We start from the raw sequence: 72,089 nt of genomic DNA, 5'->3' as shown, positions 1-72,089 counted from the left end.
AGGCCAACATATAAAGCAAAAAGGAAGGCATACAAAAAAGACTCAGAGACTACTCCTCGTCACTATTGTTTTCGCACTTATCAGAGGAAATCAAGAGCGTCAATTTTTCATCCGCTGCACGAGCCTCCTCGAGATCAGCTGACAGGTCGATGCCTCTGGGCTCGAGTTTCTCCATGGTCTCTCTCTTCGCCTCCGCTTTGGCATGCTCTATAGCTCGGATTAATTTCTGCTCAGCTGCCATGGATATGTCACGAACCATTGTATGCGTTGTGGTCGCATCCTACCGATAAGTGGCAGCATCTTGTTCGGCCTCGGACTTAGCCGCGACCAAAGCAGCAATCTCCTTGCGAGTGACCGTGAGAAGATATCGGGATGTCACCAGTTCCTCGGCCACTATTTCATTTTGTTCTCTCACCTCGGAGATCTCCGCATTCAACCGATCAATCTACGAGCCACTCTGCTCGACCTACGGGAGAAGGGCAAGTCAATAAATATACAAATACAAAATGTATATGGATACGGGGTAAAAAGCTGGGTATGAGCAAGGCAAAATACCTGAGCACCAAGATTGGCCTTCTCCCGGAGCGCCGTCTCCAAAGCAGCCCGAAGCTCTCCCAGCTCTTTATCTCCCCGGACAGAGCGAGCCTCCGAATCCTATAGCTCCGAAGCAATTTTCTTACCCTCCCTTTCGTGACAAGAAAGCTCCCCGTGGAGCCGAAGGATGGCATGGTCGTACATCTCCTTACACAGCGGCACAACGGAAAAGTTAGAAAGGCGACGAATAATGCCTGAGGATGAAAGAAATATGCGAGGAATGACTATCACCTGCTGCATGGACTTCTCCGCCGCTTTGACGGTGCCAGGAATAACGAGATTAGCTCTGTCGATAACGCTATCGAAAATGTTGGCAATAAAGTCTCCCCCTTTGGAAGTAGTCCCAGCCGTGGCGTTGATCATCCCTTGGGCATCCACAGTTCCCCTGATGAAACCGTAAAGTTTAAAATAAAGTCGTTCAGTTCATCGATTTCTCCAAGTGGCAACCCATGTTCCTGGAAGGCCCCGAGCTCCGATCCATCAGGATCAATGCCAACGGTCCCCCTAGCAGAAGCTGCATCAAATCCGGCTGCACGATTTGAAGCTACATCAATGTCCTCTTCAAGGACCTCCATCCCATGAGCCCGACCGGAGCCAGCCATTCCGAACTCAGCAGCCTCCGACCGGGGCGCCTACAAGTCTCTCGCATTGGACCTTGTTCTCCTCCTTAACAGACTTCCATCATCGTCCTTTCCTTTGGTATCACGATTCAACCCTGAGGCTAGAGCAGCAGTCCCAACAGTGGCTTGGCACTCGAGTGACCTGGTTTTCTTTGTCGCAAGACGGGCAACGGCTGCCCTGCTTTTCCTCTTCTTGTTCGTGTCGGGCTCCAAGGCCCCTGCTTCACCATTATGGGGTGGCCTCATCTGTATATTCTCGCCAAGACCTGCGCCAGCACAATAACCACGATACGCTTTCGCTAAGGGCTCAGAAGGAAACACATAATACGAAGCGTAGGTGGTAAAAGAACCTCACCATGATTCTTGTCCACCCAACGCTTCTTAGGCAGGCCACTCCAAGACCGAACGCAGTATTGAAATTTCTCGCTCAATCGCCTGATCCATCTTGGTACAAGTTCATGGGGCAACCCCGGTTGTCATAAAAGTTCGCGCCACAAGTTGCATCATTGGTTTATAGTCACCATAAGAAGCTCGAGGGGTCAAGTGTTAGAATTATTTCCCATCACTTAGGTCTGGGAAACGCGAAGACTATTTGTATGCGGCAAAATTAGGGGACTTAATTTCTCGCTATCAAGTCATTTCGGAAGAATGCCTCGAGACCCCAAGGACGGGGAGCCATGACCGAGTCCCCCCCCTTTGGGGCTCATTGAGGCCCGACTCAAAGGAGACGATGATCGAAGCCAGAATAGAATGGGAAGCTCCCAAGGCACACGGCTAAGTCTGATAGGGCCGACCCATCCAGAGCCTACGCAGAAGCGTCGCATCTAGCCGTCACATCTCCATATTTTATAATTAGTGCCCATGTATAATAGTCGGGTTCCCCTCCTATATAAAGGGAACCCATACTACCTTGTAATAGGCTAATGTTACTCTAACTATTTCTCCACAAGTGCAATAATATCTCTCTCTCTTCTTTCAAACTTGGTTGCTCTCACTGGCCCGAGGCCACTTTAATATCTATTGCTTTCTTACTTGTTCTTCATTATATCACTTGGTATTGGTCATAAAGAGCCTTGTTTAATCATATCTTAACTGTTATCCCATTCTCGACTGCCCCCGATAGCTCGAGCTCGACCCAGACGTCGACCCCGAGGTCCCCCATCGACCAGTCCTACGCCCGGACAACATGCCTCTCGGTTTGATTACTGCCTCGTTTTAGCTTGCTTTTCATCATTAAACTTCATATTCATAGCATCGTCTGCTCTAACGACTAGCATAAAAATAGATCACGTATTTTTAAAATCCCATTTACAAATTTAATTATCGTTACCATTTTCACAGTAAACAGTATATTGTTATTGGACCAGTGTCGAAGTCGACCTCTCATCTCTACTTCTTCGAGATTAGGCGGGATACTTACTGGGTACACATTATTTTTGTACTCATACTACACTTGTTGTGTATTTTGTTGCACAGGTGCATGTGTGTCTAGTAGCCTAGTTTGGCGTAGCGGCATGGTTGATATGGAGACTTAAGTGAGCTGCATTTATCGAGACGACCCGCAGTCAGTAAAGTCTCTTTCAGAGTATTGTACTGTATTTCCATTTCTATCCAATTTGTATTCCGGATAGTTACTATATTTTATTTCATTCCCTAGTAAATGCTCATGCACTTGTGACACCAGGTTCTGGGTTGATTATAGGGTATTTTGTATTAACTTCTAAATATTTTTTTTTATTTTGTAATGATTATCTTTTACTAGTAAAATTGAAAGAAAATCATAGTTTTCAAAATCACTAAAATGAGAATTCAATTAAGTATTTATGGTTGGCTTGCCTGACAGCGACGTCCGGTGCCATCATGACCCTTAGTGGATTTTGGGTCTTGACACCATGGTATCGGAGCACTAGGTTCCCTTAGGTCTCACGAGTCATGAGCGAGTTGGGCTATTGTCGTCACCTTGTGGAAGGTTATTCTGTCGTTTCAGCTCAGTATCAATATTACCTAAGGCTTTAAGATTTGGCGTTGATTGTTATGACGATTTGTGCGTTGCTATCGCACAGTATTTGCGTAATGGTAGGATGCTTGCCTATGCAACGAGGTAATGAATGACTTGAAGGGCGGTTATACTCTGTGCTTGATTTGGAGATTCAGTATTTTACTTCCGGTGGAGGAAAGGCAACTGGCCTACGAGTGTTCATGTTGGGTTGATGGAGTAACGAGGCTTGGTGTTTTCAAGTATGGTGGAATTTTCATCTGCGGCGTGGTGTCGTCGTCCTTGATTGAATATGTTAAGTTCATCGGTGTTATGATTTTATACAATTCGCCTTTGGGGTAGGATATTGTGAGATAGTATTGGAGAAGCGGCTGTCAGAGATCGCGGGGTGCGGTGGTTCAGGATTGAATGTGTATTTCTAATACTGACGGCTCGAGAAAGATGGTCTTCGGAAAATTTTAAAAGTTATTAGCGGTCTATTGGTTCAAGTGCTACCGAGATAGATTTTGATCTAAAGCATCAGCTGAGCAGCAAAGGATGAGGAAGGACATGTGGGAAGTGTTACACGGTGGTTAAATTTCTAAGAAAGCTCGGTGTAAGAAGCGAAAGTCAAACAGTTGCTTAAAGAAGAAGGTTTGGCCCAAGTGGGAGAGTGGAAGAGCAACACGTGGATTCAGTAGTAGAATAACTATACCCTCGAGGAAAGTTTGGAGTAATTTTGGAATTTTAGTGGACGGTGATTGGGTCTACGAGCTTAATTTGGAATATTGGCTAGTATGCGGCAGGGGATTGGATGTGACAGAAGGGAGTTGCTTGATATAGAGAAGGATGCAACGTAGCTTTGAATTGGAAGATATTGTTGTACATTTAGTTGATGTCCACGAGGAGTGAATGGACTTGTGCAGCTGGTGAATGAGTACGGGCTCAGGTGGGTTATTTCCTGTGAGCAAGTCAGCGGTCGTATGGTTGGCGAAGCTTCTGCCAAGGATTTTACTGGCTATCCGATAAAAGGTCGAATATGTGAATGTTGCTAGAGATTCAGAATGTTCATAAAATATTAACGGAAAGATTTCGAGAAATTTGGCGAGTTGGTGGTGCAACATCAGTCCAGTGGGGAAGAAAGAATCTTGGTAGGTTCCAGAGTTGTGTAATAGTGGCTTCAAGCTAAGTGGGAGAGTCCCACCGCCTACGGTTGGATTGCATGGTTGTCTATTTGTAGGGTTTCAGGTTACCAACATATTGGTGAGTTATTTCAACTAAGGGAAAGAGCATAAGTAGTAATTTGAGTGAAGGAATTGTTAAAGGTGTGCTATAGTTGGCCTTATTGGATCATGTTCGGGCTTTGGGAAGATTCAGGATTTATGCTTCATATAGAGGTGATTTACAAGGTAAGTGATTCAGTCGGGTGCTTCGTGGAGATGGGTGCCAGTAGAGCCTTGGAGTTGATTATATTCGGGACCAAGCCAGAGTGGGTAACTCTCAATAATAGTCCTAGTGAATTCAAAGGTTAAAATGCGGTGCCTAAAGATTTCAAGCCGGCGGTATAGTTAAGAACCAAGCTTTGGTAGCAGATTGTGATAAGAGGCTCAGAATGATTCTATGATATTTTCGGCTTGCAGGGTAGCATTTGGAGGAATGAGAGAAAATGACTTCGTATTCGTAGAGGGATTATCAGAATGGGTGTACCAGTTAAGGATGCGAATGTGCACACAAGGGAGGTATGAAATGGTTCGTAGGATTTGAAACATCATGGTCTCGTGTTACAAGGTCACTCGGGATAAGTGCGGATGAAGTGTGTTATGTGTTGAATGGATTTATTATTATTTCTAAGGCAATTGAGGATAATTTAGAAGAAGTTAGATTGGTTAGCCATGATTGGATTGGCATGGTAGTTGCAATGACTAGTTCCTTCAGCGTGTTGGGTTATGCATGTGATTTGTGGCGGTATGTGCGAGGCTTGACAGTCGCCGCAATTGATTTTAATTGGAAATATTCAAGTATTATGGACTATTACGTGTAGGAGGATCCCGGAAGGTTTATGATGGTTTAGACCACTACTGGAGGATTTGTATGTTCTACGGTTATGAGAATTTACTCACGTGTGGCTATGGTTCTCCTGAAATAAGTTAAGTGAAATTTTTTTATACGATGAAGTATTAATCTATTAGTGGTCCAGGAGTTATGATGAAATTCTTGTGCTATCACATATTGACGTGTTTGGTGCAGTGAGTGGTGTGGAATTTGAAAGTGAGGATCAAGGTTGCGGTTCGGTGTTGACAAGGATGTCGCGAGCTCGGATGAGCAAGAAAGGAGTTTGGAAGTTTAAAGTAAGTTGGTGTTGTCTCCAGCGTCACCTGAGATCAGTGCCTTGTGTGGGAGGCTTCGTGTATAGATTTGCGGATTCTTGATTGGTTTTATTGCATTGTACGGCTGGTGGTATGAATGTACAGATTTGTTACCTGGTGCAGAGGGTCGCGGGAGTGTATCCCCCGGGAAGATCGTATAAAGTGTGTCATGTAGTCCCTTGATTGATTGAAGATTGAAACCAAGTATGAAGATTGTGGTAATATCGCTAACTTGAGAATTTAGGCCTGGAAGGCACTCGGTTTATTGAGTTATGGACTATGGAGGATTGCTTCGGTTATGATGGTTGTTCTTGGGAGTTATAGGAGTTATTATGGACCTTTGAAAGGTTATTAGCCTAGTTCAGTGCGATTAGAATCAACTTGAGGTCTGTAGATGGATTTAAATGTGAATATGGGCTCTATATCAGGCCAGATGTGTTCATTTCAGCAATGCGCTCCTTATAGAAGAGTAGTCGGGGTGTTATTTCGTCGTCAGCTATTTTATGTAATGATATATTGCGTCGTGTGAGTTGTGAGACGGCTTGCTGAATTAATTATGCGTTGAGGTTTCGCGTAGCGATGGTGTTATGTGAGCCGGATGACTCTTGAGGTTCAAGATCATATATCACACCTCATTTGTGCTTGAGTTTTGTAACTTATGACGCTATATGTTTCTCTAGAGTTGGTATTATGCACTTAGCGTGTTAGTGACGATATTCGGTATTTTGTAGTAATGAGGAATTTAGCTCGGTGTGTATCTCCTTACGTGAATTTTATGTATGGATCAGGCGGCACGCCGTCACGGTATGTTATTTGGATCTGGTTGCATGCCGCAACAGTGTGATGTTGAATACATCGTTCTATATTCTATTTTTATGTCTTGTTTCCCATTTTCTGCGGAAAGTTCATATTGGCCTCGTGAGTTGAGTAGTCCCTTCCAGAGTTCGTTTTCCTTATGTATCATGTTCGAGTTGGTAGCCTATTTGCACACTATGGCATCATATGAGACTTTTGGGCATGCCTGGGGTGGCTTATTGCCTGAGCAGCTCGTAAGGGGAGAGACAAGATCATTGGATTTAGGATTAGTGCAATCGGATTATATGAAGTATATTAAGTAGCAAAGACCATTATTTGGTTCCGAAGGAGACGATGGTTCTTGTCAAGGGTATAGACCCAATGATTTTTGACTCGGCAGTTGGTTATGAATTTCTATGTGCATCTTCCATCGGGGCGGTAGCGTAAGGGTTATAGCAAGACTTGTGTATGTCATGAGGTGCATTGGGAGCATCAGAATTGTGGAAATGTCGGCTATTAAGATTAGAGATTGTTGTTATAGTCTTGTAAATAATGCAGTGCATGGTGTGAATTCAGCAAAGGTATGCAGTCATGTTTTGGTACAATGTGTAGTGATTGGGTACGGAAATTGTATGTTGGAAACAGGCCTGGCAGAGAATTTCGGATGTTGAAACTGGGCTCTAAGGCTTATTTGCCTAAATAAAAGAGAATATCTTCAGATTTGATCGAGCTAATATGCTCAACTGAGTTGTGGTAGCACGGGTAGGTACTCGAGGCGTTAAATAGTGATTTTGGACAACTCCAGCGCAGTTATTAGCACGTTCGCGGACGAACGTATGTTTAAGTGGGAGAGAATGTAACAACCCTAACAGGTCGTTTTGAGCTCCAGTGCGTCGTTCAATAGTTTGAGGCTATGAGCAGCTTCATTTCAGGTATTATGACTTGTACACGTGGTCGGAATTGAATTTCGGGAAGTTCAGAGTCGATTTAGAAAGAGAATTCTCATTCGGAAGCCTTAAGTTAGAAGAATTGACTAAGATTGGATTTTTCAGTAAACAACCTCAGAATTGGGATTTGAAGGTTCCAACAAGTTTGTATAATGATTTCAGACTTGGGCGTATGTCCGGATGGGATTTTGAAAGACCCGAGAATGTTTCGGCACCTATTGTGGAAGTTAGCATTTTTGGAAGAATTTCATAAGTTGGGTTGTAGTGCATTTCAGTGTTATCGATGTCCGTTTGGGATTCCGAGTCTAGGAATAGCTCCGCATGGTGATTCTGGTATTGGGAGCATGATTAGAAGTGAATTCGGAGGTCTATAGGTCGTTTGGCTAAAGATAAAAATTTGAAGGTTTTGATAAGTTTGACCGGAGGCAGACTTTATATCTGGGTCGGATTTCGATTCCAGAAGTTGGAGTAGGTTCGTAATGTCAAATATGACTTGTGTTCAAAATTTGGGGTCAATCGAACGGGATTTGATAGATTTCGGCATCGAATGTAGAAGTTTGGAATTCTAAAGTTCATTAAGCTTGGATTGGAGGTCGATTCATGATTTTAGTGTTGTTTGATATGATTTGAGGCCTCAAGAAGGTCTGCATTATGTTATGGGACTGGTTGGTATGATTGGTTGGGGGCCTCGGGTGGATTCCGTATGGTTAACGGATAATTTGAAGAAGGACTGAAGCAGCTGGTATCTGGTGTAACCGCACCTGCAAGGTTTTGGCCGCAGGAGCGGCCTAGGTGCTGCAGAAGCAGAAGTGGCTGGGCTAGGCTGGGCATCTTGCCGCAGAAGCGGGACTGCACCTACGGAAGGAAGGATGCAGATGCGAAAGTTGGGGGCCTGGAGGAGGACCGCAGAAGCGGTTAGTGGGTCGCACCTGCGCAACCGCAGAAGCGGTCAAGTGACCGCATGTGTGAAAATGCTAGAGGTAGTGAGGTTCTTTTAAATCAGGTATTGAGTTCATTTCTACCCTATTTCTTCCATTGGAGCCGATTTTGGAGCAACTTTGAGGTGTCATTTTCACCACCAAGCATGAGGTAAGTGGTTTATGTTAGTTTTGAGTTAAATACATTATTGTATATGGATTTGAGCATGAAAACTTGTGGAAAACTTGGGGCTTGAGGGAAAACCTAGAAAATTAGTATTCTTGGATTTTGACCACGATTTTGGTCATGAAATTGAGAGTAAATTATATATTTGAGTTCGTGAGGTTATGTGTAAACTTTATCTTCGAAAAATTTCGGAATCCGGGCACGTGGGCCCGAGAGCGTTTTTGTCAACTTTTCGATCGGGGTTAGGAATTGTTATAAATTGGATTATAATGAGTAATTGAACATATATTAATGGGTTTACATAATTATTGGCTAGTTTTGGAGCGTTGTGCATCAATTTGAGTCTTCGAAAGGACGTGGAATGTCGTTGATGGATCTTCAGAGCGAGGTGAGTCTCCTTTCTAACCTTATAAATGGGAATTGTCCCCATAGGTAAGTTAACTGATTATGTGCTCCTATTCGTGCGTAGCTACTATTAAGTTTAAGTCCGGGTAGTCTAGGACCCAAAAGCATGCTATACTTGGAATATTTGTAATCTTATTGACAGTTTGAATTGCTTAAATCACATCGAATTAGTAACAAATTTCTAAAAAGATTAAACTTCGTTTTCTTGAATTGTTAAAAGAGAATTGGCTATTCTTTGGATAATTGTTCCTAGATGAATTCTTGATTGACTGATTGTTGTGTTTATTTATATTTGACCGCTTCACATGTATGATTCGCGAGCGGGGTAATAGATGCATCTATGGTTTGCGCCATTCGACCCTCTGGCAGTGCATAATTTAAATATTGTTGGATCGGGCCATACGACCTCGGCATGATTTGCGCATGCTTATATTGCTTGCCTTGAGATTCATAGGTGTTGATATTTGTTTCCCCTTGGCCTGAGATAAATGTATAAATGATGAAAATGAATTTTGGAAATTTCCTATTAATAAAAGAACTGATTTCTTGCTTCATGTTATTGAATTACAACCATTCTTATGAAAATCCTCGATTTTCTACATTATTGGTATATTATTATTGGACCACTAGTAAGTGTCGAAGTCGACCTCTCGTCTCTACTTCTTCGAGATTAGGCGGGATACTTACTGGGTACACATTATTTTTGTACTCATACTACACTTACTGTGCATTTTGTTGCACAGGTGCATGTGTGTCTAGTGACCTAGTTTAGCGCAGCGACATGGTTGATACGGAGACTTGGGTGAGTTGTATTTATCGAGACAACCTGCAGTCAGCAAAGTCTCCTTCAGAGTATTGTAATGTATTTCTATTTCTATCCAATTTGTATTCTGGACAGTTACTGTATTTTATTTCATTCCCTAATAAATGCCCATGCACTTGTGACACTAGGTTCTGGGATGATTATGGGGTATTTTGAACTAACTTCTAAACATTTTTATTTATTTTATAATGATTATCTTTTACTAGTAAAATTGAAGGAAAATCATAGTTTTCAAAATCACTAAAACGAGAATTCAATTAAGCATTTATGGTTGGCTTGCCTGATAGCGGCGTCCGGTGCCATCACGACCCTTAGTGGATTTTGGGCCGTGATAGGTTTGGAATGGAATTCCGGAAGTTGGAATAGGTTCGTAGTGTCATTTGGGACGTGTGTGCAAAATTTTAGATCATTCTGAGGTGATTTGATAGGTTTCGACGTCGTTTGTGGAATTTGAAAGTTTATAAGTTCTTAGAATTGAATCCGAGGTTGATTCGGTGTTTTGATATTGTTTTGAGTGATTCGAAGGCTTGACTAAGTTTGAATGATGTTATGGTATGTGTTGGCATGTTTGGTTGAGGTCCCGAGGGCCTCGGGTGTGTTTCGGATGCTTAACGGGGCATATTTGAACTTGAAAAGTTGGCCTTTTTATGGTATTTCTGTTGCAGAAGGTCCTTCTTCGTGATTGCGGAGAGAAGGACGCGGTCGCGTAAGGGAAAGGTCTGAGGCTGCTTGTTTCTTCTTCGCATACGCGAACATGGGTCCTCGTTCACATAGGGTATGGCAGATGGAGCATCGTGTTCGCGTTGGTGAGCATGCGTTCGCGTAGTGCTGGGTTTGAGCTGAGGCAGTGGGGTTATCTCTTCGCATTTGCGAGGTCAGTTTCGCGAACGCGTAGTTCAGACAGTGGTGCTTAAACCGATCGCGAAGGTTATTATGCGACCGCGTAGGGTCATTCAAGGGCATCTTTTTCTTCTTCTTCGCGATCGTGATGGCTGTGTATCTGGGCAGATTTAAAAGATCCAAACGAGGGTTTCGAGTTCATAATATATAATGGAAGCGGGAGCTCGGTAGAAGGCGATTTTTGAAGGGGTTTACAGAGAAATGATTGGGGTAAGTGTTCTTCACTTAATTTTAGCTAAATTCTGTGATTGTGTCGTGATTTTTAACATCTAAATTGGGAATTTGGGGAAAAAGTAGAGGTGAATTGGAGAGTTAATTTTAGGGATTTGGATGGCCATTTGATGTCGAATTTTTATGAATTTGATATGGGTAGACTCGTGAGTGAATGAGCTTTCTAGTCTTGTAATTTTTATTGGATTCCGAAACATGGGCCCGGGGGCCGGGTTTGAGCAAATTTGAGATTGTTTATCTAATTTGGTAATTTTCGTATGGGTTTCACTCCTTTAGCGTATATTGATGATAATATACTGATTTTGGTTAGTTTCAGAGAATTTGGAGGCCGAATCGAGAGGCGAAGGCGTCGCGGGCTAGAGTTTGGCTTGACTTAAGGTAAGTAATGCTTCCAAACTTGGTCTAAGGGTTCGAAACTCCAAACTATGTGTTCTATGATTACTATTGAGGTGACGCAAATGCCAAGTGACGGCATGTGGGCGTGCACCGTGAGAATTGCAGCCTGGATCATTCCATGGCACCGCTTAGTAGCTCTTTCTTGTTGATATATGTGTTTTTATCATGTGATTAAGTAAATGTGTTGTAAAAACATGCTAGATATCCTATTATGGCTTCACGCCGATATTGTTGAGACCCGAGTGGTCGTTTCTTGCTGCCATCTCGTTACATTCGCTGATATTTTGTACTCAGTCTTGTTCATGCATATCATATTATGTCTCAGTCTCAGTTATTAATACTTGGCACATCATATCATTATTTGGGGCTAGTTTCATGACATCGTGAGCCCGTGTGTGTGAGACTAGAGAGTGATGACTGAGCGAGGCCGAGAGCCTAATTGTGAGTGACAGTTATGGGATCGGGCTGCACGCCGCAGCGAATTATTGATATATGCCTTCGTTGGCTTGTGATAGCGCTTGAGCTGTAGAAGCCCCTCCAGAGTCTGTAACACATCCCCAGTGAGCGCAATTGATTATATTCAGGGATGGATCTTCCCTTGATATGGAGATAGATCTTCTCTATGAGGCTAGTTGGCCTGTTCCTCGGTACTGGAGACCGATGGTATGTGATGTGTATATATTCCAGGATGGATCTTCCCTGGGCCTTGTGAGCCATATATAGTACCGAGTGGCTGTGAGGTTGTTATCATTGATATTATCTAGAGATGGATCTTCTCCACAAACTGGATTGGCCTTCCTCAGTACTGAGTGACTGCTGTCAGAGATGTATATATTTTGGGATGCATCTTCCCTGGATCGTAGGAGCCATATACAGTACTGAGTGGACGAGCATTTGAGATTGTGGGCACATGAGGCACTCAGCATGGTGCATTTCACACAGCATATGCATTGACATGTAAATGTAGCAAAGTTACATTTTTTACCTTGTTCATACTTGCTCTGTTTTACTGTTCGAGCTGTTTATTTAACTGAAAGCATGCCTACATTTTTGTACATTATTTCTGTTACCTTTGATGAGGTTGAGTTCGTCACTACCTATCAGTCCAAAGGTTGGACTTGTTACTTACTGAGTTGGTGTACTCACGTTACCCCATGCACCTCATGTGCAGATTTAGGCACTTTTGGATCCAGTGGCGGTTGTTGATCGAGGCTTCTGACTTAGGATATTATTGAGATAGCTGCATAGCGTTCGCAGGCATTGGCTCTCCACCTTACTTTCCAGTTGTATTTTAGTTGTTCCCTTAGACATTATATTAGACTATGTATTTTCCTTAGACGCTCATACACTCAGTGACACCCCGGTTTTGGCTGGATTGTATCTATTTTTGGAATTTCTTATGTTTCAAATAGTTCTTTAACTGTTAAAAGTTTCCGTAAATATTTTCAAACTTATCATTATCGGGTTGATTGTTAAGTTGAGGCTTGCCTAGTTTCACGATAGGCGCCATCACGACCGGGTCGATTTTGGGATCGTGACATTTACTTTCTTAATATTCATACCCCTATCGTTATGCTTGTGGGTTCAAGATACCTCTCACCCGTTAAATCCCTCCTCAAAACTTAAAAATGACATGTGGCGCGCCCGGGTTGCACTAAAATAACCCGGCCCATTTTTTATTAAACCCCACCTAATCCAACTTATTTACCCACCCGGCTACTCCCATCCGAATCCCCGATACTTAAATTATTCTCACCCCCTTATTATCTTTGTTTTATTTCGGTGATGATTCAAAATAATAGTAGCAACATCTGATACAAAGTGTGCTGCTTTACTCCTTAATGAACTCTTCTTCTGCTGCTGATGATAAAGAAGATTCTCTTGATTTTCCTCTTCTTTGTTTTCACTATCCATTAGTGCTCTTATTAAAGCTTTGGTATTCTCCTTTTCATGACAAGAAATTCCACAATGCTTTTTTGGGTTTGTGATGCTCTAATGTGGAATGTTTTTCAGTACCTTCAAAGGCAGAAAGACTTGAGCAATTTAAATTTAGATATATTTTTCGTTGTTGGATTTAATTTTTTTTAATTCAAGAAATATAAGAAAATAAGTTTTATAAATATCTACTTATGAAATTATCAGTTTGTAAGCGATGTTCTTGTGTAGTTTAATTCTCATATTTCCCATCCATCATTCTTTGGGATAAATTTAAATTCCTTTTTTTTTTGTGTGTGTGTGAATAAGTTGAAGTATTAGTATTTTGAAATACAACATATTATTTCTAATTTCTTTTCTCCAAAAAAAGTGCATTATTTGCTGCAATAAGGGGGATACAAATTACGGATGGAGGTGGGTAAAGAAGTTGGGTCTGGTGGGGTTTATGAAATAGAATAAAAAATGGTGCAGGTTATTTTAGTGCAACTAGGGCGTGCCAATTGTCGTTTTAAAGTTTTTTGGAGAAGGATTTAACCGGCCGAGAGGTATTTTGAAGGCCAAATATATAGGCAGACCCTTAAAGTTATCATTATTTTTCAGTTAGACACCTCAAGCAGATTTATTACTATTGAACACTTGAACGCCCTCCAAAATGTGTTATTGAGCACACTCTGCTGACATGTAAATTCCGTGTATGTCACGTCTTATCAGCGCGTAAGAAGCCAACATTGTATATTTTCCACCGGAATATTACCGGAATTCGGTGACAGCTTCTTTTGAGCTTATTTTCAACCTATTTTCTTCTACTTGCCGAGCCATCTTCACCACCACCTCCTCCCATTCCCAGATCTGGCCAACGGCCACCATAACCATCAGCTTCTCTTTCTCAGTATCAGTTGCTGCACCACCACACCACCTCGCCTCCTCCAACCAAAAGACCCAACTTAACACAACCAGAAAAGCTCCTTTCTTCTACCAATAATCAGCAAATCAAGATTACACCTTAATCAGGATTTTGGATTGGCCAAGGAAGAATGACACTTCCTCACATAGTCATTTTTCCCTTGCCTCTTGAGGTCTTGTGACTGTACCAAGAAATTTATGTCACTTTCCTCTAACATTGAAGATATCCAATAGCGCTTGCTGAGTTGCAAGGATGTTTAAATCCATTTCAAGAAATATCTAAACTTTAATTTTTTGATACTTCCAGAAAACAATACACGAACGGTCAGCCGGCCACCTCTGTTTGTTTCTTTCTTATTTTCTGATCAGATTTTTTTATTAACAAAATTTGTCTCTCTTTTTATTTGTTGCTGACATGTAACTTTTTTATTGGTTTTGTCTGCCACTTCAACAGAGTGTGAGTTCACGCACCACTGCTTGTTTGAAATTGTCGAATTTGTGTATAATAGGCACGTTTTTTGGGAGTTCAAGAAGTGCTTAACTGAAGATTGGTGCCTGCCTATTTTGAACCATCTTTTTCCTTTTCTTCTTTGTTTCAATTTCCCCCCTTTCTTCTACTGCTATTGCTATTGTATTTCCTGTCAGTGACCTAATCGGAGCGAAAAATACATGAAAGATCTTTCTCTTGTTTTTATCTTTTCTTTAGCTCGTAGATAAAAGTGATACTATAATTTTCCTATTTACGATTGAAATCAATCCAAATTATTTGAGTGTTGAGCCTTGAGAGTACATTATTTTTTGCCAAAGTTTGACAAATATTAATCCTAATTTGGGAAGTGTTTCCGCTCATTCCTCTTCTTCCCACGGCCCTCGCTGAGCAAACTGGAGTTTGTAAGTCCCAGGTATAGACAAAATTTTCCTCTCCCTCTCTTCTGATGCCTGTTGTCTCTCTTTCCGATTTTATAAAGTTACAATATTTTTCTCTCTTCGACTTTACAAAGCTATTGCAGTGCTAATACTGATTGAGTTCAGACAAATTTTGTTCCCTCTCAAGCTCATTGTCCTCAGGAGAATATAAGAATGGAGAGAACTCCATCGGCTTGTGCGATGCAGTGGAGCATTGACCTTGAAAAGGGCCTCCGTTCTAATAAACCTGGTGAGTAATACTTTTGTTAATTAAATTAAGAGTTCCTTCTGTTTAGTTGAATAAAAGTAGCTTTTAAGTACCAAGTGCTGCAAATTACTTTTTAAGTTTTAGTAGCTGAGGCGGATCTAGGATTTTACTTCTATGAGCGATTTTATAAAAAAATGGTGACGTCTTAGATATAAGTGTTAGAAGCTGAAAATAAGGAGTTGATGTGTGTTCTTAAAACTGTTAACACTAAAAGGTGCTTATTATTACGAAAACTTTAATCCTAAAGTTATATTTATGCGATAAGTTATGCTGTCTTGATTTCCATGAAAATATTGTATCACAGGCATATAATTATAGACTTTTGAAAATAATTAATATCCTGGGTAATCCTAGTTGAAGTACATGTTTATGCTATTGCATTATAGAAAATCTCTCTGCTTTACAATTTACTCTTCTTAAATACAGTTGAATTGCACAATTCACTGATTTTGGAGGATGACAAAACTTTAAACCACTATCACACAGGCAAAAGTATAATACAAAGCCTACTTTGTCCAAATGTATGCCTAAATTAAAAAGTATAATACAAAATGAGTCTAAAATTCGAAGAAAAGAGCACATTAAAATACAATGGATGATTTATCTCCACCATTCGATCAATTTATAACGTAATGCAATGGATATGCAAATCCATTTGAGTTTTGCAGTTTTCATTAGGGAGCCTTGCAAATTTCATATCCAATATCGGCACAATTAAAAATCTGTTTCAAACTGGATGTTTGGTCAAATGGCAAGATGATATTTGTAGATAATGGTAATACATATTATAAGGGATGGAAATATAAGTTACGTGTTGGCCTTTGAAGAGAAAGAAAACCACAACTTCTCCGGAACAGAAAAACAAAAATAAATAGGAGTGTGAATTGAAGGGTATTTTGGAGATTATAAGAAAATTCAAGGGATAACATAGTAAAATAATTGGTCAAACTCAAAGAGCTTGTAAACTGAAAAGCATAAGCGAGGGGTGAACAACTTATGGCTTCTTTTGGCTTAAAAGCACCTTTGGTGTTTACCAAACACCAAAATAAGCCAAAAAGTGCTTAACAGCTTTTAAGCCCACCCAAACACCCTCTTTGTCGTTTTCTATAAGAACGTCTTTTGCTCTTACAATTTTCAATAATGATTCCACTTTGATTGTCAATGTCTCTTAAATGTTGTGAAGAATCATTGTTTGGTTTAATCCATTTTGCAATAACTTTATCGTTTCTGAGTGATACTTGTGTATTCTCTCTCATGATGGTTAGGTAAATCTGCAGAAGCCATACTAGATATTGGGCCAAAACTTGAGTGGTGGAGTAGAGAGTCAAATCTTAGTGCTGCTGAGTACAAAGTATTCGGCTTAATTCCTGGGGAGGATAAGCTATTTGCAAATACTATCCTCCTTAGGCTTGCAGATGCATTTAAGTCAGGGGATAAACATATGAAGCTTTGCATTGTGAAGATTTTCTTGTCCGAGCTCAAGCAGAGGAGGCGATTGAGGAGCAAGGGGAGAAAAGATAAGGGGATCCTTTCGAAGGATAAATTAGATAGCTATAGAGAACTTCTAAGTAGAATAAAGATAGTATTCGACACTGGAGACGTTCAAGAGAGAGCATTGGCTTTAGCTCTATTTGGTTGTTGGGCTCATATTGCAAAAGATAGTGCTGATGTAAGATACCTCATCCTTTCAAGCTTGGTGTCTATGCATGTTCTGGAGGTAAGACGTGCTCATATTACTCAGCACTACATATTATTTTGACATTATTTACCTGATATTCATATTATTTATATGTGCATAATATTGGCATGAGATGAGTTTAGATGGAGTAATGTGGTCAGCGATTCATATCGCCGACCCCAACTTGTTTGAGAATAAGGCATAGTTGTTGTTATTGTTGTATTAGCCCAATATTGCTGACTGTTTTTTCCCAGTAAACGACTTTACAGTCCATATGGGGCTTGTATGTCACAACAGATTATCCACTGCTTGTTAAGATTCAGTTTAGGGAAGACTTTATTAAGGTGTAGGAGTACAAGATGTTTCCCCCTGTCCATAACACGTTTGTTTGGAAAATCTGCTTGCTCATCCATGGCTCCTAGTTCCCAATACACAATTATAGGGATGATTTGGAGCAAGTGTGCTGAAGAGCATTGTAGGATATGAATGATCAAGATTTCCTGCCATTTTACCCCAAATATGTTTCAGAATAGTCTCCAGATTTTGGCAGCTAGCTCGCCAGTCATAAATAAGTTCTCCATGGTACTGTGGAACATGTACCACGCTCACGCATTATGCCAAAAAATCGGAAATCTGAATGGTACCACGTATAACTTTACAAAACCCTCCACATGAAAAAGTAGACTTTGGAATGAAGCAGTCCTCTCAAATTTTCTTCTGGGAAAAATATAAAATTAAAGTCTCCCTCTATGTGCCGTGGACCTTCTGAATTTTCTGCTGAGGCTCTAGTCTGCTCCCTTAGAGCTAACTCCTTCTAGCTGTGCATTTGTGATAAATGCAACTATGCAAGTAACACAAACTGGAGAGTTTTATATTCAGAGTGTTTTAGCTGAATACTCACATGCTGTTTGTTTGATCTAATACTCAAAATAGGAGTCCAAAAATATTCACAGTTTCCCCTTTATGTTATCAAAACAATGGCAAAACCAAGTTCTTTCCTAAATCCTTCAATCTTGTCTTTACTGACCAAAGGCTCTTAAGACAGACACAAGATAGGTGATTAGTAGATTTAAAAAAATTTAAGTCTTGAAAAAGCATTAGGGATTTAATCCCATTACCGCATTATGGATGGATCATTGGGCCCCTGGAAAAGGTCTGAACATATTACCTCCTATGAAAAATTATGCTCCGAGGCGATAATCTCCCTCTAGCAATTAAACTAACTGTGGAAGTTTCAGCATGATCAAAATTCTAAGGGGCAAAAGGAGTTAATCAAGCATTAGGTAATCTCATCCTCTATGGACCCTCCCGTGGTTCCTTTCTTCGCTATTGTCCCCACTGCCCTCCTCATCTGTCTGATATTCCTAATCAATGTGAAAGGGGTATCACTCTGATCATTGTCTCCTTTGTCCGTAGAGAACTTCGCTTTTTCATTTTGTCGCCAATACTTGACCATCTTATTTTGCGTTGCTATTCTTTTTGTTTGTAGTCCAGAGGTTGAGGTAACACTAACTACATATTGTTTCTGTTTGCGTCTAACTTTTGGCATGAATCATAACTGATACAAACATTTTGCATCTATCTACAGGCAAAGGCTTCTTTGTTTGCAGCTGGATGCTTTTCTGAATTGGCGAACGACTTTGCTTATGTATTTCTGGAAATGCTTGGAGGTCTGCTGATGTCATCTGAAACATCAAGGGTTATAAGGTTAGCAGGAGGACGTGCTTTTGCTAAAATGTGGTGCTCACTTGTACTAGCGGATAGAGCTCATAAGGTTCAGTATTTCTCTTCAATATGTGTTTCTGCCACCAAGCACATGCAGGCGTTCTGATTACACTTTTTGGCGCATTACCCAGGCCCCTTATCCTTCTTTCCCTTTTCGTTTTGCTCCAAAAGTGCTTGCTTTTCGAACAAAACATTTTTCAGAAACCATACTGTTAACAGTCATAGAGACGGCAACCTTATGCATGGTGAATGCAATGTTTTTCCTTTGTATGCATGAAATGCTAGTTATAATCTATTAATGACTATTGCAATAGTTTCTTGTTGCGACTTACAACTTCAATAAGATAGGTTTTTTAACGATACCAGGTACACCTGTATTTTCTAACCACTTGCTTACATGCAGAAGTGAGTTCAAATTTCTATTGCAGCGCTAAAGTGGACCTTTCTGATATTGCAGACTGGTATGAAGCTTATCCTAGAATCTTCAGAAGAAGACTTCTCGTTGGTGATGCTAGTTTCACTTTCCAAAATTGCTTCTAAATGGACATCTTTAATTCCTATACAGGTATATAATTTTACTCATTTATTTTGATTTTCATTGTTCTCTATTGCCAACAAATGTGCAAAGAGAGAGGCAAGAACTACAAAAATGTTAAGGAAAATAAGAAAAGAAATAGAAGCTAAGTGTTGTTTCAAAGTCCTAAATCATTAATGGTAAAGAACTGCAATGATGATAAAGGAAGTAGAAAAATAAGATGGAGCCAAATTAATTTTCTTGAAATGAAACTTAAGACCCAAAAAGCACAAAAGAGCAACTACCATATTTTAAGGTTTTATGTAATCTTACAAGATGGATATGTTGGTAAACAGTGTGTATAGCTGGTGTTAGGAATTTATGATATTAATTTGAGGTTAATTATACAATGTCATAAGTCGATAAAAATCAGTACATAACCGGAAACGAGAGAAGGTTGCCTAAGATGGTTTCATCATCTCCTATGTGGACCTCCAAATATATCATTTTAGGCATGAAGCTGGTTTTAGAGAAGCTTCTGCCAGAGTAAGCATAAGTGCTAAGTATAGGGAATCTCTAGCTTTAGAGAACCCCTAATTTAAAAGACCAATTCTTTACCAATATTAGAATGAAATAGGCCTGAATAAAGCACAATTTATAGAGAAGAATCATATTTACTTAGGCTAACTAGCTTGGGATTTAGGTACAGTTGATTGATTGGTTTAATATGTAAAGCCATGCGATATTACTATATTAATCATGACTGAGGTGGTCTCTGCAAGCTAGTTGAATCATAGACTATATAATATCGAAATCAGGGACATCTATTGTACTTTCTACCTGATTTTTTGCATATTTATTACTGGATTTTGGTAACAGATGAAATTACTTTTCTTTACCAGGTGGAACTACTTTTCTCATTTATGGCAAAGGACAGAGGTTTGAGCCTGCAAGCTTTGGCATTAAAATGCCTCCATTTCATTTTAGCCAAAGGAATTTATCACTTCCATGCCAGTTCAAATGTGACTCTAAAGTTGTTTGGTGTCATAAATCAGTCTGATTTTCCACCAGCTTTACAGTTTGAAGCTCTAAGAGCTTTATACAAGGTATTTCTTTCCTTCTGTCAAATTTATGGTATTGGCATCACACGCCTACTGTTTACGTTCTCTTACTTTGCAGATGCCGCTGACCAACCTGGAGACAATTCCATGCACAGAGATCCTCACTAGTTTCTCCAAGTTCTTACAAATTGTTGAGTTCAGACTACATTCTTCAATTATCTCAGAGAGGCTTTTCTCTGTTCATGTATTAGCTAGTATTTTTTACAAGCTTTTAGGAATACCGAAAGATGCAGCTGGTGGAATTGGTTCAATTGTTGCATCTCGCATGATTACTTTCACCATCGATCGTATCTCCCAACTAATAAAGTTAGTGGTTGATAATCCTCATCCAAACAAAGAGGCGGAGCAGGAGGTAAAGAGTTTACTCTTTATTTTAGTTAATCTGGTCGAAAGGCATCGAGATCTCTCTGGTATTGTACTGGATAAGATCTGTATAGTTATCGAACATCTGGTACGCATGCTCAATGAAGTTACCAGCATGGAGAATTCAGGCTCAGAAGATCATCATATGACAGAGCTCGACAAAGAGGACCATACATCAACTGCATCGAGAGTTTTGGTTTGTTTATCCCAGATTCTGATAACTTGCTTTGAAATGCTGGAAGTTTCCACTGCTGGTGCCACCCAAGTCTTTAACAGAATGGAGCATTTGGTTGAGCATGTGCACCGGTGCAGCTTACTTCCTGTTTACATCCGCGTAATATATCACTTTTTATTGCACTACCATGCTGGATATCACTGTATGTGGCTGAAGATAGGGGAAGATACGGTTTCTAATAGAAATTTTCGTCTATCTCGTTGTAGTTCTCTCTCAGCTTATGGTTCCCTATCCCAGAATGAAAGTCTCATTATTGACTGTGTGAAGGAAATTTTGGATAAAAAAGACTATTGGTCGTCTTATAAGCTTGGAAAATATTCGGCATGTCATGGCGCATGGTTGGTAGCTGCTTACATATTTGGGGATCTAATTCCTATGGTTCGATCTGATATCTGTTGTTTGTGGTTGAAATCCTTATCCCATCTTTCAGAATTAGAAAGGCAAGTCCAGTTGTTCAGGCTTACTCTTTCTGGAAATACTGCCGGGGAAACTACGACAGTTAATCAAATTGAAAATGTTGTTGGGGCCTCCAACAAACTTTGTTCTTTAGAGGAAGCTTTTGGTACCTCTGTTTCTGGTCGTGCTTTTAGTTTCCAGAGATGGTTTATTACTATAAGATCAAAGGTTGTTGGAACGGTAGCAGATGTACTTAAATTATTGAGCACAAATTCATTTTCAGAAGAAGCATCCAGAAGTACTGAACGACTAGGGGAAAGGATTTTGGTTCAACAGTCGGAATCTTCACAAGGACTCAGCTCTTTGTTGCAATTGCTTGCCCACGCTTCTTCTCAGCTCATGAGGCTAGCAAGAGAATTTGATCTCTTAGGAGCGTCATTCATTGGCATGGACAGAAAAAGTATGAAGATAGTTTCTGATTTTGGATTAGGTTGTTCACTATTAGCCTTTAGTACTGGATTAACATTTCTTTTTGTCAGTTCCCATGGTAAACAAGATTGTAGTATTTATGGTCTTGAAACCTCAGAGGAGCAATTTCATACTCTGCTGGTTCATGATTTATTAAGGAGACTGGGCTATATAGACTTGGAGACTAGCAAAAATTTACGGCAGCTTTTGGATTTCCGTCGAAGTTCTAGGAGCTGTTCCATGCAAGAATTCCAAAATGAAATTTCTTCCACTAGTGTTGAAGCAAGAGATGTTACTAAACTTTGTAGATATTCTGTTCAGAGATTTCTTAGTTTGCAAGCGAGTACCGTACATGTCAATACTGGGGTATCCCAAATTCCCCGTGATGCTTTGCAGTTGCTGTTCAACATTATTTTCTCGTGGATACAGATCCCTTTCCGGACTCCCAAACACTTTTTTCGATTGAGGTAACTGAAGTTTCCTACGTGGACTTTGCAATCAATAAGAGGATCTGGAGCTATTATTGGAAATATTTTGATATTCTACTGCTGTTAGTTTGTTTTATATTTCATATGGTAGCCAACTCATGCTCAGATGCCATCGTCCCCTTTTTATCTAAAATTGTCTCCAGTGGGAATATGTAACAACAGATCATCTAAAATAATAGTGGATTCTTCTTTAAAATATAATGATTCTAGAGTTTTGCATTCTTTAATTTTGATAGTATTCTAATTATGAACCGTGAAATGGCAGGCCTCCCATTTCTGCTGAGCTTTTCATAACAAATGAAGCTGGTAAAAGGATAGATAATATATCTGTCTTGTCAGGCTTTCAGCTCCCTCTAACTCTGTGCATTCAACTAAGAAATATATCGCCAGATCAGCTGTCTCGCGTGTCGAAGTTGTACTGCATCCTTCACTCACGAACATCCTTTCAAATATTTAGTGAAAGCGAGGATAAGAAAGTACCAGAGTCCAGTTGTCAGGCTTGGAAAAGCAATCACATGGTAGACCTTAATGACAAGCTATTGCACTTTACAACAGGGTCTCCCAAGAGGGGTGGATTACATGCTATGGGAAGTGCTGAAGGGACTTCAGTTGTGGATAAATTTGTGTGTTTTGATCCTAATGAGAAAGGGCAAGGATTTTCAACCTGCTTGCTAGATGTTTCTGTGTTTCCTGTGGGTTCTTACCAAATCAAATGGCACAGCTGTTGTATAGACAATAATGGTGCTTACTGGAGCCTAATGCCCCTGAACAAAGATCAGTTCTTCACTGTACATGAATCTTCTAATATTGGTCCTTTAGTTGGAGTACCATAGACTGCAGGTATTTAGTTAAAGCCGGAATAAGTTATTTCTATATATTAGAAGAGCTAGGTTTCGACGTGTGTGCTTCGTGGAATTTAATTCAAACCTGAGGGCAATTTACATTTCAATTACTTAGTTGATATTGCTTCCTGCGGTGGCTTTTGTTTTTGCAGCCAACACATCTTCATTTCTTACTTAGCCGTATCTTATTCCTTCGTTTGTTTCCCTTCTCTTTAGTTTCTCAAAGATATACTCCAATTCATTTTGTTCTTGATGCTCTTTAAATCTGATATGAAACTTGGGGTTAGATAGTAAGGCATGAGGGAGAAGAGTGCAAGTCAGGAAGGAGAGACTATTTATAGCTCTTCACCGGAAGCAAAGGTGAACTTTCTCTCTTTCCTTTCTTTCCGTCTCAAGTGTTTGCTTTCCTCTATATTTAGTCAGGACTATGCAGCAGGCTTATTTGGTTTTCTGATTGTGGAATGCATGTATCTCTGTTGATTATGGTTGGAATCTTTTGGTTGACTGTGTTAGCTAATTTCATCTAAAACAACAGGTCAGGATACTTTAAATATCCAAATTCAAAATTTCAAACTTTGATGTAGTTCCATAATCTTCAGAGAATAGAGGATGGATTCTGTACTTAGATTTGGTGGCGATTTCCAAATGTAGAAGGGCTTGCCTGAAACTGTTGAGAAAGTGTATCAGTGAGAAGTTTAGCAAAAGATCCAGGAGAGTAACGTTTGCTAGGGTCATAAAATATAGGCTTAAGATAGTTGTTGGTGGAGCCATTGCTGCCTATGGAGACGAAAAACAGCGACCTTGACTGGTCACTTGAGAACTCAATTTGCTGTAAAAATCAATTCGCTCAGATAGATGCACGCACTTCCCCCTGCAAACACAAATTAAAAGCTGGCCCTGGTTAATATAATGGCTATAATTCAAATTAGCATTTTGTGTGTCTACTATAGCAAGTAAGACCCAAAAGTACTTCGTAAAAGTCTCTAATTCTATATTGACTGTCACTCTGCCCGTCACAATTAGAAGACAATTTACAGGTAATCGGTAATGAAAAGTAAATAATTAATCTAAAGAATAAGGATTGCCTGTTAAAAATACGTTAACTTCTTTGTCAAAAGTTCAATTTGTATGAGTATAAGTTATATGCCTTGACAACGTATAATTCTTGATAGCATACAATTATAAATACAGATGTCTTTATTACCATCAGAATAGTATATTAACTATTGGTATTTAATGTATGAACGATTAGGTGCAAAGCCTACATGCTTACAACAGCTACTAGAGGATAAAATATAGTACCTAATTAGTTTACCCTATTATGAAGTAAATATGCCAAAAATATACTTATGAATAATGTCATTTACCCGACAGGATCAACAAGAGAGTCAGTACTTACTACAAAGCGAAGTTTGTATATAACATTTTATTAGGATCGATAACGATTATATTTTCGCTGGAGAAGTTGAAGACTTATGTGCATATAAACTTTCTTTCACTTAAAATGTTACATCTATTAAAATTTTAATTATTTATAAGCTGGATTAGTAGAATAGTCTTACTGAATGTTCACTTTTGTAACCATGGAATTTTGTCCTAAGTTATATGCCAGGAACATTACCAACATAATTGCAAAAACTGAATTTTCTGATGCATATTCTTGTATAATATTCTTAAAACTTTGATGCTCTTTTGTCTTTTGATGGGAATGACTGGCATATGAATATGTTGCACAGACACATCAAAGTTTGGAGTCAAAATAATAGTCACTGCACTTTCCAATTAAAAAATTTGTACGGGGATATTATCTGAAAGAGTTCATGCTGAGTCCAAGTCATAAGATTCATTAGGATATAAGTGTTTTGCTGAGTCCAAGTCATAAGGTTCATTAGGATATAAGTGTTTCCGTATCTCCGCATATTTTCCTTTTTTTAGAGACGGGGAATCAGAATTCGAAGTAAGAGAAACAACTTTTATTTATTGTGCCTGGATACACCTTTTATGTACAGTCTTACACAATGATAAACCATAACTGGTATTGCAGGTGTCACACACCTTGTGCTGAATATACAATGTTTCTCATTGGATATACCATTGATATACAGTCTTACAAAAATCACATGCCTATAATATATCTGAGAAGATTTACTACGAACAAGGTTCAATCTTCCACTTTTGAATAATCAAAAAGCAAGGTTGCAACAAGGTAAGTCAATCTAGAAAAGATACTTCGATTGAATGTTATTTATTGGTTTGGTCACCACTCGCCAGTGAAAGGCCTTTTGCTACTATTTTGGGTTGCTACTGGATCCACTTTTTGCTGATGTTTCTGGATGCAATTGAAGCCACTTATGCTGCTGCTTCTTGGATGTTACTACAAACACCTTTAAAGTTGTTCTGGATGCGGGTGGAACTACTTTTGTTGCTCTTTTTCTAGATGCTGTACAGTCATTTTTTGTTGTTGTACTATTAGGTTAGTCCAGCTGGTTACACATCAAACTCTTCAGTACTTTTAACTTCTAAGATCCAGGTCCATTCATTTTTGTTTCCTTCTGTATATGCTCTGTGTTCTCTGGCTTTAGTTTCGAGCAGTCTTACTGAAGATATTTAGTATCATAATCAAACCATAATATCCCTTGAAAACAACTATTCAACTAGGGGTTGAAAGGGGTATGCTAGCAGCTCTTTTGTGGGTCTGCCATTTTCCCGTCGCTATATCTCTGTACAATAACAGCGTAATCAATCAGCTTGTAAAGAGCTATTGGATTTGCATTGAAAAGCTCTTCTTGACTGTGTTTTTATGGTAGCATCAAGGTATTCTCTCTATATGAAGTGCGAGTACTTGACAAAAGGTTCTTTTTCATCCACAAAAATGCTAACTTAAAGCAGCAGTTTAGAAAAGTGAAAAATACTAACCTAATAAAGGCACAAATATCAGTCGATCTCTAAACACTTCAATTCGAAAGCATTTTATTCCTCCACTTCCTTCACTTTATTGTTAGCTTTATACACCCTTTCTCTGTGTCTTTTTGTATTTTCTTATTATAATTTTTTCTCTTGTAAGGTTAAGAGTACCATAGTTAATATTTGTTACTCTTCTCCTCTTGGTAAAAGGAGCTATCATGGTTTACTATATGATTATTGGTCAAATTTCATCCTTTCTGCTCAAGATTGTGAGTATTTGTTAGCTCTAACAAGGAGGTAAGGGTAGTGCAAAAGCTTAAGCTTTTTGCTCTTTGTTATTTCCTTCAAGAAAGCTCTTTTACTCTTACATTGTTCTACCCATTTTGAGATTGAGAGCTTTTGGCTTGATAAAACCAATTAATGGTTTACAAAATCAGTATTTAAAGGCCAGAATTGTGATTTTGATAGATTGGTAAGGCTGAACAAATATAAATAGCAGGTTCCTTTCACACCGTCTCTGGTACTTGTGTCTGTTTGAATTTGCCTGCACATAGATGAACTATATCTTCTGTTGTCCAAACATTGTTAGATTTGGTGAAACTATTGATCTTATAGAATTAATTGAGTTAAATACTCAGAAAAGGTTCTGATAGTGTATTTCGCATGCTCCGTTATGCTTTACTCTCTTAAATTACTTTGTCTTTTTGCTTTTTCCAAATTGAATCTGTTGAGATTCATGAAGGCTGCTACCATTTAAATGTGTCCTCTTTTCTTCCACCTTGACACCTTCACTTTGACAGATGTTTATTGTCTTGCTTCTTTGTTTCGGGTGATTTTTGGTTTTAAAAAAAATTAAGAAGGCACTGAGCTTCCGCCGAAAAGTATTTTCAGCTGCCTGCAAGAATCTGAAAAGGAATGTACATTTTGGACTTTAAGAATCTACTAATATGATGCTACCATAGAGATAAAGAATGTATATTTGATCCAAAATGTATATAAATATTATCCAGCAATTAGTGTGCCTGTAGTGTTGCTTATCTAATTAGATACTAACTTACATGCATCAATTTTTATTATCAGCCCTTTCACACAAAACTAAGTAATATTGGGCCCGTACTGGCACGGAGAATAACCACCTAGTGGTAGAAATATTTATTGGTACATTTTTCTCAAAGAGGTAATAATCTATAAGCTTCGGCATACTCCCAGAGCACTTTCACTTCTCTTACTTGATAGTTAAGTACTTGCACATTGTGTTTTATCTCTTATTGAGTTTGCTTTGATGTTCAATCTCGATTTTAATTTGGTGCCCCTGCATAAATCCAACATTTAGGATATGTGGCTGACTGGTAAGAGGTGATCCTTACGTGTAAAAGTGTTGCATGGAGTTTTTAGCATTCCCTTTTGACTAGTTGGTAGTAGAGCATAGATCCAAGCATGAGCTCCTATAACGTGTTTATACCATGAAATGGTAGATTTTCTTTCAACTATTAGATGTTGGTTAAACCTTATATAATTTCCTTCTTTTTTTTTGTATTCGGCAGCTGTATCTCAATCTACCACACTACAGATATCTCCAGGAATAGTGGCGGAAAACTCTCCTGGCTCTTAGCCAGAAACTAAAGTCATTTGTGAGAGAGTTCAAACACATGGCTTGTCAAGGCTAAAAAATCTGAGGAAGTATGCCCATTCAGTAAAGGTGAAGTATCATATATCAATCCAAGTGGGCGTCCGCCGTAATGCTGAGGTCTGCTTCCATAGGTTGGCCACTTGTCCTTTGTTTCTCTGCTATTTAAATTCTAAGAACTGAGGAAACTCTGTCTGATTCTTCTCGTAGTCTATTTCATGCATTCCATTGAAAGTGGTTTAGCATGATAACTTTTTTTGCTTTGAAAAATCATAATAGATGAATAGCTGGCAGCTTGATATATTTGCTTCATGGGCTGCTTTTGTTATTGGTGAATTATTGTCTTTTATATAGATCTGACAATTTCATCAAATGCATTAAGATTTTGTCAAACATATATTTAACGTTGGTGTATGATATATAATCCTTCTTCTATCAATCCTACCCAGCTCTCAAGTCTCAGCACAAGTATGTGGTAAATCATTGCTCTGACTCACATGGTATGTTAATTGTCTCCACCTTCCTTATAATTCTTAGTATTCGTTAAAGTTGTATCTGTTTGCCTTGTAAAAAAATTGTAATGATTTGATGCATATCTAAAAATTTGGGTGCTTTATCACGTGCCAAATCTTTATTGTTGAGGAACATTTTTTCGAGATATAAACTTTCTGTTGTGTAGTATAATATCTAAAGCAAAGGTGATGACTGATGAGGGTGAATAGTTTCTAGTAAGACCCACTAAAAAAAACACTACTGGTATCATGGTATGACCTGTCTAATGAGTTGCTTTTTTCTTCAACATTCATGCCTTTTGAGCTCCAAACTGAAATATCATCTGAATGTAAAAAGCAACTAAAAAGGTGGATACCTCTTGAAAATAATATAGGTATAGGTGGTCCAGTTCATCTTTAATGTCTTAAGATAATGTGATGTATATATATATTAAAAAAAATTGATCAGGTAATATGATGTGTATAAAATTATTAAGGGCCCTTTTCAAATTTGCAGAAATAGGTCCCTTGAAATTGGGATGTTCGACCAGGCCAATGGATGAAACTAACCAAAGGTTCATGGGTGAGATCTATGTCACCTTTCGATCACAAGTTCTTGGATATTAGAATGGCCAGCTCGGCTAAGCAAACTCTTCAGGTCTCGCTGGATGAAGGTTTGTTTTCCCTGGATCAATCTGAAATTACTTCTTTTTGTAGTTTTATTGCTTTTGGCATTAACTCAATTAAGTAAACTTAATATTCTTTATTTGCAGAATTTGTTTCTATCATGTTATTTTTCTGGTACTGGGGATATTGTTAATTACTCTGGCATCCTTCCTTAGCAAGTCTCTAGGATTTTACTATGGCAGTGCAATGGCAGTAGGGTCACTCATTTTCCTTGTGATACTTCTTTTCCAGGTAACTTACATACCTTTGCATTCTCAAAGAAGTATTCATACTTTTGCAAAATTGTTCCTTTTCTGTGCAAAGAGGAGCCCCTAAGCTAGGATTGATGGATTCTTTCTGTTTTAAATATCAAAGAAGCATGGAAGGTCTTGCTGGGATTGTTATTTCAGTTTCAAATCTTGACATGTAGTTCAAATTTTGCAAAGTAAACTGTTTAGTTGATTTCAAAAGCTAAACTGCTTTTTTAATGGTGTCGCCTAAGATAATAAATTTTCTTCAAAATTAGAAATGTTTTGCAACAAAAGTATTACCTTATCCCCAAAAAAAATAAAAAGAAGAAGAAGAAGAAATCTTTTGCACAACAAATGGCCGAGTAGCACCGTTAAAGCTTTGTGTTCTTACAACAAATTATGTGTGAACAGCAGATGGATGTATAAGTTGCAAAAATTCACCCAACTCTTATAAGAAGAAAAAGTCACCCAAGTGAAGGGGAGCCTTGGCGTAACTGGTAAAGTTGTTACCATGTGACCAGGAGGTCAGGGGTTCGAGCCGTGGAAACAGTCTCTTGCAGAAATGCAGGGTAAGGTTGCGTACAATAGACCCTTGTGGTCCGGCCCTTCCTCGGACCCTGCGCATAGCGGGAGCTTAGTGCACCGGGCTGCCCTTTAGAGATGTACAAGAGGTCTCTCAGGGGTCGTTTGGTACGCGGGATAAAGTGGGATAAAACATGGTACTAAATTTATATTATGTTTGGTTGGAGGTATAAATGTATCCGGGATAAATTTATACCGTCAACCAACTTAATCCTAGGTATCCCATCTTATCCCATCAAACTTGGTATTATTTTATCCCACCTCCCAGCTGTCAGGACTATAATGTCGGGATAATCTAGTTCGCATACCAAACGATCCCTTAAAGCCTTTCTAAGGTAGGGGTAAGGCTGCGTACATTCTAGCCTTCCTGGACCCCACTTGTGGGAATATGTTTGTTGTTAAAGTTTGCTAAGAGAGTTTTATTTGTTCAAGTAGTTTAGCTTAGTAAAAAGATAAGTTGATCTTGGAGCCGATCTAGAAATTTAGGGTGCCCTATTTACAATTTGGACATTACCATTAGAAACATTACTCCAACTAACAAATGAATCATATGATGTATATCATCCATATCAACGTTAACTAATCAGAATAAACTTTATATCAATGTTAACTAATCAGAATAAACTTTCTTTTTTAATAACCGAAAAATTTCGGGGGCCCAAAAAAAGTACATGCTCAATGTTTTATGTTTGAGCTATATGCATAGCAGCTGTATACCATGCATGCAAGTATATATCATGTTTTAATGTTGAAGTTTTCTGATTGACATTGAGGTGCTTCTAATGACAAGGGATGAAGCTTCTTCCAACTGGTAGGAAGAATTCACTAGCAATATTCTTGTATTCATCCATTGTGGGAATCTTTTCTACTATAAGTACAATCCTAGTGTTTATTCTTTATGTCATTCTTTTTAAATTTCGTAATAACCGTTCCTAGTTTCTTTCATTTAGGTTGGAGTGGGATCTTTCTTTCTGCGCTATGTGTCACAATTGTTGCGTTCAATACTTAACGAGATTGGTATTGGTGAAGACATGTATAACCCTATATGTATGTTCTTACTGTTGGTTCTATTAGTTGTCTTATATTTTGGAACTAAGGCTCTATCCATTCGTTTCGTTCAATATATCGGTGTTAGGAAAACCTTTTTCTAAGGGTCCTCATGCCAATGAAAATCTACCTCAGATAGCTTGATATTCAGTGCCTCTATTTTAGTTAATGTCCAAAATTAATGTCAAAAAAGTGTATGTTGCAAACTCCTGTTGTTTTTTTCATGATAAGATAATTGAATTTTCGAAGTGCAATCTACCTTTTGGTTTCGGCATTGAGCATTCTGCTTTCCAGAGAATTTTGGGTGATGCACTGAACACTTTTTGCAGTTGCAAATTCTGCTGTTTTTCCTCGTAATAGCTGGAGCTTGGTTGGGAAGGGGAGCCTTGGAGCAATGGTAAAGTTGTCTCCATGTGACCAGATCACGGGTTCGAACCGTGGAAGCATCCACTAATGCTTGGTAGGCTGTCTACATCACATCCCTTAGAGTGCGGCTTTTCCCTAGATGCTTTGTGCACCGGGCTGCCCTTTTTTTTAGCTGGAACTTGGTTGGGGTTTTGGGTTGTTCACAAATTTGTACTTGCAGAAGATGGATCCATTGACATCGGAGTATCTCAATATGTCGGTTGGTCCATTCGAGTTTTTGCTTCGGGATTGATCATTCAGGTTTCCATCATGGCTAGGAATACTTTTTTTTTCCACCTATACATTTGATCCCCCAAAATTCTCACACTTTTGGTTGTCTGTAGCGTTACCGGCTATGTTACTCGGACTCTCCAAAAGAGCTCCGCACCTGTGTCGGATCCTCCAAAAATGCACTAAAATTGGAGGATCCGACACGCACCCAACAACACTTTTAGAGTTCGAGTAACATAGCTTAGCGGAGTTAATTGGGCAGTTACATAGCTTTATTTTTTCTTCAGAGTTCTCTGGATCTTTTATTGGTTTTGGAGGCACTGATATGTGGAGTTCTGATTTTGCTAGTCTTGAGGAGATTATTCCGTCCCAAATATGTTTTGCGCTTTTGCAAGTGAGTCTGCCTTTATTTTTATTGTTTTAGCTCATTTCTCCCAATAATTTCTAGTTGATGCTTATGCAGCCTGGTCTTTTTATTCTATTGTTATGTATATAGGCGAAGGACTTTTGCTTTTGCAGTAACTTCATATTTTCACACTGCCGTTTTCATGCAAAGCAGGAATTTATTACAAATAGACACGCTTTATCTCTGGAGATGTCAGGATTCTTACACATCACTGATAAAGGGTCATATGGTTCCAGGACTTCCGAGAGAAATCGAAATGACACAATCGTTCGAGGTTAGACTGAATTAGTTATTAGTAGATGAAGTGAAAGTGCAAGGTGGAGCTTCTCTTACATTTTTTCCCCCTGCATGTTCTCCTATCAAGCCGTCAAGCTTGTTATCAGAGACAGATACATTCGATTTTACATTCCACAACACTTCTGAACGAAAGAAACTTTCAAAAGATGAGTGGAATAAGTTAGCTAGAGACACCACAAAGAAGGCTATGGAAGAGCTTGTTTCTTCCCCAGATTTAAGCAAATGGGTCGTTGCTCACGCAGATAGGATTACTTTGTATGAGTCCAAATTTAGATGACCACGACCATTGATGAGTACGACAAACGACGAGATCCTCGTAGCTCGACATTTTGCAGGAGACGACAGACGAGCGAACAAGAGGCCGCATGACTTTTGCAGTAGTGTAGGTTCATTAGGGAGCATTAGGAATATTCTTTCGAATATTCTCTATGATTTGTCTTTTAGGGCTTAGAAAGGGTTTGTCCCTTATATATATAGCGTAAAATCAACCTTGTAGGGGGCTGGGGACATTCTTCCAACTAAGAACACTCGTTGTAACACTTGTTTACATAAACAATTGATATCATTATTGTTCGATCATTCATCTTGATAAGGTCAAGAAGTATTACCCTTTGTAGTCACCTTGTATATCTTTTGTTCTAGATATTATTATACTTAACTAAGATTTACCCCTTCACTTTCTTTGATTGATTTATTCAAAAAGGTTTCAATATCTTTTGAGTCAAACAATTTGGCACCGTCTGTGGGGATTTCTATAGCTGAGATCTTAGTTTCGTCTAGATCCTTGAAAGAAATAATTACCTCTTCTCAGTCTCGCAAAGGCCAACAATGGCAGGAAAGGGAGAAGCAAGATTAAAGGCAATAGTAGGTGTCACGAACAACCTTCTGAATTCCCTCAACGAGGCCGGTAGGGAAGACAATGAAAATGCAACGCCAAGTGCTACAGCTGAGGGAGAGATCTCACCCCCCCTCCTCATGAAGGCGTGACTGTCTCGCGCGAGAGGGAAACCTCAACATCCGCAGCAGGAGAAGCACCAACAGGTGTGAAAAGGCTATTAGAAGAGTGGTTGACAAACACCTTGAGCAACATACTCGACAAACCCGCTCAAAGAGATATTGGAGACACAATACCCGCAAAAACCGCAACTGTCGTCGATGAGCCAGAAACTCCACGCACAGGTAACACTCATACTGTCATGATGCAGGTAATGATGCACTTGCGACCATCTTAAAGAAAATGGAACCGATGGAAAATGAGAACAAAACGCTCCGCGACCAGATGAAAGAGCATCAGGAAAGGGTGGATAAAATACCGGGCACTTCAAAGTTGCCACCAAAATGCGACATGGGCCGATTCGTCGAACAACCATACAGTGAAGGGGCGGCTCCCCACTCTATTCCGAAAACCTTCAAAATGCCGCCATATTTGAAAATATATGATGGCACCACGGACCCGGAAGATCACTTAATCCACTACGTTACTGCAGTAAAAGGCAACGATATATCGAAAGAACATGTGCCATCGGTGTTGCTGAAAAAGTTCGGCGAAACTCTGACAGAGGGAGCATTGACGTGGTATTCCCAACTTCCAGTACGATCGATATCAACGTTCGAAGAAATGGCAGATAAGTTTGTCACCGCTCACGCGGGAGCGAAAAAGGCAGAGGCTAGGGTAAATGACATCTTCGCCGTCAGGCAGACGACATGCGAGGGACTTCGGGATTTCCTAGCTCGATTCAACAGGGTAAGAATGAGCCTACCAAACGTATTAGAAGGGATGACGGTAGCAGCCTTCCAAAATGGGTTAAACAGAAACGGGTCAAAAGCAACCAAAAAGTTGCTAAGCAGACTCATGAAGTACCCTCCCACCACGTGGGAAGAAATTCATATGCCTATTACGCCGAAGTAAGGGCAGACGAAGATGACCTAAATGGCCCGATCCAACGACTAACATCGGTCCAAACTGAAACAAGGAGAGATCGTCGCAACGATGGTCGAAGGGACCAACTACCCCATTTGAATCGAGAAAGGCACCAACCCTATATCCGAACATCCAACTCACCTCCTCCACGACATGCAGACACCACGCCTCGACACATCGCGCCACCCCGAAACGAAAGAGGTATGCCTCCACTATTATCTGCTCATAACTTTTGTGTTTCTCCTTCAGAAATAGTGTATGCACTAGAAAAGCTCGGCACAAAGGTGCAGTGGCCGCAAAAGATGAAGTCAGATCCGAGCACCCGGAGATCGAACGTTCTGTGTGAATTCCACCAGGAAAGGGGACACAAGACCGAAGACTGCATAGGTCTGCGACAAGAAGTGGTAAGAATGCTAAACCAGGGACACCTAAAAGAACTGCTGAGCGATCGAGGACGGGTTAACTTCGCTCGTGGACGCAATCAACCTCAAGGACCTCCAAAACCATCGTCACCAGCTCATACCATACAAATGATCATTGGCGGCAGCGATGATACGGTAATCAACCATGTGAAATTCACCACCACACACAAACTCAAACGTACAATCGCCCACTGTAAAGCCCCAGAAAATTTTGCTAAGTAATTTAAGATTTCGTGGTGCCAAGGTAGGCTAATTATTTTATTTTGTGTGCAAATGAGGGTTCATGATATAATGGATATCAATTGGATATGTTAATAAGCGTATAAGTCATATTATAACTGATTTGGGGTCTAAGGAGAGGCCTAAGTCTAAGCCAAGTTGGAAAATTTCATAATAGACTAAAGTTGTAAATGAGTACGCACAAGACCTCACTTTGGACAAGCATATCTACATTTATATAAGGTGTTGTGTGATGCACAACCTATCAAATTAAAGCCCTTTGAGTCTAGTTTCCAACACATCAAACCGTTCGTCATTTGGAGATCTGTACAGAAAGTTATGGCCATTTTACCGAACCTGTGTTAGATGCACGTCCGCGGCGCGGTCGCAGGAAAATTGAGAGTTTCTGCCTCCCGAGCGCGGCCACCACGTCCCGGGCGCGGTTTGACCGTGGTCGCGCGCCTAGCAGCCCTATAAATACCCCAAAACCGGGTATGGAGAGTCTCTAAGTCTTTTTTTGAGCTAGGGCTTGCTCTATCAAGGGGAATCCGTCCCATACTTCCCTCATATGAATCAAGGTAATATTTTTGGAGTATTTTGAGTTGATTACTACTCCTAAACACTTATATTAACAAAGATTGATCTTGAAAATTCATAGATTCCCATTCAAATCCCTAAATTGATCAAGAACACTACAAGTGGGGATTCTCAAGATTCTTACTACAAGAGGTATATCTATCATCTCTATCTACTCTATGGTGATTGTTTATGTATGATATATACGTTAGAACTCATAGGATGGTGATTGGAAGCCATAAGTGTCTAACCTAGGTTGTGTTGGTGTTGTAGAGATTGTGAAATGGGTTAATTAAAGAGGTTGATGGTTGGATGTGAATGGATGGTCATACATATGTTGTTGGAAGTTATAAATTAGTTAGGAACGATAGTGGAATAAATTGTTGGTTAATAGTGATAGTTGGATGAACTAATACTATGGTTATGAGATGTAAAGATTTATACCTACAAGGTGTTTGATAATATGCCTAAATGACATAAGTTATGGAATTTATTACTAATATTGGCTCTATTGAATGTTGTATTGTGGATTGAATTGTCTAAGTGTATTGGTTCATTGTAGCATCATTAAGGGCAAATTTCAGGTATGTATGGCTAAAACCCCCCTCCTCTTAGAAATTGAGCCTCCATGGTGCCCGTGCAAATGTTGTAAGTCCGAAATTTGATCGATGTGGTACTTGTTATGTCAAATGAATTGATGTTGTGAAAATGTATGTGGAAGGTGTTTCTCCATGTGTTTAATGTGTTATTCTTTGTAAATTGAGGATATGTGGAAAACATGAGCTATGTGCTAAATGCCTAAATGTCAAGTCAAGGTTACATTGTGGTTAATATGCCGAACTAGATGAATTCCTCTTTATGCTTATAACTTAAATTGCTTTTGTATGTGCCTATGATCTTAAATGGCAAGGTCAATGTTGAAAATGGGAATAATGTGAATGTGAGTTACGAAAAGTGGTAATTGTGGCCCCAAGTGCCGAGGAACTAATACATGTGAAACCAAAGATTGAAGTGAGATGATTAACGGAAAAAGGGTAACGTCTTGGCAAAACGGCTTAGCCGATCGGGCCGTGATCGGACGCCATGTTATACACACATGGTGGTAATGTATTGATAATTGAAACTGGAAAGTGAGAATGAAATAAGGGTAACGTCTTGGTAAGACGGCTTAGCCGATCGGGCCGTGATCGGACTCCTCTCAAGGAAGCGGTGGTAATGTGGATGATGATGCAACGATATGGAATGCCCCAACCTACAAATTTCAGAAATCATGTTAAAACTATGTGAACCTCTTAAATTGTTGACGTGGTGCTTATTTGAAGCTTTGTATTTCTTATGATTTCTTTGTACTCTTGTATGGTTGTTCTTTCTAACTGGATGGTGTTTAGTTATATATACTAGACTATTCCATGGTATTAACGTCCCTTTTGTTGGGGGCACTACATTTTTAAATGAATGTAGGTGGCTCCATAGCGGATAGTGTCGATCGCGCGTAGCAGAGCTTCCTCCTCTCAAAGTCTTGGTGAGCCCCTTTTTCCTTCAAGGGGTTATGTTGTACATCTTTTGTTGTAGATATCCACTTTTGAGGTATAGCCGGGGCCTTGTTGCCGGCGTTGTCATTGATCGCTGCCAACTCCACACTACTAAAAAGTAGGAAGAGAGGGCTGCAATAGCTTTTACCCGATATGAGGGTCGGGATCGATTTCCACAAGGAGCTAGGAATGGAGTCGAGTATCTATCTAGACTAGAGTTGTGTAATTGTTCCAAATGTCACTTCTAAATATATTCTGAATTTTCTTTAACAAATTAATATTATCAATTACAAATTAGAACTAAATTATGCTAATAAGAAAATTGCTAGAGTTGAATCTAATGGGTAGAAAGGCACTAGGGTAGTGACGTTCACCTAGGTGGCTAATTGACGGGTAAATGCTTTTAAGGTTCGATTGACATGATTGGGGAAATATGCTATAATCGTTGCACAATTTTACCCACTCTCACACCTCTCGGTAGAGAGAGTGGTTTTGCCCAATTGACTCTCTCGAGACCAAATGAGTAGGCAAATTAGCTCAAGCAACTAGGATTCAAATTGGGTAATTACTCTCTCGAGGTTTAACCCTTTAATTGGGACTATCAATTCTCTTGAGTCCATCCCAATTCCTTGTTGGGTCTAACCACCGTGGCCCGCACAAAGTAGCACCGCGGCCGTGGTGGGCCAGCGCAGACCGCACAAAATGCAATGCGGCCGCGCTGGGCAAGAGGTCAATTTCCTGAAAAATCCTCACCGCGGTCCGCACAAAGTGTTACTGCGGACCGCATCACAGCACCGCGGACCGCACAAGGATGACCACGGTCCGCGGAGGGTGCTAAATCAAGGCACTGAGTTAGGGTTCTCAAATCTTGCAATTAGTTCAAGTTTTGTTTTTGCCTAATTAACGTCCCTGCTCAATTACCCATTTCATTACGCTCACAAAGCACTTACGCTCACAAAGCACACAAAGATTAACAGTTAAACCAAACTAACCTAGAAATTTAAGAATTACGGGAAGAAGAAGAAGCTACAGGCTAATGGACATGAAAATAAAATGAAATTATAAAATCAAACAAAGAAAAATGAGTGAAATGTTACCATATGTGGAGATGGAATGCAAGGAATCAATATAAGCAATGATTTACGTGAAAAGAGAGGGTAAACAGTAGATTTTAGGCCTATGAGAGTCAATTTTTCGAAAAGGGTAACCGGTGACCCCTGTGGTCTATTTATAGAAAAACATGTGGGACCCAGTCTTACCTACCAGTGCGGCCGCACAAAACGGACCTCAGACCGTGCTGGGTTTATTCAGAAGAAGTCTGAGAAGGCAACCTCCGCGGTCCGCACAAAACAGACCGCGGCCGCGAAGGTCCACCGCGGTCCGCACAAAATGCCATGCGTCCGCGGTGGCAAACTTCAGAGAGCATCCCATTTATCCTTCACCAGTGCGGACCACACAAAGTGCAATGCGGCCGCACTGGCAACTTCAGAGACTGTTCAATTTTTCCAAAATATTTTGCACTGTATCAACATAATCCCTACAACATCTCACAACTAATTAGCTCAAAAAACAATCCTACACTACAAAGAAAATCAAAGAAAACAAGAAGAAAAGGACATGGGTTGCCTCCCAAGAAGCGCCTGATTTAACGTCGCGGCACGATGCATGTTACCATCACATCACTTTAGATGAAGAAGTGCCACCACGTGGCTGTCATCAAATTTTCCAAGATAATGCTTGATCCGGTGCCCATTAACTAAAAAACTTCACCATTTTTGTTCCTTAGATCAAGAGCACCAAATAGGGTCACGAACACAACTTCAAATGGCCTACTCCACTTTGACTTGAGCTTACCCGAAAACAGACGTAATCGGGAATTGAACAAGAGAACCATATCTCCAACCTTGAACTTTTTACCCCGAGCATATTTTGTCGTGAAAGTACTTCATTTTGTTATACAAGGATGAACTTGAGTAGGCATGGAATCTAAACTCATCGAGCTCATTGAGTTGTTCAACACGAAGATTTGCAGCAACATCCCATTCCAAATTCAACTTCCTCAAAGCCCACATGGCCTTGTGCTCTAACTCAACCAGAAGATGACAAGCTTTTCCAAACACCAACTGATACGGAGACATATCAATCGGAGTTTTGTAAGCCGTTCGATAAGTCCATAGAGCGTCATCCAACTTTTTCGACCAATTGGTCTTATTGGCATTGACAGTCTTTGAAAAGATGCTCTTAATTTCCCTATTGGAGACTTCCACTTGACCACTAGCTTGAGGATAATAGGGGGTAGAAACCTTATGATTGACACCATACTTGGAAAGCAATGTGTCGAAAGCTTTATTGCAAAAGTGAGACCCCCTATCACTAATAATTGCACGAGGAGTGCCAAACCTTGTAAAGATGCTCTTTTTAAGAAATGCAACAACACTTCGGGCTTTATTGTTAGGCAAAGCCACGACTTCAACCCATTTTGAGACATAGACAACCGCCACGAGAATGTAAGTATTCTCACAAGAACTAACAAATGGACCCAAGAAATCGATGCCCCAAACATCAAAGATATCCACTTCAAGAATGGTATTAAGAGGCATCTCATCCCTTTTTGAAATTCCGCCCGCTCTTTGGCACTCATCACACCTCTTCACCAAATTGCCCGCATCTTTGAACAAGGTGGGCCAATAGAATTCACAACTAAGAACTTTCGAGGCGGTCCTCACCCCACCATGATGGCCACCATAGGGTGAAGAATGGCAAGACTCTAAGATACTCAATTGTTCTTCCTCCGGGACACATCTACGAATCACACCATCCGTGCAAATCTTAAACAAGTATGGCTTATCCCAATAGAAATCCAAACTATCCCGCTTGAGCTTCTTTCTTTGGTTAGAAGAGAGCTCATACGGTATTATTCCGGTCACAAGGTAATTGGCAACATCGGCAAACCATGACATATCCTTCATTGACAGCGCAAGGAGTTGTTCGTTGGGAAATGAATCATTGATCTCAAGGCCATCACAAGGCCTCCCCTCCTCCTCCAAACGGGACAAGTGGTCCGCCACTTGATTCTCACTACCTTTCCGGTCTACAATTTCTAGATCAAACTCTTGGAGTAGTAGCACCCATCTCATCAATCTTGCCTTGGAGTCTTTTTTTGTCATCAAGTACCTAAGGGCGGCATGATCAGTGTGCACTATAACTTTGGCCCCTATAAGATAAGGTCGAAACTTTTCCATAGCCAACAACTCTTTCTCGGTAACTGTATAGTTTCTTTGAGCCTCATTCATGGTCTTGCTTGCATAGTACACCGGATGAAACATCTTGTTGTTCCTTTGGCCCAAAACAGCCCCTATCGCAATGTCACTAGCATCACACATGAGCTCGAAAGGCAAGCTCCAATTTGGTGCGGTAATGATAGGGGTAGTGGTCAACTTGAGCTTAAGAAGCTCAAATGCTTGCATACACCCCTCATCGAACACAAACTTTGCATCCTTTTCTAGCAACTTGCACAAGGGGTTTACCACTTTTGAAAAATCTTTTATAAACCTCCGGTAAAAACCCGCGTGCCCAAGAAAACTCCTCACCCCTTTGACAGAAATGGGGGGAAGCCTTGAAATCACCTCTATCTTGGCTTTGTCAACTTCAATCTCTCACTTTGAAATTTTGTGACCCAACATTATACCCTCTTCTACCATGAAATGACACTTTTCCCAATTGAGTACAAGGTTGGTGTCTTCATACTGGGCCAACACTCTATCCAAATTTCCCAAACACTCATCAAAGGAATCCCCAACCATACTGAAATCATCCATGAAAACCTCCAAGATATCCTCCACCATGTCGATGAAAATAGCCATCATGCATCGTTGGAAGATCGCCGGAGCATTACACAATCCGAATGGTATTTGAGAGAAAGCGAATGTGTCATACGGACAGGTAAAAGTTGTCTTCTCTTGATCCTCTAGGGCAATTAAAATTTGATTGTACACTGAGTAACCATCCAAAAAGCAATAAAAAACACGCCCCGCAAGACGATCTAGCATTTGGTCAAGGAATGGCAATAGGAAATGATCCTTTCGAGTCACCTTGTTTAGCTTCCGGTAATCCATACACACTCTCCACCTGATGACCGTCCGAGTAGGAATAAGTTCATTGTTGTCATTGGTCACCACAGTCATGCCATCCTTCTTCGGCACACATTGTACCGGAGAAGTCCATGAGCTATCAGAAATGGGGTACACAACCCCGACATCCAACCATTTAATGGCCTCTTTCTTCACCACTTCTTGCATAGCCTCGTTCAATCTTCTTTGATGCTCCACGGAAGGCTTTGCATCATACTCCAAGATAATTTTATGCATACAGAATGCAGGGCTTATACCCCGAATGTCGGCTAGAGTCCATCCAATTGCCCTTTTCCGCTTTTGAAGAACCGCCAAGGTGGCTTCAACCTGCATGTTAGTAAGGCCAGAAGAAAGAATAACTGGTAAAGTAGAATTTGAGCCTAATAATTCATATATGAGGTGTGGAGGAAGTGGTTTCAACTCCAACACCGGTGGCTCCTCAATTGATGGCTTTGTTGGTGGAGTTTTCTGATTTTCAAGATCCAAAGATAATTTCATTGGCTCATAAGAATAAGAGCCCTTCCCATGTAGGGCATTCACACACTCCACCCTACTAGCGTCATCATTGACATCCATGTTTAAGAGCATAGCTTCAAGAGGATCTTCCACGTTGATCATAACACTGGTATCATCCACAATCATAGCTGTGACAAGGTCTACAAATGAGCACACCTCGGTGCTATTGGGTTGCTTCATAGATTTGCAAACGTGAAAAATGACCTTTTCATCTCCCTCTCAGAAAGTGAGCTCACCCGCTTCAACATCAACCAATGCCTTCCCCGCTGCAAGGAAAGGTCTGCTTAAGATAATAGGAACCTCATAGTCCACCTCACAATCCAAAATCACAAAGTCGGTCGGCAATATGAATTTGTCCACCCGGACAAGCACATCATCAATAATGCCCAAAGGTCGCTTCATCGATTGATCCGCCATTTGAAGTCTCATTGAAGTTGGCCTAGGTTGCCCGATGCCCAAAGTTTTGAAAACTGAGTAGAGCATCAAATTGATACTAGCTCCTAAGTCACAAAGAGCTTTGGTAAAATCCGCACTCCCAATGGTGCAAGGAATGGTGAAAGCACCGGGATCTTCAAGCTTCGGGGCCATTGAATGCACTATAGCACTAACTTGGTGAGTCATCTTTATAGTTTCACAATCCATAGAACGCTTCTTTGTAACCAAGTCTTTCATGAATTTTGCATAACCCGACATTTGTTCAAGTGCCTCCACCAGAGGCACATTAATAGATAAGCTCTTCATCATGTCAATGAACTTTTTAAACTGATTATCATTCTTCTGCTTCGCGAGCCTTTGAAGATAAGGTGGAGGTGGTCTTGGCAAAGGAGCATTGGCTTTTGGCACAACCGGCTCCGACATGTCAATTATGTGTTCCCTAGAAGGGTTCACATCGTTTTGGGTTTCCACCTCGACTTATTCAATATCAATCCTCACTTCATTGTTCACATTTTCATCAACCACATCTTCAACTACCAAAGGGACTTGGTCATCTTGCAACTCAACATCATCATCCATGACTTGCTTTTGCTTAGAGGCATTCACATCACCTCCTCTCCCACTTCTTGTTGTGACCGCCATAACATAATTGTTCCCACCCTTTGGGTTCACTACCGTATCACTTGGTAGAGCACCCTTCGGGCGAGTATTCAATGACTGAGAGATTTGGCCTAACACTTCCAAGTTTTGGATAGAGGTGTTGTGAGAAGCTAACTGTGCATCCAAATCCGCATTCCTCTTCATTATCTGCTCGAGCAACATTTCAATTCTACCCATATCATTACCGGGAGAACTAGGACCTTGAGAAGGGAAATGGGTGGATTGTTCAGTTGTTGGTACATTGGGAGCCTTTGAAAGCCTTGCCCCCGGATGCCTTGGTTTCCATTGTTGTTCCACCGCCTTGATTGTTGTTGTTGCCCCAGTTGTTGTTATTTCCATTCCAATTGCCTTGGTTGTTGTTTTGATTACCCCAATTATTGTTTTGGTTGTTGTTGTTCCAATTACCACCACCTTGTTGTTGATTGCCCCAATTTCCTTGGGTCGTCATTGTTGGTTTGAAGAGTTGCCTCTATTGCCTTGATAGTTGTTGACATATTGTACCTCCTCACTTTGGTCATCATAACCATCATTTTGACACCCATCATATTCATCTAACAAATTGCTCAGAATTTCCTTGATTTTGTTTCCTCATTTGCCTTCTCTTGTTGACAAGCATACTAACACCCTCCATGACATGCACTTGGCGAGGATTCTGAACTTGTTGCAATTGCGCCTTAGCCAATTGGTTCATAGTAGTTGTAAGCTCAGCTATCGCTTGCCCGTGATCATGTAATTCCTTGTGCAAATGGATAACCGTAGGGTCACCTTGAGGCACATTTGCTCTACTCTACCATGCTGAAGAAGTTTCCGCCATTTCATCAAATACATCACATGCCTCCTCATAAGAAAGCTTCATAAAATTTCCCCCGGCTAATTAATTAACAACGCATTGATTTGTAGTATTTATGCCCCGGTAGAAGGTTTGTTGGATCATGGCCTAGGTCATATCATTACTTGGGCATTCCCTCACCATCGTTCTATACCGCTCCCAAATTTCATGCAAAGGTTCTGTTGGCTCTTGCTTGCAGGCTAATATTTCATCTCGAAGTGCCGCAATATGACTAGGAGAGAAGAATTTGGCAATAAACTAATCCGCCAACTCATCCCAAGTTGTGATGGAATGGTTGGGGAGTCTCTCGAGCCAATCCAATGCCTTTCCTCGAAGTGAGAACGGGAAAATTCTCAATCTCAGCGCATCCTCGGATACATTCGTCTACTTGCTCCCCCAGCATGTATCTACGAACCCCTTGAGATGTTTGTAGGCTTTTTGATTTGCAGCTCCCGTGAAGTACCCACGCTGCTCAAGTAAGGTCAACATCACATTGGTTATCTGAAAGTTGCCCGCCCAGATTCGGGGTGGGACAATAGCACTTACGTAGCCCTGGTTCGGTAATACTATAGGAGCCACTCTTGGAGGAACCAGGGGAGGGTCTGGAACATTGTTATTTGGATTAGCATTGGCATTCCGGCCTCTCCGTTGACCTTGAGGTGCAAGAGGCACCTCATCTTGCTCAAGATCATCTACCTCCTCCCCCGCTATCACGTTTCCAAGAGGATCATTAGTGTTGTTTAAAGCCATGTTGGTACCTGAGTAATGACACAAACAAGTAAGTAACAAAGAAGGAATGAAGAACAATACAAAAAACTAACTAAATAGATAGCCAATACCGTTAGCTCCCCGACAACGGCGCCAAAAAGTGATCTCTGCCAACTCCACACTACTAAAAAGTAGAAAGAGAGGGTCGCAATAGCTTTTAGTCGATATGAGGGTCAGGATCGATTTTCACAGGGAGCTAGGAATGGAGTCGAGTATCTATCTAGACTAGAGTTGTGTAATTGTTCCAAATGTCACTTCCAAACATCTTTTGAATTTTCTTTAGCAAACTAATATTATCAATTACTAATTAGAACTAAATTATGCTAATAAGAAAATTGCTAGAGTTGAATCTAATGGGTAGAAAGACACTAAGGTAGTGACTTTCACCTAGGTGGCTAATTGACGGGTAAATACTTCTAAGGTTTGATTGACATGATTGGGGAAATATGCTATAACCGTTGCACAATTTACCCACTCTCACACCTCTCGGTAGAGAGAGTGGTTTTGCCCAATTGACTCTCTCGAGACCAAATAGGTAGGCAAATTAGCTCAAGCAACTAGGATTCAAGTTGGGTAATTACTCTCTCAAGGTTTAACCCTTTAATTGGGACTATCAATTCTCTTAAGTCCATCCCAATTCCTTGTTGGGTCAAATTTGGAGACTTAAGCTCTCTTTCTCAAGAAGAGTCAAGTCAACTTAGCACAAACCAGTGTTTGCAACCACCAATTCATAGATTAAACCGTAAAATTGACCCAAATAACAAACACCCATAGTCAATCTAACAATAGATGGCAACACCCATCAATTACCCACATTAGGGTTGAACCACAACCCTAGCTAATGGGTTTAACTACTCATGCTTGAAGGAGAAAATAAAGAAATAGATGAAGAGCAAGTCATATTTATTTAAAAGCTAATGTAAATACAGAGAATCTATCGTAAAATCTAAGTTAAGATGCCAAAAATGGCTACACAATAGCTTCTCACGAGCGCAGCTACGTTCTGGAAATAACTGATGACCTAAAAGTGGCAAAATATTCTATTTATACTAGGCTGGAAAAACTGGACAAAAATACCCCTGCGAGGTCAGCGCGGGCCGCATAAAATGGACCGCGGCCGCGAAGATCTCTAATGCGGTCCGCACAAGTATGACTGCGGCCCGCGCAGCTTGAACAATGGCAAATTTCACCTCTCTGAATCTCTCTCCCACGGACTGCACATAATGATAGCACGGCCGCGGAGCCTTCACCGTGAAATGTGTACTGCGGTCGCGTTACCTGAAGCCCATTTTTGCCAACTCTCTGAACCACCTAGTGCAGACCGCACAAAGTCGAATGCGACCGCACTAGGCCTTTTTTGCTCTCAAATTGCCTTGTCTTTGATACTTGAGCAGGTTTCACTCCTTTTGAGCCGATCTTGGACATTTCGTCACTTTGTCGATCAAACCTGCAATCAAGCACAACTTATGCGCCTTTTGGGACTATTTTGTAATAATTTATAATCAAAGCATAAGCAAGAAGGAGCATGAAACACGTTAAAATCCCTAGTTATCAATCATTATTGTCTTTTGTATCCTTAGAGGCTCTGTAGACGTTTGTGTAGATAAGGTAAGGGTGTTGGATGGGTCAATGAACTATGTTGTAACTTTGTACTCTAGTTCTTCTAGACTATAACCGTATAAAATCTTGAAACTTAACCATGGTTTTTGGTTTGTGACATGAAAATGGACTAATATCGTGAATGTTCGATTTTGCTATTGTCTAAATAAAAGAAAGCATGGTTCCCTTAACCATAGTGAGTTGGGTAGAAATGTATGAACAAGGCTTGCTCAGTTAGGGTTTACTCGATTGAGCGTCGGTCGCGCCTCTTAAGGTTGGGGCGTGACAAACTTGGTATCAAAGCCTAAGGTTTTGAAGTGTCCTAGGATGTCTCGGAGCCGTGTCTAGTAGAGTCATTTTTATCGGTGTGTAGTCGACCACATCTATAAGTTGGAGGCTACTTGGGCATTTAGGAATAACACCCTTCTTTGATATTCTGGATCGTGCGACAACTTGTTATGAAACTATTCCCTCCCTAATTAGTGCATTGTTCTATCTTTCAGTAAATGACACCTAAGAAGAAAGCGAGAATTGGCCAAGAAGCCAATGCCACCACAGGAGTGGCAGATGAATCACTGCTTGGTACTGCGGGTAAGGGTAGGCGCCCTGCTATCACCCTGCCTGGTTCTCCTATTCCAGAGCAGACTACCCCAACTCCTACACCTGCGGAGGGTACTACTATCCCTCCCATCTATACTCTTATTCCACCTCCAGCCCCAGCTTCCGGTTCTGATATTTCTGATGGGGATCTTAGGGGAGCTATTCAGATGTTAACTCAGCTAGTGGCCTCTCAGGCCCAAAGGTCGAATGTTGCGCCCAATTCATCTAGCCAGTAGGGGGATTCCACCAGTTCCAGAGTGAACAGATTTCTTTTAGTTAGACCCTCCAGTATTTACGGGTGCCAATCCAGAAGAAGACCCTCAGGATTTTATTAATGAGATGCACAAGACCCTCAGGGTTTGCAACTAAGACAGAGGGAGTAGAGTTGGCTGCCTACCGTCTGAAAGGGGTGGCCTATGAATGGTTTGAGTTATGGGAAGATTCCTGCGAGGAGGGGAGCCCTCCGGCAAGGTGGAGCGAGATTGCCGATGCCTTTATAGATCATTTCCTACCTTCTGAGACAAGGGCAGCCCGTGCAGCAGAGTTTGAAAATCTGAAGCAAGGTAGTAGGAGTGTGTGGGAGTATCACATGGAGTTTACTCGCCTGTCCAAGTATGCCATCCATATGTTGCCTATAATGGAGGTCAGGGTGCATCGGTTTGTTCAGGGCCTAAATCCTTTGACTAATAATGAGGCTTTTAAGGCTGCATTGAATTCTGACATGAATTATGGGAAGATGGTAGCATTTGCTCAGGACACAAGAAACCGTAGACTGAAGAACAGAATGGAGAGAGAGGGTAACAGAAAGACCCGATCTATGGGCAACATATGTGAGTCACTCGGTGGGGGAAGATCAGCTTTCAGGGGAGGATCATCAGGGTCGTCCCAGTTTATGGCACAGTCTTCAGCCAGTGCACCGCCATCAGGACCCAGCCAGTAGTAGTAGTAATGGAGTCGTTTCAGGCCTAGTCAGGGCAACAGAGGATCCTATCAGGGGGATCAGTCAAGAGAGAGATCCCAGCAGCAGAGGTCCCCGTGCCCCAAGTGCGGGAAGATGCACTCAGGGATTTGCTACTTGGAGTTACCCGTATGCTATGGATGCGGGATGAGGGATCACATTTAGAGGCATTGTCATACATCCTACTAGGGAGCGGGTAGGGGCACAACACAGCCATCTAGTCCAGCAGCTGTTGCATCTTCAGCCCCCTCTCCAGCTCGAGGTACCCCAGCACCTGCGGGGCGTGGTGCAGGTAGGGGTGGTGTGTAGAGTTCAGGAGCACCCATCCGGTTTTATGCTATGAGTGGTCGCCAGAATGCAGAGGCTTCTCCAGATGTTGTTACAGGTATTCTGACTGTCCAATCTCATGATGTGTATGCACTTATTGACCCCGGTTCCACCTTGTCATATGTTACCCTTTTTGTTGCTATGAAATTTGGGATAGAACCGAATCAACTTCATGAGCCATTTTTGGTGTCTACTCTGGTAGGTGAGTCTATTACGGTTGCTCGAGTTTATAAAGGTTGTGTTGTTGCGGTACGGGGTAGGGATACCACGGCCGATCTTATTGAATTAGGGATGGTTGATTTTGATGTAATAATGGGAATGGATTGGCTTTATTCATGCTTTGCCAAACTTGATTGTCGGACTAGAACCATGAGGCTTGAATTTCCTAATGGGCCTGTTGTTGAATGGAAGAGAGATAATGTAGTGCCTAAAGGTCGGTTTATTTCTTACCTTAAGACCGCGAAGATGATCAAGAAAGGGTGTATCTATCATTTAGTTCGAGTTACAGACACCATTGCTGAGGCGCCTAGCCTTGAGTCCGTGCTAGTTGTGAATGAATTTCCGGATGTCTTTCCAGATGAACTCCCTGGAATTCCTCCAGACAGGGAGATTGATTTTGGGATCGATGTGATGCCAGGCACGGAGCCTATATCAATTCCACCTTACAGAATGGCACCGACAGAATTGAAAGAGCTAAAGGAACAATTGAAGGATTTTCTAGAAAGAGGTTTCATCCGTCCAAGTGTCACCATGAGGTGCACTGGTCTTGTTTGTAAGGAAGAAAGATGGGTCGCTACGGATGTGTACTGACTACCGGTAACTCAACAAGGTCACAATCAAAAATAAATATCCTTTACCAAGGATAGATGACTTGTTTGATAAATTGCAAGGTGCTACATGTTTCTCAAAAATTGACTTGTGGTCTGGGTATCATCAATTGAAGATAAGGGAGCAGGATATTCCAAAAACAACTTTCAGGACTCGGTATGGGCACTTTGAATTTATGGTGATGTCTTTTGGGCTAACAAATGCCCCGAAAACTTTCATGGATCTTATGAATCGAGTCTTCAAGCCTTTTTCTAGACTCCTTTTTGATAGTATTCATTGACAATATTCTTGTATATTCCCGAAGTCGAGAAGATCATGCTAACCATCTCAGGGCAGTTCTTCAGACTCTTCAGCAATATAAACTGTATGCAAAAATTTCGAAATGCGAACTCTGGCTTGAATCTGTCGCGTTCTTGGGTCATGTCGTCTACAGGGAAGGAATTATGGTTGATCCTCAAAAGATTGCAGCAGTGAGGAATTGGCCCAGACCTACCACTCCAATAGAGATTCGCAGTTTTTTGGGTTTGGCTGGGTACTACAGGAGATTTGTGGAGGGCTTTTCTACTCTTGCCTCTCCATTGACTAAATTGACGCAGAAAGCAGTTAAATTCCAATGGTCCGATGCTTGTGAAAGGGGTTTCCTAGAATTGAAATCAAGATTGACTACAACACAAAGTTAGCCCTACCAGAGGGTGCCGAGGGATTTGTGGAATATTGCGATGCTTCAAGGATCGGGCTTGGGTATGTGTTAATGTAACACGACAAGGTTATTGCCTATTCTTCTAGGCAACTCAAGAATCATGAAAGGAACTATCCAACCCATGACTTAGAGCTTGCGGCAGTGGTGTTTGCACTAAAGATTTGGCGACATTATTTGTATGGGGTGCATGTGGATGTATTTACGGACCACAAAGGCCTTCAATATATTTTCAAATAGAAGGAGTTGAATCTGAGACAAAGAAGATGGCTAAAGTTACTTAAGGACTATGACATTGATATTCTCTATCACCCGGGAAAGGCTAATGTTGTAGAGGATGCTCTTAGTCGAAAATCTATGGGGAGCTTGGCTCATTTTGAGGCATATCAGAGGCCATTGTCCAGGGAGGTTCACCAGTTGGCTAGCTTGGGAGTTCGCCTTGCGGACTGTAATGAAGGAGGAGTAATTGAGCAGAATAGGGCTGAATCATCGCTTGTGGAGGAAGTGAAAGAGAAGCAATTCAACGATCCATTGTTAGCACAACTGAAAGAGGGGATTCATAAACACAAGACCACAGTTGTTTCCTTTAGCATGGATGATGGCACCCTACGGTACCAAGGCCGCCTATGTGTTTCGGATGTTAACGGTCTTCGGGAGAGGATCATGGTAGAAGCTCACACTTCCAGGTATTCCGTGCACCCAGGTTCTATGAAAATGTATCATGATCTCAGGGAAATTTATTGGTAGAACAACATGAAAAATGATGTGGCGGACTTTGTGGCAAAATGTCCGAACTGTCAGCAAGTGAAGGCCGAACATCATAGGCCCGGTGGATTGGCCCAAAGCATAGAGATTCCAATGTGGAAATGGGAGATGATCAACATGGATTTTGTGGTAGGGTTGTCATGCACTCTGCGCAAGTTTGACTCAATTTGGGTGATTGTGGACTGACTCACGAAATCAGCGCGCTTCTTGCTAGTTAAATCTACCGACATAGCGGAATAGTATGCTCAGTTGTATATCAAAGAAATAGTCAGGTTGCATGGCACTCCAGTCTCAATCATTTCAGATCGAGGGGCTCAGTTCACTACCAACTTTTGGAAGAAATTTCAGCAAGGTTTGGGTACATAGGTAAATCTTAGCACAACTTTCCATCCTCAAATCGACGGGCAAGCAGAGCGGACTATTCATACAATTGAGGACATTTTGCGTGCTTGTACTCTTGATTTCAAAGGTAGTTGGGATGACCATTTGCCACTCATAGAAATTGCTTACAACAACAACTTCCATGCTAGTATCCAGATGGCACCATTTGAGGCATTGTATGGTAGGAGATCTAGATCTCCCATTGGGTGGTTCGAGGTTGGAGAAGCTAAATTGATACAGCCGTACCTCGTGTATCAGGCTATGGAGAAAGTCAAGATTATTAAAGAGAGGTTGAAAACTGCTCAGAGTCGCCAAAAGTCGTATTCGGACGTTTGTCGCAAAGACGTGGAGTTCAAGGAAGATGATTGGGTATTTTTGAAGGTTTTCCCCATGAAGGGTATCATGCGGTTTGGAAAGAAGGGAAAATTGAGTCTGAGGTATGTCGAACCGTACAAAATCATTCAGAGGTTTGGTCAGGTGGCATACAAGCTCGAGCTGCCACCCGAGATGTCATTGGTACACCCAGTCTTCCATGTGTCTATGTTAAAGAAGGTAGTGGGAGATCCGTCCACTATTGTGCCAGTTGAGACTATTGAGGTTAATGAAGAATTATCGTACGAAGAAATTCCAGTTGCCATCCTTGATAGGCAAGTCCGAAAGTTGAGAAATAAAGAAATTGCCTCCATGAAAGTGTTATGGCGAAACCAGCAAAGTGAGGAAGCCACTTGGGAAGCCGAGGAAGAAATGAAGAAGAAGTAACCTCACTTGTTTGGATAGCTATGTAATTAAGTATTTGTATCCTATGAAGATGTTGAAAGCTTACCTTCTATAAATTATGTATCACATGGTTAGTTGATGATAATACTGTTTCTTTTCTAGAAATGCATTGCTTATGGGGCCACAGTTGGCATCATTTTATATTATGTTGCATCTTTGGATTATGTATATGTTGATAGGATGTGTTTCTGGGATTCTCTGACAGGTGGATAGGCCCAGTTACAAGGGAAACTCTACTAAAATTTCTAAAACATTTGGGAGTTAGTCAAACTTTGGGAGTTAAAGATGTGTGAGAAAGGAGATAAGTTATACTAAGTATTTGCGGATTGACTCCAATTATCATTCGAGGACGAATGATCCTAAGCGGGGGAGAATGTAAAGCCCTAGAAAATTTTGCTAAGTAATTTAAGATTTCGTGGTGCCAATGTAGGCTAATTATTTTATTTTGTGTGCAAATGAGGGTTCATGATATAATGGATATCAATTGGATATGTTAATAAGTGTATAAGTCATATTATAAGTTATTTGGGGTCTAAGGAGAGGCCTAAGTCTAAGCCAAGTTGGAAATTTCATAATAGACTGAAGTTGTAAAAGAGTACGCACAAGACCTCACTTTGGACAAGCATATATACATTTATATAAGGTATTGTATGATGTACAACCTATAAAATTAAAGCCCTTTGAGTCTAGTTTCCAACGCATTAAACTGTTCGTCATTTGGAGGTGTATACAGAAAGTTATGACCATTTTACCGGACCTGTGTCAGATACACGTCCGCGGCGCGACCGTAGGAAAATTGAGAGTTTCTGCCTCCCCAGCGCTGCCCAAGCGCAGTACGAGCGCGGCTACCACATCTCGGGCACGGTTTGACCATGGTCGCGCGCCTAGCAGCCCTATTAATACCCCAATACCGGGTATGGAGAGTCTCCAAGTCATTTTTTTAAGCTAGGGCTTGCTCTATCAAGGGGAATCCGTCCCATACTTCCCTCCTATGATCCAAGGTAATGTTTTTGGAGTATTTTGAGTTGATTACTACTCCTAAACACTTATATTAACAAGGATTGATCTTGAAAATCCATAGATTCCCATTCAAATCCCTAAATTGATCAAGAACACTACAAGTGGGGATTCTCAAGATTCTTACTACAAGAGGTATGTCTATCATCTCTAACTACTCTATGGTGATTATTTATGTATGATATATACGTTAGAACACATGGGATGGTGATTGGAAGCCATAAGTGCCTAACCTAGGTTGTGTTGGTGTTGTAGAGATTGTGAAATGGGTTAATTAATAAGGTTGATGGTTGGGTGTGAATGGATGGTCATACATATGTTGTTTGAAGTTATAAATTGGTTAGGAACGATGGTGGAATAAATTGTTGGTTAATAGTGATAGTTGGATGAACTAATACTACGGTTATGAGATGTAAAGATCTATATCTACAAGGTGTTTGATAATATGCCTAAATGACATAAGTTATGGAATTTATTACTAATATTGGCCCTATTGAATGTTGTATTGTAGATTGAAGTTGCTTAAGTGTATTGGATCATTGTAGTATCATTAAGGGGCAAATTTCAGGTATGTATGGCTAACCCCCTCCCCCTCCTCTTTGAAATTGAGCCTCCATGGTGCCCGTGCAAATGTTGTAAGTCCGAAATTTGATTGATGTGGTACTTGTTATGTCAAATGAATTGATGTATGTGAAAGGTGCTTTTCCATGTGTTTAATGTGTTATTCTTTGTAAATTGAGGATGTGTGGAAAACATGAGCTATGTGCTAAATGCCTAAATGTCAAGTCAAGGTTACATTATGGTAAATATGCCGAACTAGATGAATTGCTCTCTATGCTTATAACTTAAATTGCTTTTGTATGTGCCTATGATCTTAATTGGCAAGGCCAATGTTGAAAATGGGAATAATGTGAAATGTGAGTTACGGAATGTGGTAATTGTGGCCCCAAGTTCCGAGGAACTAATACATGTAAAACCAAAGATTGAAATGAGATGATTAACGGAAAAGGGTAACGTCTTGGCAAGACAACTTAGCCGATCGGGCCATGATCGGACGCCATGTTATACACACATGGTGGTAATATGTTTACAATTGAAATTGGTAAGTGAGAATGAAATAAGGGTAACATCTTGGTAAGATGGCTTAGCCGATCGGGCCGTGATCGGACTCCGCCCAAGGAAGCGGTGGTAATGTGGATGATGATGCAACGATATGGAATGCTTCAATCTACAAATTTCAGAAATCATGTTAAAACTATGTGAACCTCTTAAATTGTTGACGTGGTGCTTATTTGAAGCTTTGTGTTTCTTATGATTTCTTTGTACTCTTGTATGGTTGTTCTTTCTAATTGGATGGTGTTTAGTTATACATACTAGTACTATTCCATGGTACTAACGTCCCTTTTGCCGGGGGCGCTATATTTTTAAATGAATGTAGGTGGCTCCATAGCGGATAGTGTCGATTGCGCGTAGCGGGGCTTCCTCCTCTCAAAGTCTTGGTGAGCCCCTTTCTCCTTCAAGGGGTTATGTTGTACATCTTTTGTTATAGATATCCACTTTTGAGGTATAGTCGGGGCCTTGTTGTCGGCGTTGTCATTATTGTCTTTTGTATCCTTAGAGGCTCCGTAGACGTTTGTGTGGGTAAGGTAAGGGTGTTAGATGGGTCAATGAACTATGTGGTAACTTTGTACTCTATTTCTTCTAGACTATAACCGTATAAAATCTTTAAATTTAACCATGGTTTTTGGTTTGTGACATGAAAATGGACTAATATCGTGAATGTTCGATTTTGCTATTGTCTAAATAAAAGAAAGCATGGTTCCCTTAACCGTAGTGAGTTGGGTAGAAATGTATGAATAAGGCTTGCTCAGTTAGGGTTTACTCGATTGAGCGCCGGTCGCACCTCCCGAGGTTGGGGCATGACACCCACGAACGGTATGACGACCTTGAAGATAGTATCATCTTCGATAAGTCGGATACCAACGGTTTGTCTTTCCCTCACTATAATGCTTTGGTTATAACTTTATGCATCACGGATACCGATGTAAAGAGAATAATGGTGGATGACGGAAGCAACGCGTGTATTATTCACCCATGAGTCCTCATACAGATGAGGCTCGAGGATAAAATATTACCGCATTGCATAACACTAACGAGTTTTAATAATGCAGTTGAACGAACCTCTGGAGAGATAGTGCTACCCGTTCTAGCAGGGGGAGTCACACTGGAAACAACGTTCCACGTCATGAACCAGGAAACAACCTACAACACCATCATAGGGCGTCCATGGATACACGTCATGCGAGCCGTCCCGTCAAGTTTCTACCAAGTACTCAAATTTCCTACCCTATGGGGGATATTCAGCATCCGAGGCGAGCAGCGCACCGACCAAGAATGCTACCGAATCGCCCAAGATTGCGCACACACCCAACAACTAAAGGGGGCAAGTGCGGAAGCATATCAATCAGCCATATCAGGAACCAAACCCGACATACAAATAGAGGCCATCAAAGACCCGGATATCGTAGAAGCCTGCAAGGCAACCGTAGAAAACCTCGACTCTGATCAATTGGACAACACTGATAGCACGAAAAAGGCTTATATCGGACACAACCTCTCAGAACAAGGTAAGTAACATGAGTTCTTAACTAACAATGCCGATTTGTTTTCCTTTTCCCATTCAGACATGCCAAGAATCCCAAGTGACATTGCCACAAGAAATAGGTGCAGAAATTAACAGGACGAATAGCTGCCCTGTCGAGGTTCATTTCACGATCATCAGACATATGCCAAAAATTCTTCAATGTACTAAGGAAAGACCACGAGCTATAGTGGAATTCAGAATGCGTTGACGCCTTGAGAAAACTGAAAGCGTATCTGTCCTCGCTGCCACTACTCATCAAGGCAGACCCGAGCAAATGCCTGCTGGTGTACCTAGCAGTCTCCGAAGTCGCGGTAAGTGCAGTCTTGGTCCGCGAAAACAAAGATACGCAATCTTCGATTTACTATATCAGCAAAACCTTAATTGATGCCGAAACAAGGTACCCTCACCTTGAGAAACTAGCCCTGGCATTAGTCGAAGCTTCACGAAAGCTTGGACCATACTTTCAATGTCACGCCATAAAGGTGGTGATAACCTTCCCCTCAGGGGAATCCTACACAAACTCGAGCTATCGGGTAGGTTGGCCAAATGGGCCATAGAATTAAGCGAGCACGATATAACATACCAACCGCAAACTGCTATAAAATCGCAAGTGCTCGCCGATTTCGTCGTCAATTCAGCGTGGAAATATTGCCTAAAGTAGAGCAGGAGGCGCTCCGCGCTTCCGCACATTCCGACCTCTAGATTCTCTACACCGTTGGCGCATCTAATACATCGGGATCAGGACTGGGATTCGTCCTCGAGGTTCCTACGGCCGAAGTAATTCGTCAGTCTATACGATGCCCTGAGATGACTAACAACGAGGCCGAGTATGAGGCTGTGACTGCAGTATTGAAATTAGCCCTCAAATATGGTGCTCGACGACTCGTTCTCCACTGCGATTCTCAACTCGTGGTGAACCAAGTCACTGGGACTTTCCAAATCAAAGAACAGAGACTGCAAAAGTACCAGTCATAAATTCATAAACTGCTGCTAGAATTCGATAAATGCTGCCTCGACCAGATACCTAAGGCATAGAATATCGAAGCGGATGGTCTCGCCAAGCTAGCGGCAGCCACCAGAAATATCAACAAGGAAAATATGGTCACTCTTCTCCATTCCTCAATAGACCAGGTCGAGGTACATTCTGTAAACCTAACTTGGTACTGGCACAATCGTATCGTAACATATTTTCAGGACGGAACGCTCCCACAAGATAAGAAAAAAGCCAAAAAGCTTCGCATACAGGCAGCCATATACAGCCTCGTAAACTGTGATCTTTATAAGAGAACGTTCGGTGGCCCCTTGGCCAAGTGTCTCGGACCAAATCAAACACGGCGAGTACTAGAAAAAGTACACGAAGGCACTGTGGCGCCCATACGGGAAACCGCGCCTTCGTCCGATGCCTCATTTGCGCCTAATACTACTGGCCTACCATGAAAAAAGAGGTTGCGGATTACATTAGGAAGTGTGAACAGTGTCAAAAGTACGCCCCTATGATATACCAAGCAGGAGAACTCCTGCATTCTGTCACTTCACCATGGCCATTCATAAAGTAGTGGATGGATATTATCGGATCCCTCCCGGCAGGACGAGGTAAGGTACACTTCCTTTTGGTTTTAACTGACTATTTCTCTAAATGGGTGGAAGCGGGTGCATACACTCAAGTACGTGAGCAACAAGTTATCACGTTCATGTGGAAAAATATAATATACCGCTTCGGCATTCCCAAAGAAATCAGTTGTGACAACGGACCTCAGTTCGTTGGAAAGAAAACGACCGAGTTTTCTGAAAAAATGGCGCATCAAGCGAATACTCTCCACATCATACTACCCCATCGGCAAGGGTCAAGCTGAATCCTCCAATAAAATGATACTGAACATATTGAAAAAGAAGCTCGAGGTCGCCAAAAGGGCTATGGCCTGAACTGCTGCCAGAAGTACTATGGGCATACTGCACTACGCCAACAACTAGCACAGGCGAGATGCCATATTCACTAGTCTATGTGACTGGCGCGGTTATACCCGTCAAAATCGGAGAACCTAGCTTGAGATACTGCAACGAAAGCGGACCAAGCAACGATGAAAGTAGGCTACAAGATCTGGATGAAGTCGAACAACGAAGAGATATGGCCCATGTAAGAATGGTAGACCAAAAGCAACAAGTAGAAAAGTACTATAACAAGAAGGCCAAAGTACGACCGCTCAAGGTCGGAGACTACATCCTCAAAGCTAAAACACAAGCAGCGAAAGTCCCTAATGAGGGAAAACTGGGAACAAACTGGGACGGACCATATAAAATCACGGCGACAGCAAACAAAGGAGCATTCCAGTTAGAAACAATGGAAGGAAAACTACTCCAAACAATTGGAATGTCGTCTATCTCAAATACTTCCACTTCTGAAAGAAGGCGCTACCTAAGTCGTACTCTTTTTCCCTCATCCGGATTTTGTCCCAATCGGGTTTTCTCAGTGAGGTTTTAATGAGGCGCCAAAGGGGACGTCTCGAGGTCCGAAGTATTGTTCATTACCCCGCCCGTTGACATGATCTCCAGGCCATGTAATGAAGGGACTGGATATAGATAAGCAAATCTCCATTGTATGTACAAAGTCGACATGTGTTTCCTACAAGAATATAATCAAATCTCCATTGTATGTACAAAGTCGACATGTGTTTCCTACAAGAATATAACCAAATCTCCTTTGTATGTACAAAGTCAACATGTATTTCCTACAGGAATATAATCAAACCTCCAATGTATGAACGAAAATCCCAATGGCCAAGGCCATCGACGAAAATATGAGTTCGACCTCATTCGAACTACGACGGGATCCTACTTCAACGACAGTTCGAAGGTAACATCCCAATGTCCAAGGCCATCGACGAAAATATGAGTTCGATCTCATTCGAACTACGACGGGATACTACTTCGATTACAGTTCGAAGGTAATATCCCAATGGCCAAGGCCATCAACGAAAATATGAGTTCGACCTCATTCGAACTATGACGGGATCCTACTTCGATGACAGTTCGAAGGTAACATCCCAATGGCCAAGGCCATAGACTAAAATATGAGTTCGACCTCATTCAAACTACGACGAGATCCTACTTCGACGACAGTTCGAAAGTAACATCCCAATGGTCAAGGCCATCAACAAAAATATGAGTTCGACCTCATTCGAACTATGACAAGATCCTACTTCGACGACAGTTCGAAGGTAACATCCCAATGGCCAAGGCCATCGACAAAAATATGAGTTCGAACTTATTCAAACTACGACGGGATCCTACTTCGACGACAGTTCAAAGGTAACATCCCAATGGCCAAGGCCATTGACGAAAATATGAGTTCGACCTCATTCGAACTAAGACGGGATCCTACTTTGACGACAATTTGAAGGTAACATCCCAATGGCCAAGGCCATCAACGAAAATATGAGTTCGATCTCACTCGAACTACGACGGGATCCTACTTCGATGACAGTTCAAAAGTAGCATCCCAAAGGCTTAAACCATTGCCAAAGATCATCACCAAATCGACAAAACAAATTCTTCATTACAACAAAATATTACTTACACCTATCTTTACAACGGGCTCAAGCATGCCCTTAGAAAAATCCCAAAGCAAAAAGTAAGTACAAACAAAAAGTTACACATCATCCCCGGTTGGATACGCATCTTCATACCAAGAGTCAGAAGCAAGATGGTTTGCATCATCAGAGTTGATGTCATCCCCGTCAGGTGTAAGAGGGTCATACCCGTATGCCTCACGAGTTGTACGAGCTTCGGCATGCACGCCCTGAAGTTCTGCTTCAGATGCCTCCCTTAATCATGAAGATCCTTGTACACGTCAAGCTGGGCCTCAGCATGAACCCACAACTCATATAAGCGACGAGGCACGACCAGATCGGCCGAGGCACGAGATGTAGAAGGTTGTGAGCGTCAACTCGCATCCTCCGTTCTCAGTGAGGCCACTTGCCCAGTCAACATAGATAGCTCCGCCTCTAACTCCTTAACACGCCCCTCAAGCCCCGCTACCTTAAGCTCGGATGCCTCCTTCTCCTCGGTCAGCTCCGACCTACATACACGAAGGGTATTTTCCAAGGCTGTCATTTTAGAAATAGTAGTCGCCAACTTATCGACACGGACTCTCAGCTCGCCCTTAATCCCCTCAATCTCCACCGCCTTCGTACCCAATTCAGCGGTCAAACTGGCCACCTTTGCTTGCAAGTCGACATTCTCGGCCATCACCCCCTACTTAACTCAAGCTCATCCTCCTTCACCTTAAGGGAGGCCTCAAGTTCACTGTTGCGGGCGACAACCTTCATAAGCTCCTCATCTTGCTCTCTTAGCTCCTCGACCTTGCACGCCAGTTGGTCCTCTCTCTATTTAAGTCCCTCACGGAACAATTGAAAATCAGGGTCCTGATTATAAATGTCGGCCATTGCATGATGCTTAGCATGATATTATTGATATTTGGAAGACATCTTCCCGTAGATGGCCGTCCTCTTTCTTTGCCGGCGCTCGCGCTCGGTCTCCATGATAAGGGTCTAGCACAAAAAAAGAAAGAAGTTAAGACAAAAAGACAAGTTGACAATAACAACGCAAGCCCAACGACGAAAAGGAAAAGAAAGACACCTACCCGCAAGGCCATGCCGGCGATGTTCTGAGACAACTCCATGTCGCTCATCGCTCTAAGCACCTCGCTCTCAGGGGCAGCACATAGAGGGGCTAAAGCAGACACCACGTGATCGCAGTTCGACAACAGGTTGTAGTCCCCCAGGACAACTATATGACGATCAGATCCTTCCACTCTGACCTCCACGTGAGTATGGCACCCTACAAACTCACAAACGTCCTCTGGGTCGACGTGCAGGCCTCCCCAACGCTGGATGACGCGCTACCCTCAACGGAGTGCACGGAGCTGGCTCTTGGGTAAATCCCTTCCGTTTGGGGAGACCTCCCCGTTAAGATGGCGTCATCCATAAATGTGGGCACAGGTGCCGTCTGCGACACCCTACTTCTACCGGCGTCTACGACCACGTCCTTCCCAAGATCCACTCTTCTCCTTTTTCTCAGTAACGACTCATCCCCATAAGAGGATTCGTCCAAGAGGTGAGGGGTCAGTACGGAAGAAGCCTCCTCTCTCACGACTATATCCCGCAAGGAACCTTCCATTTGAATAGGTTGAGGACAACCCCCTCGAACAGACTCAGTCAAAATAAACTGCATTCCTATAGTAGCGACAGCCTGTCGGAATGCAAGGACTGCTGCCCTCCGCCTGGAAGCTACTCGACCTGTCATCATGAAGAGTCATATCAATAGACAACGATGTATAACCGACGAAGTGATATAAGGGAGAACATTTACCACATGAAACTCTCGGGCCGTAATGTTTTACGAAGGCGGGCTCTCGGGTCTCCGCTACATGGGACAACAGACGGGCTACCCAATCCCTTATACCCGCAATAGGGCGGGGTGGATGTCCCATAGCTGCAAACGAGAAGCAAACAAATCCTATAATAAATGAAGAGGAAAAGAAAGAGTAAAATAAGTGACGACACTTACGAGTCTCGTTCCATTGCTTCGGGAACCTGGCGGGGTCAGAGACAATGTGTTCAGTTTTGACAAAGAAGTACTTATGCCAAAACTTGCGACTTGCTCGGTCGTCGGTCCCAACCACCAGCCTTTTTGTTCCACAGTGCCTCAAATGAACCATAGTGCCCCAGTGGAAGCTAGGCGAGAACAGGTGCAACAAGTGGTGGATAGTAACCTCGCATCCCGCCAACTCCGCATACTTTGTCAACAGCAGGAGTATCTTAAGTGTGTATAGTGAAAGTTGCGTCGGGAAAACTTGGTAGAATCTACAGAACTCCTCCGCTGATGGAAGGAGGGGGAAAGAATGACCAATCGTGAAAGGGTACCCGTAAAAAGTGCAGTACCCAGGTCTATGGACTTCCACGAAATCCCTTCCCGTTGGAACCATGTCAACATGAGAGGGGATGTTATACTTTGTACGGAGAGCGTTAATATGAACTTGTTCCGTTTCAGAGAGCACGGGGGTAGGAGGAGGAGGAGGATCCTTGAGGAAGTCGCTTCGAGACATGGGGTGTCTCGGCAGCAACTCCTCCACCGTGGGAAAACTATCTTCATATTCCACCATCATATCCTCACCGCCGGAGGGGGGAACCACAGACAACGGGGCGGCCTCAGAAACCCCCTCACGAGATCGATGTGTTCTTGGCATTTCTTTTGATGAAAAAGGTGTTAGAACAGCAGAGAAGGTTGTGAACGAAGAATGGGAAAAGAAGAAGCAGAAGGTTGTTAGAACGAACTTGGGAGGGATGAGAAAGGCTAACCGGAAATGAAATGGCCAAGAGTTTTTGAAAAAACAAACCCTCCACTTATTTATAGGATTGGGTGGCGCCAGAATCGAAGTGGAAGGTTGCAGAGTGGCACCGAAATTGAAGCAACAAGCCATCAACCCCTGCCTCGAAAACACGCATAATGATGATGCACGTGGAGATGACACCATTTCCCGATAAAATACACTATCCGGTTTCTTGCTGAGCACGCTGACCGCCCATTATTGGCCAAGACGTAACGCCTCGTAAGACCAAATTTCTCCATAAGAGCGAGTGGTGTCCGTTCATCGAGGACGCACCAAGTTTCAACCTCGACAAGCGGAGGGACTAATTGTATGGGTCCAAATTTGGACGACCACGACTGTTGATGAGTACAACAAACGACGAGATCCTCATAGCTCGACATCCTGTAGGAAACGACAGACGATCGAACAAGAGGCCACATGACTTTTGCAGTAGTGTAGGTCCATTAGGGAGCATTAGGAATATTCTTTCGAATATTCTCTATGATTTGTCTTTTAGGGCTTAGAAGGGGTTTGTCCCTTATATATATATAGTGTAAAAACAACATTGTAGGGGTTTTGGGGACATTCTTCCAACTAAGAACACTCGTTGTAGCACTTGTTTACATAAACAATTGATATCATTATTGTTCGATCATTCATCTTGATAAGGTCAAGAAGTATTACCCTTTATAGTCACCTTGTATATCTTTTGTCCTAGAGATTATTATACTTAGCTAAAATTTACCCCTTCACTTTCTTTGATTGATTTATTCAAAAAGGTTTTAATATCTTTTGAGTCAAACATACTTTAGCTCCAAAGAAAGAAACAACCGCTAGGCAGAGAAGGTGGTACCAATGGCTATGACAATAAAATGTATGATTCTAGTAAGTGGAGATCATAGGTGTCCAGACTTGTTGTAAAATGCTATACATTTTCGACTTAGGTTGTGATTCCTTCTTGTAACGTATGTATTGTGGTGTGTCTACATTCTTATTAGTTTGAGCTAGTGTAACCTTATTGACTTGTACAAGGCACTGAAACTGACTACTTATTTTCGTTGGATGTAACAACTAGATTATAGAATGAGGCATTTTGCATTGTAGGTAGCAAGTGGGTTTACTCACAAATGTGAGATGACTATAATTTTCATTTACAATTGTAAGCACGTGATTTTTGCTTCACGGGAATTACTCCAAAAGAAAAGAAAATCAAAAATATATGCATAAATGTTTCTTATCATTGGTTGATTTTTATTAAATGTTAATCTGTGGGTATATAATTTACTTTGTCTTATTTAAGAATTTTGTGTTTAAATTAAAATAGAAAAAGCAAAAGAAAATGAGGATACTCGGATTGGGCCAAAATTTAAAACAGTAGGCCCAAAACCGGCACACAAGTCCAGTCCAAGTCAGGCCTGCCCAAACACTGATTCAAACAACGCCGTATCAGCGTCCTTATTGGAGCCGTTGATCGGACTCAAACAAACGGTCCTGATCAAGTTGCTCATTTCACCTCAACGATGCCGTTTCAGGCAAGTTGATTTGAGCCGTCTAACCCTTTTGATCCAACGGACCTAGGCCTTCCCCCTAAACCCGTCAAATCTTGACCCGATCCAACCTTACCCGGTCTCACCCACTATCACACCCAAACGACATCGTCTTCCCTAAGTGAATAGATCCTGTCCATAGATCTCATTTTATCCAACGGCCAGGATCTAAACCCCTAGATCGTATATAAGCCTTATGTCGTACCCCACGCCCCCTATCCGAACCCCCCTCCACTCATCTTCTTCACCAAACACTGAACCCCCCGAAACCCTAGCAGCCGCCCTGATTTTCCTTTCACCAGAACCCGGCGGCATGAACGCCGGTGACCACCCCCTTCACACCCCTGAAGCATCTCACCACCTCGAACCCAAATCTGTTACCCCCTAGCCTCAAATCCTCTCCCACCTTCTCGAATCTTCATTTGAAGATTCGAGACAAACCTAGATCTACACCAAACCACCCCATATTCACCCTGGTCACTCCCCTAACATCCCTCAGGCCTTAACTAGCTTTGGTTCCGGTCAAATATAAGCATACCTTGTTGAATCCCAAATCTGAGTTCAAGGACCCTAAAAAGCTAAACCTGTTTTCGTTTGAGCTAAGTTTCCGATGTAATCGCCCTGTCTTGTGTTTTGTTTAGGTGTTATGCATATGTTTATGGTTTTGTTTAGTTTGTGTTGATTATTCTCTGTCCGTCTTCAAAGACCCTTTTGTTTGGTCGATTTCTTTTCTTGAATGTTAGTAGAGTGTTATAAGATGCTTAATCGCTTTGATTGATATGGTCGGTTAGTTAAGTCCCATAACTGTATAATTAAATGTCCCGAGTTTTGAAATAAATTGTTACCCTGTTTAGTCTATGTTTGTTAGTCGTTTGATTGTTACGTATGATAGCTTGTATAGTCGACCTGAGTAACGTCGTCAACTAATTATGTTTGTAAAGTTCCATTGTTGTCCGAACAAGGCTTGAAACACTCAGCTTGTTTTTGTTTTAAGTTTATTTGATTAGCGACTAATTAGCATACGTTATAACTTGCGAAGTTGACTCGTCACATGTTTGACGTTAGTTTCACAGTGTTAAATAACAAACGACCTAACTGGCTGATTTAAGTTAGTGTCACATCCAATTACTGGCTGATTTTTGTGAAGGTTTGGTTTGTTAGCTGTGGGAGGGGGGATTCGAACTAGGAAATCTGACTAAGTGTTCAGGATTGAATAAAGCTGTCAAGTGCCAATTAAAATACTATTAATGGGGAACAAAACACAAGGGCATGGGAATTAAATGAATACTTAACTAAGCCCATAACCCTTGATTAGAGTAATGAGACAGAGCATGGGGCTGATTAAGGATTCCAAGAAAATGCCTTTAGGCATGGGAAACTAAGGGGTATGGGCAGACTATAGTTGGCAGAATCCAGGCAGCTTAGCTGCACTGGGTTGTTGGCTTATAAATAAGCTGTTTCAGAACTTAAAAGGGGCTGGAAATTTTAGTCTTGAGAGAGGTTTTGTGAGTTGAAGAAAACTAAAAAAACAGAAAGAAATTTTCCAGAAATACTGTAACTGTACACTGTCCAAAAACTGCACAAGAAATCAAGTCGGTTATCCTAACTGGGGCTGTTACTATTCCATTAGGAGATCCTGTTTGTTTTCTGCCGGGATTACCACTGTTCTGAGCTTCTATATGCTGTAGATTGAGTTTTGATCTTACTGATTATCGAAGCTGTGTTGGCTATTTGCTGAGCTTGTGTGACTATTGAATTTCTGTTGCTATTGCATCAAAATAGTCTGGTTTTCTCGACTGTCTCGCTATTCTGTTTCTGGGATCGATTGGTTGGTACTCGACCACTGTGGGTTTTATCGAAATTGCTGTTGGTCGTTTGTGGACTATTGGTTTTTTGTTGTTGTTTGTTGTTGCTGTGTTGTGGCTAAGTTGTTGTTGCTGTTAGTTGCCTGCTGCTGATACTCTTTCTCTTCCTCTTCTTATTGTGCAAACATCCAGGTACACGACTAATACTGTCAATGTAACTTGAAGTTGAGTACGAATGCAAAAAGAGAAGAATTGAAGATTGTTATTTTAAGCATAGACTGTTATATTGAATATCATGTACTGAATAATAATTTTCATCCCTGTTTAGATACTGGAAGTAGCCTGCATGCCTAATAGATATCGATGAAGTGTAGTTGAATGTTAGTTTGTATAAGTATGCTGATAAATAAAAGTATTCCCAATGCAGTAGGTTGTAGCTTAGACATTATCTAATTGTGTTCGGCATAGCCTTAACTGCATCAAATTATCTGTGTTAGTTGATTTCAGCTCCTTTTGATAAATTGCCTCCTTGTAATCGGCAGACCACTGCTTTAAAAGCTAACAGTACAAGTCTGCATTCCTCAACCTCATGAATGTTGTGCCCAGGTCTGGCCCATCCCGCATGAGCTGGATTTGGGCCCATAATGTTCGATCAGCTGTCCATGTGCGTAGTCATGTTTTCTTATTCTATAAAAGCATTTTGAATCCTGCTATAAACAACCTGCAAGCATGTAATTAACTAGGACTATCTCTGTTTTCAATTAGTAGAGACAAACGCGACAAGAAACGTAGTTGCTATAGGATATCCTTTTAAAAATAAGAATGAGACGAGCCTCGACAAACAAAAAATGTACAAATCTGCGGGGCCCTCTAAATGTATGTATATATCAAAATATTTAGAATTCGGGATGTGCCGCTTAGCAAATTTCGCGACCTTCCCAAAAAATAATAACACGATAGTCTCTTTAGGCGCGTGTTTAATAATCTACTTTCTTAAGCCTGGGTGTGCATTTCATGCGACCCGTATCCAAATCCCAAAACATCAAATAAAACGTGTTCCGGATTGTGGGTGCATTTCATGTGACGCAGTCCAAAGACGCGTTTTAAGCGATGTTCACATTTCTTTTAAAAAACAATAGTAATAAAGCGGTTAAAAGATAAAATTTGCCATAAGTTCATATTTGTATAAAAATCAGATAATCAAGCCGAATATAACAGTTGAGCGACCGTGCTAGAACCACAGAACTCGGGAATGCCTAACACCTTCTCCCGGGTTAACAGAATTCCTTATCCGGATTTCTGGTACGCAGACTGTAATATGGAGTCATTCTTTTCCTCGATTCGGGATTAAAATTGGTGACTTGGGACACCCTAAATCTCCCAAGTGGCGACTCTGAAATAAATAAACCAATCCCGTTTCGATTGTCCTTTAATTGGAAAAACTCCCTTGCACCCTCTCGGGTGCGTAAAAAGGAGGTGCGACAGCTCTGGCGACTCTACTCGGGATTTCTAAAAAACCTAGAACCACTGGTTCAGGGTTAGAAATTCGAGCTTAGATAAATTGTTATATTTGGTTTTATCTGATTTTGTTACATGTTTGGGCTCAATGTGCTAAATGATACTTTTACCGCTTTGATATTATTTGAACTGTATATAAACTGTGCCGAAACTCATCTTCTCTCTGAGTCTTCTTAATCATGAAGAAGGGCGTACTTCGTACGACTTCTTTTCTGTATAGTGTTAAATTCCAATTTAGAACGAGGTTCGGACAAGTTGCTAAGCCGGTGAAGCTTCTGTATTCCCGGTACGCTGCCCCCTCGGCTCGAGCTGTCCGCTCGGGTAAGCCAGGTCTAGAACAAACACCCAGGTTCTGAACCTAGAATAACTCAACTTTATGCCGGATCCCTAGTAGGAACGCTTATTTGCATCATGTGCATTTTTGACTTAGGGGACTCAACACAGGGGTTGGGTCCGTCTAGGAATAGTAACCTGAAACAGAAAAGGTCATCCTGATGCATCCTGCTCACTGCTTGTGCATTTATTGGCTTCGAACATGCATGATGACCGGTTGTGAATGTTGGGAAATTTTTACAAAAAATAATAAAAATAAAAATAAAAATAAATTAAAGAAGAAATGACAAAGTTCGAATAGAGGAGAAATTGGGTATATTTTAACAGTTTGTTATACTAAAAAAAATTAGTTTATTTTTAAGTTATAAATTTATAATGAGGAATGAGTTTTTCTTTTAATTTGCTTTATTTTCAAGTTATAAACTATTTAGTTTATTGCCCGAACTACGTCGGTTTGATTCTCACCGGATGTGGGATACGTAGGCAACCCTCATCCGGTCCAACTCCTTGTTTTCATTTTTACCAATAATGATACATAGTAAAGTATATATATATACGTGTGTATATACACATATATTGTTTTTTCAAAGATTTATTTTTGTTTTGAATCAAAATAAAGATTTTTGCCTTCGCCTAAAAAACACCTTAATAAACGTGCAGGATGAGCACAGAGCAAAATGAACCGTTCTCTGCCCTCAGCGAGGTCCCTCTACAACTCCACATGTGGTGGAATGACTTGGAAACCGATAGCAAAGGGATAGTAGGAAGAGTATTGGGAGGTTTTGTCAATTTGTTGGGTGTTAGGCCGAGGACAGATATTCTTGAAGCTCTAATACCATTTTGGGACCCAACCCGCAATGTATTCCGCTTTGTTGACTTTGAACTTTCACCAACACTTGAGGAAGTCGCCGGATATGCGGGATTGAATGAGAGGTTAAGAGGGCAATATTTACTTTCGCCGAGGCCAGTGTCTCTGCATGCGTTTCTGAATCTACTAAGCATCAGTCGGAAGATACAACATGACGATTTATCGAGAGGATGTTGTGATTTCCATTTCTTGTATCAGCGGTACGGAGCTCCGCAGGGTTTCGAGGAACTAAACCTTGGACTAACTCATGGCGGGAACAGAAACAAATGGGAAGCAAGACGTACTTTGGCTTTCATCACAGCGTTCTCGGGAGTCATGGTCTGTCCAAGGAAGGATAAAAAGATAGAGATAGGCCTAGTAGGGATGGCCGACGTTGCAATCAAAAGAACCAACAGTACTGTGGTTCCTTTGATTTTGTCCGAAATCTACCGAGCTCTGACTATATGCCGAGAAGGAGGCAAGTTCTTCCAAGGTTGCAATCTGTTACTTCAGCTATGGATGCAAGAACACCTCCATCACCGAGTAGGATACATGAACCACGGGTTGACCGAGAGGAATTGTATCAGCAGATTCGAGAAGCGCATGGCAGACGCCAGATTTCCTGAAGGTGTCGAAGCATGGTTTACACGGTTAAGGTCAACAACAGCTGACCAAATTGAATGGGCATTCGGTTGGTTGATTGATACTGAGGTGATCTACATGTCGGCTGGAGAATGTCATGTTCTCTTAATGGGACTTCGCAGCATCCAGCCATATGCCCCTCATCGGGTATTACGACAGCTGGGCAGGTTTCAAGTAATCCCTACTGATGAAGATCTGAGCAAGCACGCCTTGGAGCTGAGCCCGGGAGTCATATTTCCCGAGGGGAAGATTAGAAAGCTGTGGCACGAATGTAGATTCTTGGAACCCAAGACCATGGTGCGAGAACTAGCTAAAGGTGAGGTAGACCCAAAGTATGATGCTTGGTTCGAAAGAAGGTTTCAGATTCGGCAAAGACCTACTAAAAGAGCCCACGTCCAACACTTCACAGATGATTCACAGGAGCAATGGGGATGGTTAAAAAGGGAGGAAGGTTACCGGTTTGAAATCGGGAAACTAAAGCAACAAGTTGAAAGGCTTGTATTTGAGAACAATGTGCAAGTCGCCTCGGAGCAGGCTGAAAGAAACAAGCTAGCCCAAGAAAACCAAACCCTGAAGGCCCGCATTCGCCAAGCCAGTAAGAGTAACGTTGACCGACAGAAGCGTCGCTCTGACGAAAGATTGATAGCAAGTTTGAGAAATCAGGTCGTCCAAAGCCAAGAAGAATTAGAACAATCAGAAGCTTGCATAGCAAGAATGAAGGTCAGATGGGCAAAATGCACAATGGCCCGGAGGCAGCGTCTGCAACAGGTCATAAGGGATTATGAAATGAGCATCGGGATATTAAGGGAAACGAACTCCACTCTACATGATCGGATCATCAAACAAGCACGAGATGCCCAGGCCGACAGAAGACATTGTTACGATGCAATGGCCTGCATGGAAAGACAAATGGAGTTGTTCCAGGATCGACTTGCCGACAATGCTCAGGCACTGGGATTGAAGAACCGACAAATCAGGCAATTGTTCATTGAAAGGGACAACATTCGAGGAAGAATTGACGAAATTGGGCATTACATCTACATGAAATGCTTAGCATGTGAGCGAGCACCTCGGAAGACCCTCCTTGTTTCCATCATGGGCTGCGTCTACCGGATTATGAACGAGTTGAAGAGCTTGCAGAGGGACCTCACACCAAGGGCCGCAAGAAGGCCGAGTGATGCCACGCGGGCCCTTAAGTTGGAAAATTAATCTTTGGTCGATGTCTTGTTTATTTGGCTTTGTCGTTTTCCCATATGTTGTTCTCTTTTCTTTTAATCAGATAGGAATCTGTACTATCGCTATTCTTTGTTTGAAGTAATTTGTAATAGCAAAATTTTGAGAATGAGTTTAATGATTCCAAAAGAATTTTGTGTTTCTTTGCTTTAAGGCAGAACTACGCCTGGTCTGATTCGCGTGGGGACGTGATACGTAGGCAATCCCCATAAGATTCGACCGTTTTAATAAAGAAAGAAAGAAAATACAAATAAAATAAAACACAGGGTTTCCCAAAGTACTTTAAAAAAGGGGACAAATGAGCAAGCCGGGATGACGCATGTTGATCGAAGCAAAGCATGTAGAAACGGTTAACGGCCTAGGAGCATTGCATCCTCTATGTGTTATGATCAAATCTGTTAAGCTCTAACCCTAACAAAGTTTGTTGTTGTCTGATCCAGACAAGTTAGTTGTTAAAGAACTCTGGCAACACACTCCTACCAAACCAGATCCAAAGGACCGGTAGCAACAAGCATGACTACTTCAGAGAATAGTAATGAGGAAGAAAGGCCGATGAGCCAGTTGTTAAAAACCCCCACTGGGGCAACAAGCATGACTACTTCAGAGAACAGTTGTTGTCTGAGCCACTGGGGCACATGCCGGAATACCCTCACTCCGGCCCTTCAACAAGCCTTCCAAACCCCCGTTATCATCAAGAAAGAAGCCCTCATGATTCCCAAGCTCCACCACCCCATCAACCTCTCCCCACACCCAATATTCCCACTTTTGTGGGACCCACATCAGCCCCCTTGCAAAGAACGACCAGTGAGCCATTGTTTCAGGCTCACGATACGCAATACTATCCCCCTGAGCCTGCATTCCGTGCCCCCGAACCACAGGCTTACAATTCACACTTGGAGGTACCGGCAGAGATTGAAAAGCCGGTTAAAGCCCCTGAACAGGATGAAGTCTTGAGAAAGTTCAAAAGCCTGGAGCAGTCCTTCAGGAACCTGCACGGTTTGGGCAACCAAGTCAGCGTAGCTTACAAAGATCTATGCCCTTTCCCGGACATCCAACTCTCGGCCGGGTTCAAGATGCCTAAGTTTGATTTATATGAAGGGCACGGCGATCTCATGGCACATTTTCGGGGATTCTGTAGCAAAATGAGAGGGGCAGGCAGCAAAGATGAGCTGCTAATAGCTTATTTCGGCCAAAGTCTGAGCGGATCTGCACTAGAATGGTATACCAGGCAGGATTCCAGTAGGTGGTACACTTGGGATGATCTGGCGCAGGCTTTCGCAGGTCATTTCCAGTACAATCTCGAGATAGTCCCTGATCGTCTCACATTATTGAGAACTGGGAAGAAACTCGGGGAAAGTTTTCGCGAATTTGGTTTCCGCTGGAGAGAGCAAGCAGCTAGAGTCGATCCTCCCATGAGAGAGGGAGAGATGGTAGACTATTTCTTACAAACATTGGACCCAACCTACTTTGGTCACTTGGTGACGACGATTGGAAAATCCTTCAACGAGGTGGTCAAGATAGGGGTCATGATAGAAGAGGGTCTGAGGTCTGACAAAATTTTGAATTATTCGGCACTCAAGGCCACAACCCAAGCTATTCAGAACGGCACCAGAGGTGCGTTGGGAAGAAGAAAGAAAGAAGAAATTGCCACGATCGAGGCAGACAGTTGGTCCAGGGCTAGCAAGCCACACTACAACCAACCCAGACCTCACAGGCCAGACTACCCATACAACCCACCACAACATTTCTATCCACCTCGAGAACCACATTGTTCCGTACACCAGTCCCAGACATACACTTAGCCTCCGGTTCGCCCGCAATAGCGTGCGCCGGTTCCCCAGAACACATATGCACCCCCACAAAACACCTATCTTCCACCAGGAGCATATAGAAACCCTCCAGGGGCAGGCTTTCGGGGAAATCCAACTGCTAGGAATGACAGGCTGCGGAAATAGAGAACTTTCACTGAGTTGGGAGAAACCTACACCGCTTTGTTCCACAAATTGAGGCAATTGGGTTTGGTTAGTCCTGTCCAGACTCGAGAACCAAATCCCACGCCCCAGAATGTGGATCGATCAATAAGTTGTGAATACTGCTCAGGGATGCTGGGGCATGATACCGAAAAGTGTTGGAAATTGAGGCATGCCATACAGGATCTTATTGACACCAATAAGATCGAGGTCCAGACACCGGAAGCTCCTAACATCAACCAGAACCCACTGCCAGTGCACCACGAGACTCACATGATTGAGTTGGTGTATGGGGAAGAAGAGTTGAGAAAACCCTCACAGACAGTGATGATGATCCAGGCCGCCCCGAAAGAAGGTTCAACCAGTGGGGGAACGAGGGTACAGTCGCAGGAAGAAGGCGTCAAGCCAGTAGTGATATTGGGAAAAAGCCCGTCCGCCATAACAAGCAAACCCGAGCCAAACAAGTTGGTAATATCAGGGATTCCGCCCGCACCTGCAGTTGTGTTGAAGGGGGCATATAGAGAACCGGTCACCATAAAGCCTGTAGTCCAGCTACCGATAATTGATAGCAAGGCTGTGCCTTGGAAATATGAAAAGGCAGTGGTGATGTACAAAGGAAAACAGGTGGAAGAAGTCAGTTGTGAAGCGCAAGGGCTGACTCGATCAGGTCGGTGTTTTGCTCCGGTGGAGCTAAGAAGAACCAACCCGGCTGCAACCAAGAAACCTGTGTCCGAAGAAGAGGCTGAGGAGTTTCTGAGAAAGATGAAAGTGCAGGACTACTCTGTGGTCGAACAGCTGAGGAAAACACCGGCCCAGATCTCGCTGTTGTCATTACTGATCCATTCTGAGGAGCATCGTCGGGCCCTGATGAAGATATTGAACGAAGCTCATGTGCCCAACGAGATTTCTGTAAACCACTTGGAAACCATTGCCAACAAGATTTTCGAGGTGAACAGGGTAACATTCTCAGATGATGACCTGCCGATGGAAGGTACAGAGCATAATAAAGCTCTCTACCTAACTGTCAAATGTGAAAACTCGGTAGTTACTCGGGTATTGGTGGATAGCGGTTCAAGTGCCAATATCTGCCCATTATCCACTCTGGACCAGTTAAAGATCGACCGCGGAAGAATCCACAAGAATAGCATCTGTGTCCGAGGATTTGACGGAAATGGAACAGCCATTGTAGGGGATGTTGTACTTGAATTGACCATCGGTCCAGTCCTGTTCACCATGGAGTTCCAGGTGTTAGATGCCACAGTATCTTATAACCTGCTGTTAGGACGACAATGGATTCATGCAGCCAAAGCAGTGCCCTCCA

The 72,089-nt window shown here is 41.7% G+C and overlaps 3 protein-coding genes across 21 annotated transcripts; all 3 read left to right on the top strand.

Annotated features, from left to right (window-relative positions):
* Positions 1-13,671: 13,671 nt before the first annotated feature.
* On the top strand, positions 13,672-32,567 carry LOC104229794 (uncharacterized). Of its 19 annotated transcripts, none has more exons than XM_070168240.1 (17): positions 13,673-14,896; positions 15,049-15,150; positions 16,434-16,885; positions 18,435-18,620; positions 19,029-19,136; positions 19,988-20,191; positions 20,265-22,135; positions 22,422-22,996; positions 23,290-23,358; positions 25,043-27,663; positions 27,979-28,029; positions 28,538-28,694; positions 28,794-28,938; positions 30,470-30,566; positions 30,896-31,232; positions 31,490-31,596; positions 31,762-32,567. In XM_070168240.1, the coding sequence occupies exons 2-8, from the start codon at positions 15,075-15,077 to the stop codon at positions 22,987-22,989; spliced, it is 3,465 nt and encodes a 1,154-aa protein (XP_070024341.1). In that variant the 5' UTR covers positions 13,673-14,896; positions 15,049-15,074; the 3' UTR covers positions 22,990-22,996; positions 23,290-23,358; positions 25,043-27,663; positions 27,979-28,029; positions 28,538-28,694; positions 28,794-28,938; positions 30,470-30,566; positions 30,896-31,232; positions 31,490-31,596; positions 31,762-32,567. The 19 variants fall into 19 exon arrangements, with proteins under 19 accessions (XP_070024350.1, XP_070024341.1, XP_070024346.1 ...); XM_070168244.1 differs by having other exon boundaries at positions 13,674-14,896; positions 23,286-23,358; positions 27,447-27,663; XM_070168237.1 differs by having other exon boundaries at positions 13,674-14,896; positions 23,286-23,358.
* Positions 23,296-32,182, top strand: LOC138885702 (uncharacterized). Its single transcript, XM_070166679.1, has 10 exons — positions 23,296-23,465; positions 25,043-25,157; positions 25,472-25,528; positions 26,063-26,199; positions 28,794-28,938; positions 30,470-30,566; positions 30,896-30,994; positions 31,490-31,596; positions 31,699-31,875; positions 31,973-32,182. Exons 1-10 carry the CDS (start codon positions 23,296-23,298, stop codon positions 32,180-32,182), a joined length of 1,314 nt encoding a protein of 437 aa, XP_070022780.1.
* A 23,920-nt stretch (positions 32,568-56,487) lies between the features above and the next one.
* On the top strand, positions 56,488-56,985 carry LOC138885701 (uncharacterized). The gene has a single exon (XM_070166678.1). It carries the CDS (start codon positions 56,488-56,490, stop codon positions 56,983-56,985), a length of 498 nt encoding a protein of 165 aa, XP_070022779.1.
* Positions 56,986-72,089: the final 15,104 nt, after the last annotated feature.

The sequence above is a fragment of the Nicotiana sylvestris genome, chromosome 2 (genome assembly GCF_000393655.2).
Source record: "Nicotiana sylvestris chromosome 2, ASM39365v2, whole genome shotgun sequence".
Lineage (NCBI taxonomy): Eukaryota > Viridiplantae > Streptophyta > Magnoliopsida > Solanales > Solanaceae > Nicotiana > Nicotiana sylvestris.
This window is presented reverse-complemented; position numbering and strand designations above follow the sequence as displayed.

Bases quoted from the DNA above. Each gene is read 5' to 3' on its own strand.
- LOC138885702 (XM_070166679.1), top strand. From the start codon at position 23,296: ATGAGGGAGAAGAGTGCAAGTCAGGAAGGAGAGACTATTTATAGCTCT. The intron at 23,466-25,042 runs GTATCTCTGTTG...CTGGTATTGCAG, and splicing joins TTTCTGATTGTGGAATGCAT to GTGTCACACACCTTGTGCTG. The intron at 25,158-25,471 runs GTTCAATCTTCC...TTGTACTATTAG, and splicing joins GAAGATTTACTACGAACAAG to GTTAGTCCAGCTGGTTACAC.
- LOC138885701 (XM_070166678.1), top strand. From the start codon at position 56,488: ATGCCATATTCACTAGTCTATGTGACTGGCGCGGTTATACCCGTCAAA.
- LOC104229794 (XM_070168245.1), top strand. From the start codon at position 15,075: ATGGAGAGAACTCCATCGGCTTGTGCGATGCAGTGGAGCATTGACCTT. The intron at 16,886-18,434 runs GTAAGACGTGCT...ATCTATCTACAG, and splicing joins TGTCTATGCATGTTCTGGAG to GCAAAGGCTTCTTTGTTTGC. The intron at 19,137-19,987 runs GTATATAATTTT...TTTCTTTACCAG, and splicing joins CATCTTTAATTCCTATACAG to GTGGAACTACTTTTCTCATT.